The sequence below is a fragment of the Volvox carteri genome (assembly GCF_000143455.1).
Source record: "Volvox carteri f. nagariensis unplaced genomic scaffold VOLCAscaffold_8, whole genome shotgun sequence".
Lineage (NCBI taxonomy): Eukaryota > Viridiplantae > Chlorophyta > Chlorophyceae > Chlamydomonadales > Volvocaceae > Volvox > Volvox carteri.
The window spans coordinates 91,134-159,021 of record NW_003307551.1 but is presented as its reverse complement, the minus strand read 5'-3'; the positions used below and the strand labels follow the sequence as shown (position 1 = coordinate 159,021).

Genomic DNA, 67,888 nt, shown 5'->3' with positions numbered 1-67,888 from the left:
GCCCATTGAAACTCGCGCAGTGAGCTACCGCTGCTGCCGCCGCTGGCACGTGAGACTGTCGTACCGTACGACTGGTTGCATCAGGCCCGGGTAACGCTGCCGCGCAACGTACACAGCGCGATGGTGTCCTCAGAGTTGCTGCAGCGGCTGCAATGGCTCCAGGGGGGACCCGGACTGCAGGTGCGGTACTGGTGGGGGGTGGGGGGTAAGGCGAACCATTGGCGAACGAAGCTCTCGGTGTGTGTGTGTGTGCTCTCGCAGGGTTGGGTTAAGCACATCGACACAGGCACGCCGTCACAGGCGATTGGGGCCCGGTAGCAACAGCAACAGTAACTTGTAATCTGTGAAAAAACGCCCTGCTCTTGTGCCGAACTTGTACCTGGTGGCAGCAGTAGCAGCAGTTGGATTGCTGCTGCTGCTTTTCCTCCGATGGTCGTTCTTGTCGTACAACTTGTCTTACTCTTCGTACCTCCGCTGTTGTTGTTGCCGCAGCTCGCCCGTCTGAACTGCCTGATGGTGTTTCGAGACGGCGCCTGGCACGCCGACCCAGTGCCCGGCGGCGCCGCCAGCGCCGACTCCGTGGCGGCGGCGGCAGCGCTGACGGCCGGCGGCACCGTGGCGGCTGACCAACTGCTGCTGCTGGCGGCGGCAGAGACGTCGACGGCGACGCCGGGGCAGCCGGCGCTGGGGCCGCTGCTGGAAGCTCTTGCTGGTCACGGCATCACGCGAGTCAGAATGGAATCTGCCGGATCTACAGATGTGCAGGTAGGCACACACAGTCCGGGAGCCCGGTGTACTTGATGAACCTCCTGTACACCCCTTGTACTGCTTGCTGTACATGCTAGCAGACGGAAATGTACTCGTGTCGTGTACTACATATACACGTTTCGTACACACCTGTCTAGGTCTGTGCAGTGCTTGGGAGATAGTGAGGAGCGCTGCAGCTGGTGCCTTTGCCATGGGGGCGAATGAGGCCAGCTTCGGGTTTGGGGGGTTTGGGGGGCTCTGGTAGGGGAGTAGTGGACAGTGGGGGTGGGCGGGTTCTGGGGGCTTTCCCTTTTTGAGGAGCTTTGGGGGGAGCGGACTGGCACGATATTTGCATGTGACCTAGGGGGGTGTCGCCGCTACTGGGGAGAGGGCGGAACACGCACGCTAAAAGAGGTGCGGGGGGGGGGGGAAACTATGATTGGCTCCCCCCCGTGTGCGAGTACGGGACAGTGGATTACTTTCCCCACCATGTGTGTGATTTTTGTTTCGGGGCTGTGTTGTCTTCTCTTGATGTCTGGCGGCGGCCGGCCGGTCTTCCAGATCCCTCATCCTCCCCTTCCCACCTCTCGCTCCGCCGCCGACAACCGCTTTCCGCTTTTTACTGGTGCAGGTTCGTCAGGGGGGGGAATCAAACACGTTTTTTAGTTTGCGCTTCTGCATGCTACTATCTTTGAGTCGTTACACGTGAACAGCCCGCCTGAAGCTCCCCCGCCCACCCAATCCCCCAGTCACCGCTCCCCTCTTCCCGCCGCACTGCAGCGTGTGTGTGTCCGGGTGGTTCTGGACGACGGTACGGAAGGAGAGGTGGTGATGCGGCCGGGGGGAGCGCACGTGACCAGCAACTGTCCCGTACTTCGCCAAGTGCTAACGGATTGCCTCATGAGGCAACTTACTCCCCTGTAACATGTTTGGAAAGGTGTGTACGGACTTAAACTCTTGAAATACTAGCGAGTTCACTAGTATATTCTTACTACTATTATGAATGTATGCATCAACACGCACCGACCTCCACAACAGCAGCCTAGCCTCAGGCTGAAATGGACTATAGAGAGGCGAGGAGGGGCGGCAGGGGGACAGCTTGGCAGGCTTCCCTTACTGCCGCAACACTGGGATCCGCAGACCCGGGCTAGAGGAATGAACACAAGCACAAGCGACTTTTCTTAACGAATCAAATGCCGCAATCCGAACCGTCAGGCAGGCGTTTTATGAACAACCGGAAAGCGCTTTCCATGCAGCCCTCCCGCTACAGCGCCCTGAAGTAGCAGCAGCATGCAGCTATGCTTGGCGAAGGATTTTATCAATTTGCTTTGAGCTTCAGAAATGCACTACCTTCCATTTCCCTCATCATCCATCTCCGGGGACTCGACAGCGCAGAAATTTGGGAAGTCCCACGCTCGTTAACGCGGAGAGGTGCCCTGTCTGCCCTACTACGGTTGTACTGGCGTCAGTTGGTTCAGTTGTCCGTTGGCTGTGTTGCCACGTCTTGCCCCTGCCTTGCGTGTCTGCAACAGCGCGCCAGGCGCACCGTGTTAAGGAGATGAATAGGCGAAAGCTTCGGTTTTACAATCATTTTCATTCTTACCCGTAAATAGGATTTGCATGGCTACTTCTTAAGCCCTGGTTGTTTAGTAGTAACGCATGTAACGCACTGGTCTTTAGCAGCCCGTACATGCACCATGCTTGCAGGTAAACGAAATGGCCATGACCCATAAGCAATCATGATCATATCCAAGTGAACACACAAGTTCTAAGTATAAACGCAATGCAGGTCGCGGGGACCTCATACTTCAATCCGTACAGTTCCATTGCGCATCCAAACTGTTTGTGTGTGGTGCTCTGTGTCTTGTCTGTGTGTGTTTGTATGTATGTGTGTGCTTGTATGTATGTGTGTGCCTGTGAAATCGACCCGCAAGGACTCACAGAGCTGCGGGCCGCACTCCGCACTCCAGCCATCTCAGTGCTCTATCGCGAATACAGCATTCCCGGCGCGACCCAGCTTGTGCATGTCGGCGCCCTGGAGCGTTCACCAGGTGTTCGGACGACTTAGGTCAGCAGCTCCCGAACAATAAAAATTCATCACTCACTCACCCAGTTAATCAGCGTAATAACAGTCGCTTGCAAGTCAGGAGTCACAAAGTCAGGAGTCTCTCTCTGCCATAACAGGTCCCACACCGCTAAACACGGTTTATCACTCCCTCCAGCCCCTCCAGGTTGGCTGTCCTCTCGCTGCTGCGGGCGGATGCTTTCATGATAGTCAACGCACCATCAGTCCACGATGTCCCGATTCCCTCCAACATGGCAATTGGAATGAACCACCTCGGATACACGGAACCAAAATCAACTCCCGATTACAACGTTAGCGCCCCTCGTTGCCATCCATGCCACCTCTAACCGGGCGGTACCAAGAGACACTTCTTCGATGTCATCGTGCGGAGGCGATGCCAAAGAGACGCGTCAGCATTTCGCGTTCGGCTGCTTAATCCGCATCCATGGCCTCACCCCCCGCTCCCGCTCTCGTCTGCTGGCCGCCGTTTGCTGCGCCGCCGCTGCTCTTGTTCTTGTTCTTCTTGCCGCTCTTCTTCTTCTGCGTTTTGTCTTTTTGGAGCTCCCTTAGCTCCAGGAGGGCCTCTTGCTTGGCTTCCGAAACCTCCACGCGCTGCACCTTGTTTCCTGGCACCTTGGTCAGCTTAGCCCTGCAGTGGAGAACGCCATAGAGGCGGCAAAGAAGAATAACGCCGATATCGCCAGGCTACGAAATCCGCGTGTAACGGGTCCGTAATACAGTAAATTTGCAATACACAAACATGGGTTTTCGGCTAGTTGGGCGACCTGGGTGGCTTTTCTGCGGTTTCGAAGTTCGTGGTTCCTTGCCGCCGTCGAAAGGGATTATGCGGCATGGTCGGTGTAGCAGGCGAGTGTTGAGGCTGTGGGCCTGACTCAGAAGGCGCTACAGACCAAGTTGTCATGGCGCCGGGACAGTATCGAATTGGTCGCTGCAGTATACAGGATGTGGGTTCTGATACACCAGTTTGTTTGGGCAGGATGACCCTCTTCCAACCGCCGCCACCGTTCGCCGCCGTTACCTGGCCTGCTTCAGCTTGGCGACTTTAACTTTCAGCGCCGCCTTTAAAGCAATTTTGGACTTTTGACGATCCTTGGCCGATAGCTCCGCCGTAACGCTGGTGTCCTTGGGAACGGTGTAGTCGATGCCGTCGTCCGACGACATAGCTCCGGCATCCTCCATGGTTGCATCAGCATTCTTTTTGGATTTTGCCTTCTTCTGCTTCTTCTTTTTGTTCTTCTTACCCCCGAATCCGGGTTTCATGGTTCCGAGAGGCCGGTTAGCAAGGAATGAACAAACTTAAACAATAATAAGCAAGTGTGAGTAATAACCTAGATCTCTGCGCGATGTTTGCAAGTCAAGCCAGTTATGGTGTGATGAACTTTTCTTGACAGATTGAAATAGAAAATTTTGAAGCTCCGAAACCGTGGGCTGTGCTTACTGTAACAAATCTGATATTTTTTCTATGAATTGCGTGGTTACGGTTGACGTTGGTGATGATGCCTGCATTTTTGTCGTGTTAATTTATAATCGTTAACTCGATTTTGAGGCGCTCACACGGTACAAGACCGGGTACGAGTTGCAGAACCCAACTACTTGACCGTAATCACTTGCAGCAGCATGTTAAGCCTGCGGCAATGCAGACGTGCAACGTTTGGGGCGCACCAGGAGTTCCAGCCTGCACGTGCAAAGCTATACGCCAGGTTACCGAACGGCCACCATCGCAGCACGCCCGTCTGCAGCACCAGCAGCGGCAATACGTCCAAAGCTCTTGTCGCAGATCCCTGCACACCAGCAGCATCTAGCGCTGCAGTCAGCCCGGCGCCAGCGGAGACGGTCCCTCAACCGTCAAGCTCGGCCGATGAAGCACGCCAGCTCGTGGACCAAGTCCTCAAGACCATCGAGGGCACGGGTCAGTTTACATAACACACATCACCATCAAAGAAAAAACGCCCTGCCCTGCCCTGCACAGCTCCTACATCCAACTCCGCGGCAACCCCCTCATTCCCTCTCCTCTCCTTCCCCCTTAGATAGCGGCCTCCAGATCAGCCCCCAGGCCCGCGCCCACGTGGACGCCCTCCTGGAGCGGCTTGAGGTGCTGGGGGCGGCTCAGCAGCCCCGGCCTCTGGACAACCCGCTGCTGTGGGGGAACTACAACGTGGCTTACACCTCAGTGGGCAAGTCGCAGGAGCACGGAGAGCGTAAGTGGGACACTGGGGGCGCCGGGTTGGACTGGACTGGACTGGGTTGGACTGGGTTGGACTGGGCTGGATTGGGTTGGACTAGGTTGGACTGGGTTGGACTGGGCTGGATTGGGTTGGACTGGGTTGGGCGTTTATGGTGCAGTCAATGGTGGATGTGCGAGTGAGAGATTAGCAGCGGGGGCCTCTCAACACAGCGGAGGGGGACACATCTACGTTGCGACCTGGGGACGGCTCTACAGGGAAGTCCGGGGTAGGTGGGTGGGAGGAGGCTGGCGAGTGAAGGCCATCTTAGGCATGTTAGGGAGAGAGGGAGGCGACCCTCCTCTCAAAGCCAGTCCCCGATCACGCCCATCCACACACCCCTCTCGGGCCCCCTGTGCTGCATGCACGTCTTCCGCTGTCTGGGTGGCTGCAGCCGCCGGTGGTCGTTTCCGCGGTCGCATTGGTCGGGCGCTGTTCCGGACCGCCGGACTGTTTCAGAGCGTGTTGAAGCCCGACCTCGCCACGAACAAGGTGCGGTGTTGGGTTGGAGGTGAGGGGGTGGATGAGGGGGTGATAAGATGTGTGCCGGGGTGGGCGAGAGAGCTAGGTGGCAGGTGGGGCGGCTAGGTGGCTGTTCTGTAATAGCTGGCCGCTGTAAAGACCTCTCAAGATGATAGTGTACATGCTTGGCGCGTAGTTGTAGTTATTCACGGTGCCGTACGGTGTGCCGGCTACTACATGTTCCCAACCCAACTCATCCCCAGCCAACCCGTCCGCATGCACACGGACACACGCACACGCAAGCCCGCACCCCAATCCTGCCTCTCCCGCCCTCTCCCCCCAACCCCCCCGCAGGTGGAGTTCCGGTTGTTCGGCTTCCTTCCTGGCTACGTGGGTCTGCGGGGCAAGGTACTGCCCCAGGGGGATACGGGCGACACGGTGCAGGTGCTGTTCGAGCCGCCCATGCTCAGCATCGCAAACAGGTTGCACCTCAAGATAGGTATGGAAGGGAGGGGGGGAGGGGGGGAAGGGGGGACAAAAGAAGGCGCCTGTGTAGGAAATCCCTTCTGCCTAACCTCAATGGGCCCTTTCAGAACCCCAATATGTGTGCGTGTGTATGTTCCCGATAACTGTCATGCACAGCCATGTTAACGACCGCGCCCGGCGCCTCCCCTCCTCACCCCGCCACTTACACACCGCCTCCCCCCCCCACACACACACTCGCAGGCCGGTTCAGCTCCGTGGTCCTAACCACCACCTACCTGGATGAGCGCGTCAGGCTGGGTAGGGGCAGTCGGGGCTCCCTCTTCGTGTTCACTCGGGGCGGTGCCGCGGATGAAGCAGGTGGGAGGGGTGGAGGAGGTGGAGGAGGTGGAGGGGCTCCCGGCCCTCTTTCCCAAACCTCAAGTAGTCCTAGTGGTATTGTGTATCATCTGGTCGGGTTTCAGAGGGGAGCTTGTTTTTGCATTCGGCACTCTTAGAGGAGCTCTTGGCGATGCAACCCTGGCACCCCACAACGCGAGACGCTCGCTCCGCGTGACACGGGGCCCCAAACCTTTAGCTGCCATTTCCCTACCCCACCTCGCTGCCTCTTCAACCCGGCCCACCTCCTTCCCGCCGGAATCCTACTGCCACCCGCACTGCTCTGAAAGTCTGAATGCTGCCCGCGCGCTCTCAGGGATGGACCAAGTGGGGCTGCAGCGCACCTCCGTCACCGCCGCGGCCGTCTTCAGCGCCTTCTTCCTCTCCCTCTTCCTGGGCGGCGCGGCGCTGTGGGTGTCGGGACAGCTGGTGCTGAAGGCTGCGGCTCTTGCGATGTGGCTGCTGGGGGCTGCGGTGGGCGGCGTGGTGCGCCAGGGAGGGCTGGTCATGGGCCGGGACGACGAACGCGTCGCGGCGGCCATGAAGGCGGAACTGGAGCGGCGGCAACAGCAGCAGCGGCAGAAACAGGAGCAGCCGGGAGGCGGGGAAGGGGACGCGATGGCGGCAGGCACAGCTGCTTGATGGTCCGGAATAGCGTCACTAATGCGCGGAGTTGCTTCCTGCAGTGCAGTGCGGTGCAGTGCAAGGGGGAAATCACCCGGGAGGAGGGGGAAAGCCACGCGTGTGTGTGTGTGTGGGGGGGGGGGGGGGGAAGAGGGGCAGGAGGCGGGGCAGGGGTAGCGAGCGGGAGTGAAGAGGGGCGAGACCTCATTTGGAGGGATGGCTGGTGTGTCTGCCTTCTCAACGGCAAGTTCATCGCGGATCATCCTCCGCGGTACAGCCCTCTTCTCTTTTATTGCGTGTAATGGAAGCTTGATGCAGTCCTCCTTACGGATATGCTCGCACGTGCCGGCACAATATAAGCAATTTCCTTTCCGAAAGGGAGTTGAAGGAGGCTGTTATGCTACTCCATTGGTGTCTAATTGTCCACAGCTCCCGCTCGGCCCAAAGCTGCAATTCCCTCCTCCGCATACCGCCTTCACATTGCTCGCGGTAGTCCCGTGCAGGGCCCCCTCAAAGCGGCCCCTGTACCCGGGACGGCGGCAGCGTTCCTCTGAACAACACCGACAGGGAGGTCTGCGTGCCCTACCCGCTGCGACAGCTGGGTGTCACGAGCAGGACGACTCCATTGCCACGCGTTCAGATCAGGGCCCCTGATAACGATGTTTGCTGTCCTGTGCAGCAGTCCTTAATGGTCGCACACACAGTGTCGCCGCCGTGCCCCGAACTTACGGGACTTGTTCTGGTCCTGGCAATACATTAAAGCGCAATTCCCGCCCGTCCATTGTTTCTCTATGTACTGCCTTCGGCCGTACGCACGCATCACCAGCTTCTTCTTTCTCATCATCATCGGCAGCAACAAATATCAGCTCACGAGTATCTTATATCTATCTCATTGACCTGGTCGTGCGTTATATATCCGCACCCGGCCGTGCCAGGAGCCTGGTGCCGACTGCTGTTCAACTCATCTTTCCCCCTGGACCGTTGCTTCCACTTGAGATGTGGGATTTGTGACGGGGTTGGCCAATCTGCTGGGACGGTGATGGTGGGGTGCTCTTAGTGTTTGTGGTCATAGGGATGTTCCTAACACGCCTCCGCACCGCGCAGCACAATCCACACCAGCAACCGCGGATGCTGCCTGCAGATGACGGCGGCACGTATAACTTCGCGCCGCCGGTATACTTGGTGGCGACTGCTCCGTGGCGACGATATTTGCCTTCACCAAGCTCACCCCATACACCCCAGGCGATGGTGCATTCTAGCTTCTTGTAGCTTCCAAACCTTCCATTTTCATGTCGCAGACCGCTCTTCCCGGGTTGCCCAAAGTTGAACTGGAAAGACTTCTTCTGCGAAACCTTTCTTAATTAATTACTATTTATACAACGCGCATCAATGTGCGCCTCCCGCTGCACCCGGGGCCTCCCGCCGTCGGTGCCGCCGCGGCGGATGAGAATCCCCCAGAGTGGGGCGCTAGTAGGGCGACACGGACTATTACCCTAACTGGACCTTCACACCACCGTTGCCGCTCTCGTCCCGTCTTCCAGGGCCGCCACCAAGGGGGCACCGCTGCAGACTGGAAGGCAGCAGGAATGAAAAAGGGGGGAAAGGGACCCACCAAACGACGGTGACAACACCTCTGGCCATACGGGCCGCCAAGAAGTCCAAGCCTGAACGCGGAAATGGCACATACCCGACCATGCCAAAGCTACATCCAGAGCTTGACAAACCTGCATAAACTCGCGCACGCGAAAAAGGAATGAGCCCTCCTGCCTGAACTGTACCTGAACTGCCCAATTGCTGTCGCCGTCTGCCTCTGACTAGACCTCTCTACTGTTCTGTTATCTATGGACCTCCAGGTTTTACGGACAACGCCCTCCCCACTTGGGCGGAACTTATAAATTAATCTCTGCAGCTATTGACCTTACTGCCAGCCCACCTACCTGGCAGACCGGGCTGCCCCTGCCTGTCTGCCTTACACGCCTATCGCCCACATGCAGGCGTGCACATACAGCTTGCGAACCTAAGCCTGCCTCTCTATCTGCCTACATACATGCATACACGCAGGACCTCCTGCCACAACCTCGCAATGCAGTGACAGGCACCCGTCCCGATCGCGCGCCTTCTCCTCACCTGCTCGCCCCCTCCCACCATTCTGCCGACCAGCCAGCCAGCCACACACGCACGCTCTGCCGCTGCTGGGTGAGAACCCCCGGCGGCACTACCCACCACACTCGCCTCGCAAACACTTTTCAAATGGCATTTGTACGGTGACTTTGACTCGCTTGGGTGTGCGCGGTTGTATGTATGTATGTATGTCGGTGCAGTTCACGCAACAGGCGGTGGATAGTGCCGCCATCCCACTCCGCCACCTTCACGACGACTCCGCCACCTTGCCTTAGGCCGCAAGCGCCGACGGGCCAATCCAGCTATACCTTTCTTCTCCACACTTCCCACAATGTACATTCTTATTTCTTCTTCCCATCATAACCCCACACTCCTCCTCTCCTGAGCAAAAAGCCGACGAAAGGCCCTCCGGCCTCCACTTTTCAGTGCTCGACCAAGTCCAAGTCCTATGTAGAAAAAGCTGGGGGCGGCTTCCACTTCAACACGCCCCCTCCCGCGCTCCCTTAAAGGCTTCTTCACAGCCCCTGTAATGAACCTGGTGGTGTATAAAGCCCGTGGTACAGCGCGATACCATTGATTGACGCTTGTACGGCCCAGCTCAAGTACGGCACCAGTACAGCACGTTGCTTGTTTGCGACAGAGGCACGAAAGCCCGCAACTTGTGGAAACATGCGGCCTAGTAAGATTGCGGCAATCGGCACCGGCACCAGAAAGAATCTGAAAGAAGGATGTGACCAGAGTGTTTCCTGGTCCTTACTCGCTTACTCCCCTTATGGGCCGCCGCGGGCCGGAGGTCGCCTTCTTGGAAACGACACCCCCCCGAGCAGGTCTTCAACCACCACGGCCGCGGCGGGACTGAGACCGAGGCACACGTTCCGCATACCGCATAAGGAAAGGAATGATAATACAGGAATGATACGGACTTGGGGGCGGGGATGTATTTTGGAAGGTGCGCCTGCCCCTCTTTTGCTAGTACCGCAATTGCTGCGGATACCGCCGCCGCCGCCGCCGCCGCCGCTAAGGCTATAACACCGGCCATCATGATGGTGTCTAATGCACCGTATACACACGACACGTATAACCCTGCGTCACACACCGACACTCCTAATCTGTCATCGAAGAAGACTCTTGCGGCCGTGGACAGACATACGCAACGGACATACATAACAAAACCTAAGGCGGCTACACAACTGAAGGCGCAGCCTAGTCGCGCGGAAAGCTGCATCGCGTCCCATCCTCCTTGGCATCGCACTCGCTGTCAACAGAAGGGAGAGCAAACAGCTCCCGGGGATCAGCAAGAGCCAATGCTGGCGGACACCGTGGCCGTGGCTGTGGCTGTGGTTGGCAACCGCTCAACTCATCGCGGCCTGCCGAGGGCGGCTCTTGCGAGGCTTGACGCGGCGGACGTCGCCGCCCGCCCCGGCGTCGACGTCGCCGTCAGCCTCCGGCGTGGATGAGAGCGCGGCTGACGCGGACGTGCTATCGTGGCCGCCGCCGGCTACCTCTCGCCGCACCGGCAGTAGTGCCGACATGAGTGTGACCACAGGGCCCAATCCAGGATCCACACCAAGAGCTGCTGCTGCTGAGCCGGCGGCGGCGGCGGCAGCGGCGGCTGCATTGCCGCTGCTGGTTGCGAAGCCGTTGAATCGCGCGATGCGTGTTGGGCTGAGCAGCGCCATACGCGCCGCCAGGTCCTCCGCCTGCGCGGCTCCCGCCGCCCCGCGGTTGTCGTGACGCCGCAGCGGTGACGTCACCTCCGGCTGGCCACCCCCGCCGCCCAGTGTTGTACCGCCTGCTGCTGACGCCGCTGCAGCAGCGACGACGGCGGCGGCGGCCGCATCACCGAGGTCAATGCTCGCGCAACGGCGCTTGGCGCCAACGGCAGTGTGTTCCCTCTGTGGATGCGGCGCAAGGCCCGCGAAGGAGTGGCAGCCAGCTGAAAGCGGCGGCCGTGCGTTGCAGGGCCCAGAGCCAGCAGATAACAGGCGCATTGCCCGGGGGCGCAGCACAGCAGGCTCCGGGCCATCCAGCTCCATGGGCTTCGGCGGCGGCGGCGCCTCCACCTCCGCAGCTGCGGCGGCGAAGGCGGAGGCGAGTGAACTTGCCGGCGCTGGCCTGGGTGGCAGTGGTGCTGCCGCCGCCGCCGCTGCCTCCGGAGCCTCCAGTGCGCCGTCGCATGCAGCCTCGCCGCCAGCACTGGCGGCTAGCCTGCAATACTTGGCTCGTACGAGGGACAGCAAGTACTCACCGATGCCAGCAGGCAGAGCGCCGACAGCTCGACCTGACAACGGAGCCAGCGGGGGAAAACGCTCCCCAGCGGCGGCGCTGCCGGCTGCTGCGGTCACCGCATCATCGCCGCCGCCGCTACCGTCACCGCCGCTACCGTCACCGCCGCTACCGGGCATCCTGCCGTCGAGTGGTGCGCTATTGGCGCGTACGGTCGTCATGCGCCTTACCGGTTGATGCCGCTGCGGCGCCGCCTGAGAGGGCTCGTCGCTGCAGCCGATCGCGGCAAGCAGCTGCAGCCGCGAGTCGTACGACGGCGCTGCCGACGAAGCGCCTGACTTGATCCGCGGCGCAGGACTGCTCACTCGCTTTGGCGGCTGGCGGAGCCGCTGCGGTCGGCCGCTGGCCTCCATGAAAAGCGCGGCGGCGGGCGGTGGATGCAGGTTGCCGTACGATTGTGGGACACGCGGCGGTCGGTGGTTCGGGATGTCGGTGCCGCCGGCGGCCGCAGCACCTGCAGCCGAGGGGCTGTTCTCATCCACCATGCCAGTCAGCGGCGCCAAGCGACTGCTTAGCCACGAACCGCCACCCACGGCTGCCGTCACGGCAACACTGACCCCGCCATCGTCATCCTCCCACGCGCCGGCGCCGGCGCCGGGGCCCTGTCCGGAGACCGCCGCACTGCCGCCGCCTTCCTCGCCGCCGCCATTGCCGACGGAAAAAGCATTACTGCTATCACGCCGTCGCCATAGCTGCGGTTCCTCAAGTTGCTGCTGTTGTTGGCAACTCGGCTGTTGCGGCTGTTGTTGGCTCTTCTGTTTGCGGTTGCAGTCCGGCGAATGTCCCTCCCGGTCGCTGTGCGCCGCCGAGCTGCTCTGTTCCGCCAGCCTGCGCGGGATCTTGACCCTGCGGTTGTCCCCGGCCGCCCGGATCTCCGCCAGTGTCAGCGGCGGCAGCCCCTCCTCGCGGTTCAGCTTGCACTCCATGGAGCAGAAGCGGCTGCTGGGCTCCATGAGGGCCCGGTGGCAGTAGTAGCAGGTGGGGATGGTGTAGCCGCCGGGCCTGGTGTGGCGGGCACGACGCCGAGGTGAAGTGGCGGACGGGAGTGGCGGAGGTCAGTCCGGTGTGGCGACTCCGTCGGGCAGCGAGTTGGCATCGGAGGAGCATGGACGTATGGTTGTGGTGGGTGTGGTGGTGAGGGTGAGGGTGGTTGGTTGTGGTGGTTGTGGTGGTTGTGGTGGTGGTGATAATGGGGGTGGTAATGGGGGTGGGGGTGGTGGTGAGGGTGGCAATGGTAAAAAGCAAGGAAGTCTACTGGACTTCCCGTTTTGCCCAGCGCACCCAACCAAGAAGAACGTGGGGTCGCTTCCGCAGCGGCACTGACCCCCCGCGTGTATCCCGCATACAACATGGAGAAGCCACACACCGATATGGAGCATCAGAAACAAGGATGGTCCACACCCCCAAAGCCCCGAAATCCTTTCGCGCAACTAAGAAGAGATGAACCCACATCAGTTCCGGGAAGACCCACATAGGTGCGGAGGTAGGGCGTCGCGCCCAACACATCTAGCACAGGCTGCTGCTGCTGTGTGCATGTGCGAATACGAGAAGGAAGAAACGTCTCGCATCCGCACTTCAAAAACACAAATGTATATCGGAACACACAGAGTCAGGCGTCGTCAGGGGATCGCGATGTACGGCAACGTATGTACTATCCATCGGCCGCATAATAGGACGCAAATGCATTCATACGCCACAAGGCAGCGACAGAGACACAGACAGAGACACACACGGGCCATCCCACCCCACGCACTTGGGCGCCTGCGGTCTGGCTCGAAGAAAGATGACTTTGCCGTTGTTGATGACGTACTGCTGGATTTCGCTAATGTCGTACAGTTTGCCGAGGTCCCCAATGCGCACAACTGCGGGTGCGTTGCGGAGAGGGGACGGGGTGTCACCTCGTCACCGGGGGCTCACCCAGACTACCTAGCCAGCCTCAGGGGGACACCAGTGAAGGGGCCATGTCGGGGAAACGTCCAATACACACCGGCGTGAGCCCGCTGCGGTTCGATTATGGCGATCGTGGCGGAATTATCGCGTTCGATTGATGAAAGAAGTGCGGAGAGGAAATGAATAAACGTACGGAGAAGAGTTACGGAGAAGTGCAAAGGAGAGGATGGGAATGCAAGGGGTCCAACGGCGCCGAGGGAGCTGCGGGGCCTTACATGAGTGCCGCCAGGTGCAGCGGGCTCCGGGCGTACGGCACCACTCACCAGCGACCCTGGCAGCGGCGTGTCCCATTGGTGGCACTGACAGTCCGCAGTACGACATCACGACTGCCAAACAGATGCCATGACGCAACTGAGAGAGCGACATGTCCTGTTGCGGCCCATCTGGGTTTCGGAGCTATTATGATATGACGCTAGCACCTGGAGCCGCACTCGGCAAGGAAACGTTTGCGCAAAGTCACACGAAAAAACCCGACCCACCATCGTGGTAGGTGTTGCGGCGGACTTGCACCACTCGCACGCCCGCGCCGACAGGGCGGCAAAAGTGGCAGTAGGCTCGACCGTATGGATCGTCCACGTCCAGGAACGACACGTGGCTGTCGCGCGAGCCGCGGTGCTGTTCGTGGCACTGGGGACACGGCGTAAAGAGGCCCTCCGCCGCGTCCACTAACTGCCGCATGGTGCCGCGGTCTAGCGACCAGGAAGGCGGCGAGGCTGCGGGCTGAGCGCGGTTGTTGCCGCCGCCGCCGCCGCCGCCGCGGGAGCCATTGCTGCCGCTTTGCCGCTTAGCAACCAGGCGCTCTTGAATGCGAAGATGGTGAGGAGGAATGCTGATGTTCTGCGGTGGAAGATCTTGCTGCGCCATCTCCGGGCTGTCGTGGTGGCTGCTGTCCTTTCTCCACGCGCCGGCAGAGCAGCAGCAGCAGCAGCGGACGGCGCTGCAATCGCAATTGCTTGGTAGCCGTCAGTCCTGAGTCAGTACCGATAAGGCTTGCGATGATAATGAACGGCGCAGGTAGGCTTGGGATTTTTGTGTGTGGGGTACTATGGTGCTTTACGTTTGTGAGTTTGTGCAGGAATGCGCTGTGCCCCGGGAGCCTTGTTTTGTTCGTTATTGCAACTTTAGCTTTGAGGCGAAGGTGTCGTCGATGATAGCCACACCACACCTGCTTCGGCAATGGCCAGCACAGGGAACGGTATGGCAATGGAGCATTGGCGCGGACTTTACAGAATGCTGCAGGATGGAAACAGGCGAACGGGGCTGTTGGCGAATTAGGAAGCGGGGCCGCGCACGCTGATCCTCACTTACCAGGAAAGCTTTTGAGGAAAACCAAGCGACCTGTCTTGTGCCTCCAACAAACGGGCAAGTGCTGCCGCAAGACGCTGTTTGGCCGTTGTTTGTGGACGGGAAAAGGCGGGCGCTGCCGATGTAGATTGATCTAGCGGCTGTCTAGTGGGTGCGGGTTTGCGCGGCGGAGAATGGAGTCCTTTTGCAATAGCAGATTTCCGTGCGCTCTTAACTATGGATAAGATGCTAACGTTTGTTGCATTGAGCCGATGGGTGTCTGCGTCACTCATTAAAATGATTGCACGGCATGCGCGCGGAAATTTCAAAAGTGCTCCATGTACGGCAGCATTGGAAGGATTGAGGACCATTCTTCCGCGCTTCCGCAACTGGAAAGTTTCCTGGGAGGAATGTCTTGCTGTGCTCTGGAAATGCTCCTGGGTTCCTGAATGGCCTTTTGGGCAGAGTCTGTGCAGAGTCCTCAATACGGGATTCCGTGCGTGGTGTCTCATTGCTTTTTTGATGAGCCAGGTTTTACGACACAATGAGCGCGATTAATTGTTATTGAAACAAGCTGCTGCTGATATCTCAAAGGGCTTACATAGGAAAGCGATGAGCCATCACGATAGACGGTGAAGGCATCTTTCCAGACGTGCGCGATGAACCGTGGGTCGCAAAAAGACAATTACAAAGCACTTAACGCCAAATAAAAAGCTTAGGATTGCTTCGAGAGGGAATGGAAGTGGCCTTAAGAATCCGGACGGCTATTCTGAAAGAACTTAACTTGCGCAGCTTTCTATCGCGACTTAAAATCATTGCTGTCCACGCGCCATGCAGAGTTTCTATGGACATCACAGCTCCAAACAAATACCAACGATTGGTCAAACGCAAAGAAAGTCATATGACCATCACCGGAGAGTCCGAACTTCTGGCGTCCCCCTCATTTAACTTTTCCCTTTCTCCTCACCACCACACCACCAGAAACCGCCACCGCGCCTGGCCAAGCGCCAGGGCAAGAGGTTATCTTTCCACCACATTTCAGGCCGCAGGTGCCTCTGCCTGCACGCGCACCGTGCACACACCGACCCTTTCCCACCCACCCCTCCTGCGTGAGACCACCAATCCCTGCACTCCTTCGTACTGCCGTTCAAAAAGCACCAAGGGCCTACAATAGCGGCCTCCCCCCACCATTACCCCTAACAGCAGGATTTGGGGGGGCCCTATAGCAGTGGTGCATTCAGCTACCGTCCCCGCCTCCGATGACGCACCCGTTATGTACAAGGCTCACGCAGTGCAGCGCCCGCCGTGTGGGCAGGATACCTCCTCCCTTCTCAAGAGGTGTGACACCGCGCCCAGAGAGTTTCACGGAGGGGAAGCTACCGCGACGGAGCTCCCGCTGCGCTGAGAAACAGCTACCGTTTCCCTAGGCCGCACCGTATACCTGTGTGATGTGTGACAGGGGGGTCATATCTTCACCCTGCGGCCGCTACCCGGCAGACCCTGCCTTCCCCGGTATTTCGGGACACCCTCATCCAGTTACCCTAGCCTACTTCTCAGCGGATCAGCACCTACCACCGGCATCCAACGGAATCTGCCGGATCGACGGCGGCTCAACTCCATTCCTGGTCAGCTCGCTGGTCAATTTTATCCCAAGTCACCACCGTCTATCGACTAGGGGCACCTTTACCTTCCACCATCGAAAGGAGTTTTGACCCTGACAGGTCTCGATCCCGGAACCTCCGGGGGCATGAGTACGTGCTCTACCAGTAGTGCCTGACCTATGTTGTAACATGCAGGCGCGGCGCGGGGTATTGCCTCGATTAATTTCTAAGACCCAAGCCGCTTTACCCCGCGGACTCCACCGCAGCTGGCTACCTGGGCAGGCAGCCTAGGCGTAAGGCGGGCCTGTGTTCTGGACCCTGTTGCAGCTGCTCAGCCCCGGCAGCCGGGGCAAAAATGGCTACGTGGCACCTGCAATCCTTGACCACCTGCAGTGATGGTGTGCCCTGCCATTCACCCTTACAAGCTGCAATCAACGGTGCTAAAAGCCACTCCACCCCTGATCACTGCCATAGGAGCAAACATATTAACGCCTCCTTAATTAATTACCTACAACACGACCTTTTTGCATCTTCCCAACACCTATGTTTTTTACCTCCACACCTCCCTATCCTTCTCATCCTCCTTCCCACTCCTGCACCTGCCCTTCTCTTCCCTTTATTTTCTCCCACTGCCTCCATCTCGCCCCGACGTCCTGCCGCCCTTGTTCTTGTTGCCCAGCATCCAATCCACCACGTCGCTTTTGGCATGCAGTGCAGAGTCCACGTTGAGCACCTTCTCACCCGCGCCGCCGTTCTTGAAGTGCTTGTTGTAGTTCTCCTCCCGCAACAACAACTCCGCCCGTAGCTGCGCCATGCGCTCCTCGCTGCTCCGCACCAGATCCTCCAACTTACGCACCGCGCCCTCAAGCTCCGAAATCCGCCGTACGTCTTCCTCCCGAGACTCGCGCGCGTCGAACCGCAGCCGCAGCTCGCTGTACGCCGCCTCCGCCGCGGCTAGCCGCTCAGTGGCGTCGGCCTCAGCCGCCGCCAGCTGCTGCCGCAGCTGCGACGCCAGCTGGTCGCTCTCCGCAATCAGGGCCTCTTTATCGGCCTTGTACGAGCGCAGCAACGCGTCCCGCTCCGCCGCTGCGTCCTGTTTGAGCTTGAACACCGTGTCCGTCATCTCAGCGGCCTTGTTGGCGAGGGCGGCCGTCAGCTGGTCGACCTTGTCCGCCAGCGCGGCGCGCTCTGTCTCGATGGAGGCAGCGCGCCTGGTCGCCTCCGCTGTTGCGCGGTCGGCGCGATCCAGCTGGCCACGCAGCGCCGCTAGCTCGGCGGCGTGGGCGGTACGAGCAGTGGAGAGGGCCTCTTCCTGGCGCTTGGCGGCGGCCTCCAGGGCAGCCTGTTGCGCCTGGGGGGTTACATGGGTCGTGGAAAAGTGCGGGACATTCCTCAAGCGTGGGGTGGGGACATTCCTCAAGCGCCGTAAGACACAGCCCAAACACAGCCTAGCCAGGGTAATGGTAAGGGGTGTTTTATTCCCAACACCACTTTGCATTGACGACAGGGTCCACCCAAATCCACGGGGGTCGCGGAAGGAATACCCTCCCATGTCCCCATTCCTCTTATCCCAAACTCTTCAGCAACGTAACCAGTTCACCGAACCAACAAACAACAGTAGCTTATAACTATCCACAGCACTTCCCAACAGCACAATACGAATTATCCCAACAGCAGCACTACACCAACCAGGTGCGGACAGACTCACCTTGGCCGCTGCTTCGAGATCTTGTGCCCGTTGCTCTCCCAAGGCCTTCTCCACGCTCGCGTGATGCACCTCCAATCGCTCCCTCGCCGCCGCCGCCGCCGCCGCCGCGCGCTCCAGCACATCCTTGTGCCTCGCCTCCGCCTCCGCCAGGGCTCGCTCCCGCTCCGAGACCAGCTCCCTTCGCAGCGCCTCTGCCGCGTCACGTTCCCGCGCCTCCGCCGCCGCTACAGCCGCCGCCATCTCCGCGCGCAGGCCCTCCTCCTTCACCGCCTGGCTTGCAGCGGCGGCAGCGTTCGCTGCCGCCAGCGCGTCTGCTTTAGAAAGGCGCAGCTTCTCCAATTCCGATTCGTGCTTTTTCCGGAGCTCCTCTAACTCCTGTACGCGAAAAGCGGCGGTTGGATGAGCACATCCGTGGTTACGTTCCAAGATTTTCCAACGAACAAACACAACCTCACACGTGACGCAAATCTTTATTTTCTTACATTGCCACCGCTGTTACTGACGGTATCTTTACCTTGGCATGCGCCGCCTTCACCGTCTCCGCCTCAGCCTCGGCCCGCTTCCGTTGCGCATCCATGTCCGCCTCCAGCTTACGCCGCTGGTCGTCCATCTGCGCCCGCAACGCCGCCTCCGCCGCACCGCCCGCCGCGGAGAGCTGCGCACGCAGCGCCGACAACTCCGCCGCCAGCCGCGCCTCCGCCTCCATGCGGGTCTGCCGCAGCTGCGAGTCGGTCTCGGCGCGCAGGCGGCTCACCTCCGAGGACAGCAACGAGGAGGCCGAACGGCGGTCGTCCTCCGCCTGGACGCGGTGCAGCGCGGATCATTCGTTGAGGGAAGTGAATAAATGTACAAGACAAGAAAGGGTGATTCTTTGACATCTGGAGCCATCCTAATAGCTAAAGACTGGAAGAGTACATCCCCAAGCGCAGAGTTGGAGTATGATGTGTTTCGCCAGAAGTAAAGGGTTTCTTAGGCTGGGGATGAAGGGATTGCCGAACGCAACCTGTTTCCTGAGGTATATGTGGACGGTCGGTGCCGGGCTCAGCTGCGCTCAGCTGCAGTAGACCACGACCCCATGAGAGCGCACGAATGAGTCGAAGCACATGGAGGCTGCCTGGGGCCTGCTGTGAGGAAGGATGGCTCTTGATCCCCCCTCCCTCCTTCCCTCCCTCCCGACACCCTTAATGCGATGCGCAAGGCCGCTGTTTGGAGGGCACCATGCAGCCAGGTGGCAGCCCCAGCCCGCATGAGGCTCCCCGTGCCGCCATCGCCGCCGCAGCCGCAGCCGCAGCCACACCTTTTTGGTGGACGCCTCCAGCTCGGCCTTCAGTGCTGTGAGCTGCTTGAGGCGGTCTGCCGCTTGCGCCTCCGCCGTCGCCAGCGCCGTCTTGGCCTTGCCCAGCTCGTCCTTGAGCTTGGCCTCGCTGCTGGTAAGGCTGCGCAGCTGCGACTCCAATTGGTCCTGCGAATAATGTTGGGTGCAAACGGCAATATCCTAATACCGTACCGCTCTTTGGGATTTTGGATTTTCCGGTACCAGGGTACCACAGAACGTGGTACCCTGGGTTACCAGTACGCGTCTGGAAATTCCTTATCTTGGGAGTCCGGGTTACGGTACGGTATACATACACATGCGCACTTTGTTCGCATCCCTCGCAACCCACTGTAAGCTGGAAGCATGGAGGAAAGCCTTCTTCGTTGAATTCGGCAGTAATACTTCGGTGGTGCATTAGCTACCACTGCTACCTTGCGTAGGAATTGTGTGGGTTTACCTTGGCTGCGCTGGCGTCCTTGCCAGTGGCATCTAGCTTCTGCCGCAGCTCCGCCAGCTCCGCCGCCAGGGCTTCCTTGGCCCTCCGCTCTTCCGCCGCCAGTCCCTCCGCTGCCGTCAGCCGCCGCTGCAGGTCCTCCCGAGCCGCCTTCGCCTCGGCCAGGGCCTTGGCGTGGGCGGATTCCAGGGAGGAGACCTCGGCAGCACGCTCCTGTTCCAACCTGCATCCGTCCGCCAGCCGCAGGATAAACGACCCGTGGGTCAGATCACAAGAGATCGTCAACTTCTAGCATGGTGGCGTACGCCAAGTGGATTGCGTTGACATACTGGTGCAAGCGCACATACGATTAACCACACAGCACATCTAACCAACCACGCGCCAAGACGGGCCGTCGGTGGCCCGGGTGGTGCGCGCTTCAGTACCGCTGTTCAGCTGGCCGATGCGGGCCGAGAGCGCACATCAACCCACTTTTTGCGCAGCTCGTCAAGCTGGCCTTTGGCTGACCCCTCCGCGCCTGCAAGCCGCAGCGCTGCGTCCTTGCGGGCCTGCTCCAGCGCTTGGTCCCGTTCCTGCTGTGCCACCTCCAGCGCCTTCTTAGCCGCCTCCGCCGCCTCTGCCAGCTTCTTCTCGTACTGCTCTCGTGTCTGCGGGGACGCAAGGAAGCGAGGGTTGGTACCCCCGGGCGGTCCACACCCCGGCAGGTAACACAGGGATTCTGCCCAACATGAACTTCTCATCGGTAGTATAGTGCAGCAGCAGTACAAAATATCCGCGGAGGAGGAAACATCCGCGGCCCCCAAGCCAACAGAAGCAGCAACAGCGGCACCTCCCTCTGCGCTAGTGGCGAAGAACAGACGGAGCACAGAGACAGGTGCTTGGCGACGGCAAGCTTCCGTCATTTCAAGGACTGCGGATGTAGCTTTCCGACGGTCGACTCTTGTCCATGTAAGCTGTCTCAGCTGCCTTTTGCCATCCGCACCCAAATGGAAGCCCCCGGCAGTGGAGGCAAAAACGCACACACCCATAGACAGCACATGTTTCCTGTCGCCTTGGGCCTGTTCGCGTCTGGGTCAGGAAATCAGGGTCCGGGTATTATGTCTCCCCCCCCTGGCGCCCACATCCCCAATTCCCACAGTACCACCAAGGTGCACATCCGCACGCCACACCTTCGCCATGGCGTCCTGGGCATCGCTCTGCCCCATTGCGATGGCCCTTTTGAGGTCCTCCTCCAGTGCAACCACACGGTTTCGGAGCTGCCCTGACACCGCGTCCCCATCCAGTCGCGTCTTGGTCAGCTGCTGCGTCAGGCTGCCCACCTCAGCCTGCGGAGGTCGGGCCCCGCCCCCGGGGGGAACGGGTGCCATTCAGGTGGGCCTGACGAGGATATGATGCGCCTAATCAACCACCTGCCCATGAGAGCGGTTGCCGACAACTTTGGCAGATCGAGGACGATATTGGAAACAGAGCTGGGGGTGTCGCACAACGCACCGCCGTTCGCATAATGCCGTTAGCTCGCCCGTAATGCAGAAGAGCTGTGGGAGGGGTATGCAGGCGGCATCACCGCAGGGGCTCACCGGCTAGAGGACGTGCGGAGGGCGCCAAGCCTCGCGCGTGGCATTGTCCCCCACCCACACAATCACACTGCGATCCGGTCGGTCCATTCCTAACCCTAAGTTCTCAGATCCATGCCCGCCGTCGGCCCCGTAACACCGTCCGTAACCTTCCATGTAAGCGCCACTGCGTCCTTTGCCTTTCCCACCCGCCTTACCGAGGCCGCCTTGAGTTGGCTCTTCGCCTCCGCCAGCTCGCCCTCCGTCTTATTCAGGGCTGCCGTCAGCCGCTGCTGCTCCGCCTGCGCCGCCGCGGCTGCCGCCGTCAGAGCCTCCTTGTCACCCGCCGCGCCCACCGACACCGCATCTAGCTGTGCCTTCAACGCCGCCAGCTGCTCCTCCAGGGAGGAGATCTTTGCGGCGCTGCTGGACCGCAGCCCCGCCAGCTCCTCCTGCAGCCTGTGGGGACATCAATTAGCAACTTAGCCCGCCATGAACACCACCAGGCAACGAGAGCGCTTTACTTGGAGGTTACGAGGGAGGGCGGTGAAGGCCAATGCGCAACCTTGCCGTATCCTCTGTGTACGGCGAAACCTGAACGTCACAGCACGCGAAGGGTCGTAATCTCCCAACCGTCCCCCACCCTCTAAAGACCCATCCTCATGCGACCCGACGTAGGACCAGTGCCATTGGACTTGCCTGGCCGCTTCCTCCGCTTTGCCCTGCAGCTGCGCCTCCACTCCCCCCAACGAGCCCTCCAGTTGCTTGATCCGCTGGGTAGCGGCTGCATCAGCCGCTGCGGCCGCATCGGCCGCGCGCTTGGCGGCTTCCTTGCCCGCGGCCTTTTCCCTCTGCACCTCCTCCACCAGTGCCTCCACCTTGCCCTTCCAACTGGCATCGCTGGCCTGAGAGTCGGGAAGAAGACACAGAAGGCCGCGGGGGGTTGTGAAGCACCACTGAGCTGGAGGCCCCTTATCACACACACATACATACACACACTGCTGGGCTTGTTGAGCACCTTCACAACCCCTGTCGGCCTGTTAACCGAAAGAACCCGTGTGGCACCACCTTGGCAGCACCACCAGTACCACCAACAAGCGCCTGATCCCGGGGTTACCAAGCCCCGCCGCCCACCTTCCGTTCCTCCGTCATCGCCGCCCGCTCCTGGTCCCAGCGCGTCCGGGCCTCCCCACTGGCGGCCTCCAGTTGCTCCCGGCTGCGGTTCGCGGCATCCAGCTGCCGCCGCAGCCCCTCCAGCTGCTCGCTCAGATCGTCCTCCTTGCGCATGCGCTCCGCCAGCATGTCGTTGTACTTTTTGTTGTGCGTCTGAATCGCATCCTCGGTCTCCTGCCGGGCACGAGCCAGCGCCGCCTGCAGCTCCTGCAGTTTGCCGTTCGGACCGGACACATATTGGGGGCTGTCCGGGCCGTGGGCCTCAAACCCCTCAAGAGATTGAGACGTGGCTTCCATGCCTCAGGGCCAATCTCACCGCCTGCACCCCCGAACGCCCAGGACAGTGATAGTTGATATAAATCGTCCCTAATGATCATCCACGCTCGTTCTAATCATGGACGGTGCATGCGAGTTTGCTGCTGGAAGCCACTCAGTCCAAGGAGATAGATGGCGAAAGTGTTATGCTCGCATACCGCTATCAAACGTAGGAAGGCCAGTCCGCTGTGTGGTGGCAGCGGCCGGTAGCAGAAGCACAAGCAGCTGCACGCTGGGTACCTTCCAGGGCCCCGGCCGCTGCGGGAGGTGACTAGTGATACCGCGTACCTGGTTGCTAGCATTTGCATTCAGCGACATGTTGTTGACCTCCTTGATGCGAGCCTGCAGCTGCCGCTGCAGCTCGTCCACTTGGGTCTGTAAACCCTCAATCTGCTTCGTGGCCGCCTTCTGGATAGCAGCCTCTTTCTCCGCGGCCCTCTGCAGCCAGAGCGAAAGCAGCTCGTGTGAGTAGCTGCGGGAAGGTTGCTTGAGTCCCCCATGCTGATGATCCGTGCTTGTGTGTTGTCCCGGAGCTTTCTCCCACCAAGGTCATGCATGTGGCGCAGTACCTCGTATATCGCTCATGCGAATAAATGGTTGCAGTACGGTATCAGGCGCGAAACTAGTCATACGGCTTTAAGGTGGGAGCTCTGGAGGGGAAGCAGCGGTTTTGAACGACAGCAAGTCCACGAGGTATCGGACGGGATTACTCAAGGGAGCCGCCCGCGTTGCTTACCTTGCGGATGGACTCAATTTCTGTGATGCAGCGCCTTCTCTCATCATCATATTTCGCCTCAATTTGCTGCATGAAAAAGCAAACAGGGTTTCGGCGGGCCTCTATCTAGCGTTTTCCGCGGCCCGCACATGCCCCACCTTTGTAAGCTCCGCAATGCGTGCTGCATCGTTTGCAGCGTCAAGTTGTGCTTTGAAATGGTTTATCTTGTCTGCAGTATCTTTAAGTATCTGTTCTATCTCCGTTTCATACTGCTCCGCAAGCTCCACGAGGTCAAGTTCGTTGTCCTCATTCTTATTGTTGAGATGGTAAATAACCTACATGTAATCTTTAGTTTATGCAACAGTCTGGCTTGCACAAAAGTGTCCAGAACTTGCCTTTGTCAACTGTGCAATTTTCTTGCTCATTCGCAGCTGCGCAAGTGCCCATCGAAAACTCGTAAATTGCATTACTATGAAAAATACGTTTACAATGCCCATACAAACCTGAAGGTCTGGCATGTTCGGCACAGATGCCATTGACATCATTCTTCCAGGCTAGCCTAAACACCATATAATCACAAAGACTTCAGATCCTAAGGCGGGTACATTCGTGTACTAATTAACCGATGCCAAAATGAGGCGGGGGCTGCATCGACACCAAATCCACGCCACAAGTACGGCAATTTGGCCATGCAACTTGCAAGGTTTCAAATGCGAAACGACTGACCCAAATGCCTCCCCAAATAGGACGTTGTTCACCCAAACTACGCCGAATGTAACCATTTTTGAGCGAGGGAGCGGAGAGCAGAATTTGTGACACTGCCCTAACCGCTAACGATAACGACCACGTCGGGACACGGTCCACGAAGCCGCGATGTCGCGAAGCTGCCACCCTTGAAAACGCCAATGTTTCTGGCGTGTAAGAGCAAACCATAGTTAAAAAACAACATATTTTGCTCTCCGCGACCGCGGGTTTCGCTCCTTACATAATCAGCTCTACCCTCAAATGGCGCATCCGTTACGCACACATGAAGCCCTTACTGTGCACTCCCAGTTGCCCCTTGCAATTTTCGCTGCAGCTTCATTATCTGCGGTTGCGGTAGAACAGAAGGAAGCATGCCGTGAGATGAATAAATAACGTTACAGTACATCAGGCTGAATTACCGGTGCAGCCGACTCCCATACACTGGATAGGCCGGGAAACGCCCAAAGAGGTACCAACGTGAACCCCCTACCACGGCCCAGGCAGCAGCATGAAATTGCAGAGACGCTCCGCTGCCATGTCAGAGAAGGTTTTTGGCACGGACAGGGTTTCCAAGTGTCGCAGCTGGATGTAAGAAGCCAGCTTGTGGCCAGACAGCGTGCGTGCACGACAATAGCACATCCGGTTAGCGGTGCATATGCACTCCTGTGCTTATACGACACAGCCGGCTCCCCTGACTTTACCCTTTACACGAAAACTAACTGCCGTGCGCACCTCCTTCTCACGGTCCAACATCTTGCTCTCCACGCTCTTGATTTGGTTGTCTAGCCGCTCGATATCCTTTTTGATGAACTCCAGGCGGTTGGTTACATTCGTACGGGCCTCCAGCAGGTCCTGCTTGACCAACACAGGCCCAACAGCCTTAAAGACGTTGGCGTCTTCGTCCAGCAGCTTGAGCTCCTGCGTGATATCTATGTTAACTGGCAGCCGCACCCGAGCACGTTAAGCCCCTCTGTTGCAAAGCTCCTGGGGCCCCCTTTCCGCGCCATGACCCGCCAAACACACACCACGTACCTCCAGTACTGTCTCAGTCTCCTGATGGCGAGCTGTTAGATCACGCTTAGTTGTTGCTAGTTTAGAGAGTTCTGTCGTATACAGCAAGCCCCCAATAAGGCAGCGAAGATATGAGCATGTCGGCGACAACGCGCTCTAACCTCCTTGATGACCACGGTAAGCCTCCGCCTCCTTTTGCAGAGCCTTTCTGACCGTCTCAGGATCTGTGGACATCCTTTCGTAACTTGCGTGAGCCTAGCAGAGTCTGAATTCCCGTTACAGAAAGCTTTCACTATCCTAATGTCACTTTGGAAAACAAAATTTATGAATTATATACCTAAATTTAGGTATGATTTGGTATGGTCGGAGCCTAGAAACTGAACGACTCAATTCGTTTGTACAGCACTCGCCCAGAATTTGCACTCCAGTAAGCTAAACCTTCAGGGGTTGCAAATTTCTATGCAATAGCATTTCAGATATCATTATTGTATTCTGTACCCTGTAAGCTGTGCTGCTCATTGGTCTTCACTTCGCGGCGGCGACGTCTAGCTCAACCCGCGGTCCAATTGTTGCCATATTACTTGGAGTTATTTTTATAGGAGTGATAACACGCAACACGTGGTAGGGCCTTAGGGGTCTTAAGCGGCGGCTTTCTTTCGACGGCGATGGCGGAGGGCGAGGCCCCACACCAAGGTGGAGAGGGGAAAACAAGCAAAAAACGGTGCGAACCCGCTTGTCACACGAAACCCCTCGCTTGACATGATTGTGGCGACCGAGGGATTTGGGGTTTGGGGTCCTTTGCCTATCTCTTCTACGGCCGTCTACTTGACCTTTGGCCCTGACAAAGCTGGCTGAGCGAGCAAACGGCACCTGTGAGGCACACTGTTGCCGGGTATTTCATCCTCGCACCTCCCAGTGCCCTGTGCAGCACCCACACCCAACACAGCGCCGCGACATACGAGTGCGGGCCATCTCCGCCCCGGAGTTCCTCTGCCCCTCCTAACGACAGGCTCGTGCATGACTTTGCAAAACGTCCTTCCTATTACTTAGGGTTAACGTGCTCCGACGCACCCGGCACGCTTCCATGCGACCGTCACTTTTGCGCTGTCACACCCCTCCCTCTGCGCAAGCGCGTCGGCCGCTCCACAATCCCACTCACATTTGGCCGATCCACTTGCAGAAAAAAGGTCCGCGACCCAGATGCCGCTGACGCTGCCAAACGGCTGAAACGCGGCCCATCCGTGGACCTGAAGTCCATTACCGACAAAAAGCTCAAAGGGAAGCTTCGCAGGGCGGAGGCGGTGTTCGCCAGCTCGCAGAAAAAGGCGGCGCAGATCAACGAATGGCTGCTGCCGGCGTCGGCGGGGACGTTGGAAGCGGAGGGTAGGTGGCGTGTATCAAGCTTGGGCTAAAGGCCGAATATCCATTTCTTCAGGGAGCCGGGTATACCGAAAAGCGCATCTCAGCGGATCAGGCGGATCAGGCGGCAACACAGCGAGTGCGGTGGGTGTGAGTGAGTGAGACAGGGCTTCCGAACCAGGACGCCATTCGCCGAAACCCAGCCCAATAAGCATGATGCAACTTTCTTGTATGAAGTCCAGCATGAGTTTTAAGTAGTGCAGTAGTGTATGCCACCCTGTATAGATTTGTCACTCCCAAGGACGTGCCGTGATGATCCCAACCACTGCAGGCATTGAGCGTACATGGAACTTCAAGCAGGAGGCTATCGTGCAGGCGGTGGACGTCACGGCGGCGCGCAAGGCCTTTGACCTGTCTCTGCCGGAACTAGGCCCCTACCGACTGAACTTCACGCGCAACGGCCGCTTCATGGTGCTGGGCGGCAACCTGGGTCACTTGGCTGTCATGGACTGGCAGCGATCGCACCTCGTGTGCGAGGTCCAGGTACGTGCCGTGGGGATTGCCGTGCTGAGGGTGGCGGTCGTTAGTCGGATAGCTACGTGTCCTCCCCCTCAGGTGCTCCTCAGCGGTTCAGGCAGGGGGGCACATAAACGCGGCAATCAACACGGGATATTTACTATGAGAGACTGCGTGTCTAAGTCGATTGGGTATCCAGTTGGGGGCGAGCGGTCAGTGCCAGATGTCACACTTCCTGTGGGACTGGGTGGGGGGGACGCGGCCTAACGGCACGCTGAAGCGGCGACGTGGTGTGCACCTGAGGTTGTGGATTGGGGCCGTGCGGTAACGTTCGCATGTCGCTCCCCGGGTCGGCGTCCAACAGGAGGGGCAGTCCCGACGGACGCGACGTGCATGGGATTGGGAGTTGCCTGATGTGTGCAAAGCGACGCTGTCCTGGCCGCAGCTTTCACAGACCAGGACCCGTTTTAAGTGAACTGAGTAGTGTAGGGTGGAGGGCGGCTGTGATGTGTCAGTGTTTCCACCTCCGTTTTCGGTATTGCGCCGCACAGCTCAGCTCCTTCAGCAGGCTTGGACATTTGCCATCGACTATGCGGGAGTAAGATGCGTTTTGAATGTGGGTTTCCTTGGTTAACCATTTGTGCAGGTCCGGGAGACGGTCCGTGATGTTGTGTTTCTGCACAACGAGACCTTTTTTGCGGCGGCACAGAAAAAGTACGTGTACGTGTACGACAAGCGGGGCCTGGAGGTGCACTGCCTCCGAGACCACACGGAAGTGAACGCGCTGGACTTCCTGCCAAACCACTTCTTGTTGACGTCCATAGGAGAGCACGGTGGGTACAGCTCTCCTGGTCAGGTGCCTTGGCTCTTTTCTGGGCAGCGGCCATCTCATCTCCACAACGGAAAGTAAATGCGGCGCTGGTGACAGAGGTGACAGAGGCCCAATCACCCGCTTCCTTACAACTACTACGCTAGGTGTCTCCACACTGAGTTGATTTCGACTCCAGGGGACTGATACTGCTCTCGCTGCTGCTGCTGCCCTGCTCTTCCCCTGCTTATGCTCTTATTGATCCTGCCGTTGAGGTGTGCAGGTGTGCTACGGTACCAGGACACCAGCACGGGCCACATCGTAGCACAACACAAGACTCGGCTGGGGCCGTGCAGCCTGATGCGCCACAACCCGCACAACGGGATCATGCTGCTGGGCCATCTCCGCGGCTGTGTGACCATGTGGACCCCCAACCTCACCACCGCGGCCGTCAAGATGCTGTGCCACCGGGTGCGTGGGTGGGTCCCTGAGTGGGTGCTGCCATATCCGTTGGCCAGCGATTGTCCGCGACTCCCGCCTATGCCATCCGCGTACCATGCTTGTCCTGTCGTGCTCGCCATATACGGTCATTTCAGCCACGATGAATAGCGGGGGCTTTCGCTTTGCGCACTCTGTCGAGACACGCCTTGCAAGACATCAAGACCGTCAAGAAGGCGTTGTAGTCCCATGGGTTACAAGACCGCCGTCCGGGAAGCATCCTACCAGCGCCTGCAAGGACACCGTAGGGCACACCTCCCTAATGCCTCGAGGCATTCATACCCGTTTTTATCTCCCGTTCTCAATCACCCATGCCTTAAAACTACGCCACGCCACGCCACGCCACACCCCGGCCCCCCTCGCCTGCGCCATCGCAGGGCCCGGTGAAGGCGCTGGCTGTGGACCCCAGCGGGACTTACATCGCCACCTCGGGGGTGGACTCCCAGATCAAGGTGTGGGACATCCGCATGCTGCAGCCAATGCACGCCTACTACAGCCATGCCCCCGTGACCCAGATGGACATCAGTCAGCGCGGATTGCTGGCGGTGGGGTATGGCCGCAAAGTGCAGGTGCGTGGCCGGAGATCGAAAAGTGTCAAGGGAGGGATGCGTAGAGTCCGCTGTAGGATTACGACACGAGAAGGACGTGTAGAGGGGGGTTTATGTCTCCAGTAGAAATGAAAGCGTGCGTGCTGGACAAGGCTGGCCATGGTCGAAGTTGTGGGGAGAAGAAGAGCGGCGGGATTGGGGAAGATTGTTGTTGTGGGAACTGAAACTCATGATTTCGGTATTGTGGCACACACCACCAAACTGAACGGTGCTTTCCTTTTCGCTGGTCGGTCGTTCACTACGCAGATTTGGCAAGACGCGCTGCGCAGCAAGGCCCAATCACCTTACCTGACCCACCACCTGCCGGAGGGTGTGCTGGAGACGTTCCGGTTCTGCCCTTACGAGGATGTGCTGGGGATAGGGCATTCGGCTGGCATCAGCACGATACTGGTGCCGGGTAAGCTTTCGCAGCTGGTTGTCGATAATATGCAGGCCCTCGTCTGTCTGTCTGTCTGTCTGTCTATGAGTCTTTGTTTGTCGTGGAGTGGGTTGGCAGCTGGTGGGGAATGCTTCCCCGTGTGGGCCATCGGCTTGACTGGCCGTGATGATGATGCATACCTTCCGGGTCTTCCACTTGTCCTTTCCTGTCATACATACGTCGTACAGGTAAGCGTTAGCCCTTGTCTTGCGAGCTGCAGGCCTGCAGCATATGAGAGGCACTCCATTGCAAAGAGTGGGAAAAAAGATCAAGCATGTTTTTCCTGAATCCCTGTGTGGTCTCTGCTTGCCGGCCCCCATCCGGCCCGCGGCCCTCGCCCGAACAGGTGCTGGTGAGCCCAATTTCGACTCCTTCGTAGCCAACCCCTTCCAGACCGTCAAGCAGCGGCGGGAGCAGGAGGTGGTTGCACTGCTGGACAAGCTGCAGCCGGATACCATTGTGCTAGACCCGGACACAATTGGCAGGTGCGTCTCACTGCTGCTCGGGAACGGCGCTATGAGCGGCAGGGGGAAAAGCGCGGAAAGAGGGAGCACGCAAGCACAAATGTGTTTCTGCTACACTGCGTCGTTAAAGTGTGCAGGTAGCCAGGCGCTGCCAAGTTTGACCCAGATCATCACTTTATGCCGGAGTTAGCTGCGCTGCTAGGTCCTCTTGTCCTGTGGAGTTGCAGCTCGTCCCCACGAGATACGCTGCGCTTCACTTCCGCCCATCGAGCTTGCCTATATCGAAGGCTCCAATGCGTGTTCCCGTTGTTCGTCCAAGCTGTAAGCTGTTTGTGTGCCTGTCGTCGGCGGTGCAAACAGGGTCCGCAAAGAGCCCGCCGACGTGATGAAGGAGCGCCGGGAAGAGGAAGCTGCCGCGAACACGGCTCGTCTGGTGGCGATGCGGCGCAAGTCGGAGGTCAAGGCCAAGATGAAGGGCAAGAATAAGCCCAGTCGGCGGCATCGCAAGAAGCAGAGCAATATCATTGAGGACCGCAAACCCTCCATTCAGGAGCGACAGAAGGAGGAGGTGAGGACTGAGCGGGTTGGGGGAAGGTAAAATGGGAGGCACAGGCCCTGGCATGTAGGGGTTTGCGGCTTTGTGGCGTTTTTCTTACGTTTTCCTTTCCTCCCATGTTCCTTGCAGGCGGTTCGTCGGAAGGAGGCGGCCCAGAAGAAGTCACAGGCTGCCATTCCAGAAGACGCTCCCCGAGCCGTGCGGAGGTTCTACAAGCAGTAGCTGCCTCTTAAGAATCTTTCCGTGTCTTTTCACTTCTGTTTGAGGGGAGCAGCGGCTGGGACGAAGTGCTTCCAATTGTGCGTGTGCTTTTTAGGCCGACACAGGAAGGGGCATTTTTTGGCATTTTCTGTCACGAGTCCATTAAGTTGGTAAGGCCGAGGCTAGCTAACGGTCTAATAGATCAACAGTCTATCAGGAAAGAATGCAAGCTTGCTTGCGGAGGTTTGAGTTTGCAGGTGGCTATGGGTCATGGATTGCGTTCCTGGAGGCCGCAGGACAGGATGCCAGTTACATGGACTAGTAAAGAAGGGATATATGCATGGATGTGTTTGGTAGGGAATATCATGTTGTGGCGCTTTGCAAGCTCCGAGACCATGGCGCGAATTAGTCAGGGCTTCATAATGTACATGATGAAGTGAAACTTCTGTCCATATATGTAATCGATGATAATGGGTGCTTTAATACCTTTATAAGTGCAGGATTTCAGCGTTCAGCAACTTGACTAGCTCGACTGATGTTCGACATGTGCCGAGCAGGCCGACGGACGTCCGTGCATTGGGCTCCAGCCTCCGCAGCATTACTTACGTTCATCTTGCCGTTCTTTCACACAACTGCCCTAAAGTCCAAGGATCTTCAAGGCACGCTGTTTTTTTCGCGAAATGTCCTGGGAATGATAACCGTACTCTGACACTCTTCCCTGGCTCCCTCCAGATTCTTTAATAGCTATACGCCATGACCTGGAAAGTGTCCAGACCAGTCTTTTGGAAGCTTGGGATGCTGAAAGTCCGCCTTGCGGGAGCCCGTCGTGGCAGGGTCTCACCTGCGACACGGCCGGCAACGTTATTGGTCTTGACCTCAGCAGCAAGGGCCTTTCTGGGACCCTTCCAGCATCGCTTACAACGTTGCCTAGCTTGACATCCATGTGGGTCGGCATTTCCGCGCCTCTAACCCCATACCTACGTGCATTTCATCGCCGCCCAGGCCATGATGCTGCTTGGCGTAGTCCACATGAGCGGACGCAGATTACAAAGAAATCATGAATGACATTTCTTACATTTCTTTTGCTATCAGCACCTCGTCAGGGCTACTGTTTTCCTATTTATATTCCATTTGCCACGCGTTTGACCGTGCTGCGGCCGGACGTTCGCCTGTTCCCCCGCTGCAGCGTTCTGTCCAACAACTCCCTCAAGGGCCATCTCCCGCTCGCGTGGAGCGCTCTCGAGGACTTGGAGGTGCTGGTGAGTCCTCCGAACAAGACACTCTCCATGCGCGACACAAGGACATTTACGCCTTTTTTAAGCAGGCTACGCTGCACGTATCGTAACTCTCACATGATGAATCCATAGCGTCCACTGTCATCCACTGCCGCGCCTCCCTGCCGCATCTTTGCGACCCCCTCTTCCCCATTGTTGGCTACCTTAAGTACCTGGACGGCAACTCGCTCACTGGGCCGCTGCCGGGCATGTGGGCGGCCCTACGAAGCCTTCGAGAGCTTCGCCTTCGGAACAACAATTTGTCAGGTATGCGCTGCCTATTATATGTGTTGGAATCCTGCGTGTGCCTTGCACCGCAGCCGCCTGCTTCAACCCCATGTCTCACCTTAGGGAAGGTAGACACGGCGGGCGGCTGGTGGGATGTTAACACCTGTAATCTGCAACTGGAGCGATATCGCATGCACCTTCCCTCCAGCGTCCGTTGTTATTATCTTGGCTCTGCTTGCTCACCGCACCACAGCTTACCCTCTTGCGCCCTAACGCATGCCTTCCTCCGCCCTTCCTCTGCAACTACGGTTCTCTACGCCTCCGTCACTACGCTCGTCAGGCGGCTGCTTACCAGCTTCGTGGGGTGGAGGACTGGCCTCCCTGCAATACGTGGACATCAGCCTGAACCCACAGCTCTGCGCCAGCGACGCAGGTGATAATTGAAATCCGCTGCCGTGATCGCGCACCATTTTTTCTTCCCAACAAGAGCAGCAGATGGTTAAGCGGTGCTCCTGCCTACTGCCTTGGGAGGTCACGACATCTGTGCCGGGCCGCAGCGATGAATTTTGATCCTCAGATGCCTAAATGGCCGATGTGCGGTTGGTCCCTTGCTTTGCAGGTCCGTCCAACGGCGGCCCTCCCGCATCGTGGGGTCGTCTAGGGTTCCTGCGCTCCATGGCGCTTCAAAACACAGGTCTCGCGGGCACGCTGCCGCCGGAATGGGCTTTCATGCGACGGCTCGTCCAAATGTAGGTCATGGGACGTATTGCAGATGCTTTGTGGGGTGAAGCAAGCCGGAAGGAGACGAAAGCCAGGAGGGAAGTTCTGATGAACCCAACGGGCCAAGGGCCGACTGCTTTGGGATTGATGAAACGGTGGAGAGGGTGTTCACGGTCGTCTTCCTGACCCACATCACATCGGAATGATTATATTTTGTTATAGCGGACTTGATCATGTGGGTCATGTGAGGTCAGGGGCTCTGTTGCGAAGGGAGGCTCCTTGAAAAGGCAGTTGCTGGGGCGCATGGCACGGTCGGGTGCGCGATCATCCCCACTGCCAAATCCATTGGATCGCCTGTACCTCCTGGTTCTTTTACTTTTCACGCCTTGCTTGACGATTAGCTTGAGAGCCAGATCCCACTTGTACCCAAACACGCCTGCAAAAGGGTATCCCCACAACCCTCCACCCCCGGGGCCCCAACGCACACATCGTTTCACCGCATCAGGGACTTGTCAGAGAACAACATTGCGGGCACGCTACCGGAAGAGTGGGCCGCGGCCTCGGACGTAAGCGCCGGCATCGGATTCTTCGGTAACGGCGATGGCAGCACCACCATCACCAACGGCGGCATCAGTAGCAGCGGAGGGCTGGATCAGCTCCGTTTCATGGACCTGAGCCGCAACTCCCTACAGGGGCCACTGCCGCCCGCCTGGTCACGTCTGCAATCCCTGCAACACTTGTGAGCGCCTGCCCATTTCCTTCCGGGGTGTATGCAGACTAGTGCATGCAGACTAGTGGGTTCTCTTCGCTTACGACGTGGAGCTGTTTTGAAATTGCAAAAAAGCTATATCCAATCCTTAACGTACTCTGGCTATGACTGTCATGCTGTGAGGACCATCTTACCGTCTTTGCTTCCTCGCTTTCTGAAGATGTTATATCTCTGCCAACCAACCTGCTTCCCGCAGGAGCCTTCACACCAATGCGCTATCGGGGACAGTGCCCGAGGCCTGGGGCTCACTACACGGGCTCGCTGGCTTGCGGCTCCATTCCAATGCGGCCCTGTGTGGTCCGCTGCCTCACGTCATGCTGGGGGGCCCCATAGCTTCGTCGGCTGTTGGGGGCGGCGGCAGCGGTGATGGTGGTGGTGTTGGTGGTGACGGTGGTGGCGTGGTGGGCGAAGCTACCACGGCTTTAGCGGCAGCCATCAACGGCACTGCCCTGCTACGGGAATGCGTCTGGGCTCGGACAGGTACGTGGGACGTACGTTCGGAATGTGATGTTGCAGCGCCAAGGCACTGCTGCTCCTTTGGCTCCGGAAGTACGCAGGAAGGCAATCGGGTTGGCATGCCGGTGAAGCACACGAAGGCTGCGGTATTGATTGCGGCATTTGGATGCCGTGTATTCTTAGAGACAAATGCAACAGGATAAATAAACGCACAGAACATTTGTTGCGGCAAATACAGAAAGCATTTCATTGTATATTACCGCTCAGCACGCAGATGCCTCCGCAAATCGTTAACATGAAATGCGTAAAGGTAAGTCGAACATGGTTAGTTAAGGTAAGGTCAACATGCTCCGCCGTTTGCCATGCCAGGACGCGCGACACCGCGATAGGCATGCACGCATGCTATACCCGTGTTGAATGCTACCTCGCATCTTACCAGCGGGCCTCTTTCCTCCACACTGCGTGTCCGGCGAGCCCCCTGACTGTCATCATCACTGTCCTCATCGCCTGCTCCTCCGCGGCACCCAGCTGGCCTGCTGCAAGACATCCGCCGCTCGCTTACTGACCCACGGGGCGCCCTGGCCACCTGGGTTGAGGGCACTGACCCTTGCGGAGCCGTCGCCAGCCGCCGCTGGGCAGGTGTGGTCTGCGACGTGAACGCGGGCGCGGCAGTCGCCGACAGCGTTGACGGTCGTGTTGGAGGTGGCCTTGGCGTGGTCGGCCTGGCTCTACAGGACATGGGCCTGAGGGGCTCCCTTCCGCCCCAGTTGGCGCTACTAGGAAACAGTCTGAGACAGCTGAGCTTGGATGGGAACAGCTTGTCAGGTGCGGCTAGCTACTGATTGCCTACTTGCGATTGCGGGGTCGGGAGAGGGGATATTGCTGTGGCAGAGGGTCTGAGTCCCAGGTGTGTCCTTTCTCCCTGCTACTGTACATAACAGGGGTTCTTATTTGCCTCTTAGTATCTTATGCTAAGAGGCATAAGATACTGGGCGTGAAATGTGGTTTGGCTGCTGATCCAACTGGACGGTTTCGGGAGATAAGCAACACGGACAGGGACTGAAGGCGTAGGTGTACCTGCGAGAACAAAATGATGGTGAACAATATCGACTCCCCAACCTTTTTGCCGCCGGTCCCTTACTACACGCCGGAGTTAAGGTTCCTGTTGGAGTGAAACTTACATCGACCTGGCTGCTTGCATAGAAAGTGAACCCTGTATTGACTATCACGGTTGTGGAGGATCTGTTCCTCTCTTTTCTCTCCGCACCTTGCTCTCAACTCCCTTGTCCTCCTCTACCGACACCAAAAACCGGCCAGGCACCTTGCCCGGCACCTGGGCGCTGCTAGGGGGCCTCACTAAACTAACCGCAGCGAGGAACACCATAAGCGGCTCCCTGCCTGCTGCCTGGAGTGCGCTGCACAATCTGTCGTACCTGGACTTGTCGTACAACACCCTTCGGGGATCCCTGCCAGGCTCTTGGGGCGAGGGCATGACAAGCATCCGCCACATGTGAGTTAAGAATCCATGCACGGGCTTTATTCTTTCTGCTGCCGCCAAGAAATTGAAACCAGCGGCTTCAAGGGCATCGGCACGCTTACGTCAGGAAGGAACAACTCGTTGTAATGCAGCAGCTACCGACGGCTATCTTTCCAGCCCGGCCATGCCCCCACAGCACCTGCGTTCACAAACGTGTTTGTCGCCGCACATCAGAGGATTGTTCCCAACATAGCGGTTGGGAGTCACCGCGTTCCCGCCTGGCTCCGCCGCCAACTGGTATACGAAGCCCCGAAAACGCGAAGCACAACACCTCTGTATCCAAGGACATTTCATCCCACACATGCTCAGTGACCCACCCTCCCATTCTTATCCAGCGACCCGACCCGACTCAATAGCCGACCCAAACCCTTCAAAGACCGAACCGCACCCACGTAAACACGCCCACTCTGCAGCCATCTGGACGGAAATGCACTCAACGGATCACTGCCGGCATCTTGGGCCGGCGGCAGCGATGGCAGTAGCACCGGCAGTAACAACAACAATAGCATGGCGGCGCTTCGCTACCTGACGGCAGACGGTAACAGCCTGAGTGGCGGCCTGCCGGCGGCGTGGAGCCTGTTGGGGCAGTTGCGGGAGGTCAGTCTCAAGGATAACCTGCTGGAGGGGCCGGTGCCGCCAAGCTGGTTGGAAGACCTCGGGTTTCTTAGGTGGGTGGGTGAGGGAGTGGCAGCCGTGGTCGCGGCGGTGATGGTGGTGGTAGTGTGTGGGACGAATGAGGAACTGGTTGGCGATCGTGTTGCGTCGTAGGGTTGCATAGAAGGGAGCTGCGCACATGTTGAGCATGCATGGTGGGTGTTATGGATTTGGTGAAGTGTGGGGAGTGCGTGTTGGCGCGGGTGCATGTGCTGAGCCGCGAAGTTGGGCCGCGACGCCTTGACGTGCGGTACGCCAACAAGGGGTGATGCAGTCGAACATGACCTGGCCCACCCGCGCAGCCGTCCATGTCTCCACCTCGGCTGAGTCCGATGGCCCTCCTCAACCCACAAAAGACCCCCAAACAGCAAATCGTTCATTCGTTCTAGCCTACTCTTCACTCCACCACCATCGCCCATCTGTGTGGCAGGTACCTGGGTCTCAGCTTCAACAGGGGCTTGTGTGGACGTGTCCCTTTCCTCCTCGACCCTGGCGAGGGCAAGGCCGGTGGCGGGGATTCCAGGACCACTACCACAGCGTCCAACACCAGTTCAACCTCCGTAACGCCATCAGCCTCATCCGCTCCTCCCCCATCCGGCACACCCGCCATTCCCACTGCGAACGCTGCTGCTGCTGCTGCTACTGCTGACGATGCGGATGAATCTCCCGGATTTCGTCTGGAGGCGGATTCTACGCAGCTGGGAGCTCCCTGCCCCGACACCGGCGGCGGGAAGGGCCCCGTGGCCGCCAGCGTGCTGCTGTGGGCCACAGCTGGTAGGTGGACTGTGGGTGCTCATCTCAGGAGAACTGACTTCCTTCTATCCGGCGTTTTGGGGCATGAATTCGGCTTGGAGGGTGGGTCTTATGCAAAATCCAAAAAAGGCAACTGCAGAAGTCCAGCTTCCGGCTTGGGAATGGGGGCTGAGGGACCGGGAAGGGCTGGATGGGGTGAAGGGCATCTCATAAAGGGTGCATCTGAATGCATTTTTCAGCTCGGATGAGGCAGAGGGGACGAGGAGGGGAAAGGGAAGGGATGCGCTATCCTTCCTTGTCATGCCGTCCCTGATCTGGCGGCCTCCCTTCCATCCCCCACCTCCACCCACTCACCCTGCACATTATTCCACGTACTCCAGGTGCTAGCTCGGTCGGGACCTTGGTGCTGGTGGGCCTGCTAACCGCTGCCGCACACGCGGCCAACCGCTTCCGCAACCAGAGGAACAAGGACGCGGGGTCGGCGAAGGCGGCGGCGGCTCTGGCCGCGCCTGCGCAGTCGTCCTCACCGAGGGTGGGTCTGAGTCTTATGGCCCGCCGATCAAGCACTGGCAACGGCAACAGCAACAGCAACAGTGTGCCGCCATCTCCTCGGGTGGGATGGGCGGCGTGGTGGCGGTGCTCTATAGCCCCCCGGGTAGCCTCCCCGTTTGAAGGTGGAGTAGCGTAACAGGGATATCTTGATACAGCCGCGAAGGACCGCGTATAGTTGAATTGGAGTAATGCCGCTCCCGTATTCTCCGTAAGGCGACTAGATCTCCTGAGGGTCGTCCTCCGCCTTCACCCGCCTCCGCCGCACAAACCGCCTCCGCATTCTCCGCGCCCTCCGACACAGGCCCCACCTCCGAGCCCCCGCCTGCTGAATATCACCGGGGGACCCCTGAGTCTGTCGTTCCTCCAGGGCTACTCCCCAAGCCGCCTGCCGTCCAGCACCAGTCCGGCACACCGTGCGACCACATCCCCCTCCCGAACTGCAGCCGCTGCCACCACCCGTAATGGGCCTCCGGACGGAACTCACGTCTTCGGACGGACGGCAGCCAATGGGGACTTGCCTTCGGCAGCGTCGCCGGCGCCCCAGGCGGCTGCCCACAGATCGCCACGCAGTCCCGCAGCACCGCCGTCATCGTTGCCGAGACTGGAAGTGCACGGGCTGCAGCTGCGCATTCCCGGGCGCCATGAAGGATGCGGAACTGGCGGCGCGGAGGCTGTGTCGCCGCCGTCGCCGTCGGCGTCAACGTCTGCGTCGCCGCACCTGGCCTGTTTCAGCGGCGCTGGCGTGTCTAGCCCGCGCCGGCCTGCTTCGGAGCGAGACGGCGGCAGCAGCTGCGGCGCGACTCCCGCTGGCCGCCTGCCCAGCGCCCTCAGGTGTGTTGGCGGGTGGGGATAACAGAAGAGCGGCACAACCTGCTACGGAGGAAAGGAATCCAACCGGGGCCGCATGGGCCATGAGCATCGCCAGGGAGCTTTTGTCCGTACATGTAACTTGGGGATGGGGACGGAGATGACGGGGAGCCCCAGCCGAGGGTAAAATGACTGCATGGGTTGTCCCTCCTTGCTCTGCGCCTCCCTCAGCTCACCTTCCGGTTCCGCGCGTCGCAACCACCCTGTTTGCCTTGTCACCAGGGCAATGGGCTCGCTTCTGGGTCATCGCCCCAGTGGCGGCGGCACCGGTCCGCAGACCTCCTCGCCCCGGGGACATCTCCCCCGGGGAGAGTTATCCGAAGAGGATACTGCAGCAGCAGCGGAGATCTACCAGGGACTGCTCATGTCCGGCGAGACGGTGGCGACGGCTTCGGAGCAGCAACTGTGGGGCTACGAGCTGGGGGAGCAGTGGGGTGCCGGATCCGCCGCTGATGAGCTGGAGCAGGAGCGCTCCGGCAGGCCCCGGTGGGTGCTGGCGGTGCTGGCGGCCGCGTGGGACACTGACCTGGGAAAGCCATAATCTAGGTCTAGGTCTTCTGAAGCTAGGCTGCATCATCTTGGGCGGCCGTCACGGATCCGCACCCTCTACCGAGAGCAAAAAAGTTCCTTTTCAAATGTCGGCGCTGCTGACGTCGTCGATGACGTTGTTCGTCCTAGTTAGGCTGATTGTTTCCCGCGCCTCCGTGTCCTGTCTTACACGTGTGTGGGCCGCAGGTCGCCTCAGGCGGGGTCATTTCCGGCCAGTTCCTTCCAAGCTACCCAACAGTCCCTGCAGTACTCTCAGGCAACCGACCTTCGGGTCATCGGCAGGGCCGCTACACCGCATTCGCCCACCTCGCCCTCCGCCAGCCGGCCCGCGGCTCGCCCCGCCGCCGCGGTGCGCGGCTCACCAGCCCGCCCACCGCCCAATGCCGCGTCGCCGCCGCCGCTTCCTGCGCATGACCTCCGCCAGCAAGAACACCGCAGCCTGGGTCTGCGCGCCTCACCTGATCTAAACCTCAACAATAATGCCGCCACCGACAAGCTCGACGGCAAGCTCTCGCGCCAACTGAGCAGTGAACCCGAACCCGACTCGTCATGCACCTTCCCGGCAGTACCGCTGCAAGCGTCGGTGGAAGTGGCCGTTACGGTGTGCGCCACCGGTAGCTCGCCCCGTTTGCTAGCGCCCATGCAGGGCCAGGACGAAGACTCCCTGGTGGCGACGGCGCCGCAGCTGTTGCCGCAATCAAAGCCGGTACTGCTGCCACAGCAGCAATACGAGCACCCGCCGCTGCAGGCGGCCCTGACCTTCATGGTACGGGAGGTGGTGAACTTGGACGAGTACGATGGTGGCAGTGCTGGCAATGGCGAAAAGGTTGCGGTATTGGAAAATGAGGGTGAGGAGGAGGAGGAGGAGGAGAAGGCGCAAAACCAGGAGAGCATGAAGAACGCTGCGGTTCGAGGGGTTCCGAAGCTAGATCGGCCATGATTTACAATCAAGGTTGCGTAGGCCGTTTTGGCTTGAGTCATGCACGCACACCCACATATGCATATGCACCGCTTCTTAACGTTTCGACGTCAAAGTGCTGTTTCCCTTGTGGGAAGGCGGTTCCGTTTGGGCCTGCATGCTTTGGTGTTCGGGCCGCCGAGACGCGGCGGAAGACTGAAGAGAACACGGCATGATGAGATACGATAGCTACGTCTTGCCATCGGGTCTCGTTGCTTTTTGCCGTGCATTGTGCCCTACGCTAGGTCTTCATAAGCTACGCCTGGTTTTGGATACAGGGCAATCATTACTGCGGATGGACCCCAGAATTGACGTAAATCAGCGGTCCGCGCGACTGGCTTAGTAAAGCACATGAAGCATTGAGGGTTTCTTTCCATAAAGGAGGTCACAAAAATAGCTAAGGATGGACGCCTAGCATCAATTTGGAGCACTGCATGCACGGCGGGAGAGGATGGCCGCGTACATCCACCTTTTCCCAGGTGCTGCGTAAACGGAGTCTGATCACTTGGGGCGTGTATTTCTCTTTCGCGGCCCCTCGCAGCTAGAGGCAAAGTGAAGTAAATACCGTGTGAGTAATTGACTGACGGAGGGGACGGGGATAGGGCCCTGACGGGGCACGTGCATCGGTCTATTAACGCGCAGGAAGGTGGGGTGGAGATGGGAGGGAGGAGAGGGGCACAGAGGAGCTGAAGCCCAAAGGCCGTCCCAGTGAAGGTTCTCTGCATGGCTCAGATGGCACAGACTGCTCTCCCCGCACAGGTCTTACCAAATGGCGTCGGTGCACGTGATCTGCATGTTTTCCCGGTTGTTTCCTTGGAATACCCCCATTTGTAGAATGCATGTGTCGCGCCTGCCCATGTGGACCCAACAGCTCGTCGTCTGCACATATTTCTGATAAAAGCGATTACACTACTGGTTTAACATACGCTGTACAGAGGTAAATATCAAAACTTGGACCAAGTTTACAGACAGTTTTAGGATCCAATGTTCGTCATTTCAACCAAGGGTGAAATGGCTAACTCAGCCCAAAACTCGGCCCAGAAGTAGTCTTGATGAAGAGCTACACAACACTTGAAAAACTATACAATTTTGTGGTTTTCTCGCTCTTTCCTTTGAGATAGCTTTGGCTCAGTTCCGCAACACTCCGCAACTCCAGCCCATCCATGCCAACAAGCCCCAGCACTTCCATCCTTGCCTTCTGCTCCGTCTCACACACATCTCATACATGTCCTATTCTCCAGTTCCACTGGCAATGGGTTGGGTTCGCTCACTACTGATGCTTAGCCGTTCTTGTTGAGATGGAGGCGGCGCGATATGCACCGTCCATGGAATTGCATTGGCACCTTAGCAAGTGTATACACCAGATTCATACATCACTCCAACCCGGCCCTTGCAGCTAATAATAATAATGAGAGTGTATAGTCCAAACACGACACCGTTCCTCCACTCGCAACCCAGTGCCGTACAGCGTCCCCTGCGGAAGACTGTGGGGCAACCGGCCGCACGGGGCCCGAGCCCTTTTCGGCTTCGAAGAAGCTGACTGCCCTACCCAGTCCTCTATGCAACGCACGGAAGTGACGAGTGCACCTAATGTCGACAGCCCTGTTTTAATCACCTGAGGACCTGGTTAAGGGCCTCTGCAAATGGACACGTCGCAGGTTACATCGCCAAGGCTTGCTCACTGGTATCCTCCAAAATCGACAGTGCATGCGAGGCTTTGAATGACGGTAACAGCACCTAAAGTACGTTGTACATTGTCCACCTTCGCCACGCTGTTGAGCCAAAATAGGCAACCAAAAGCCAGTTTTACCACATTTATATCAGCATCCTCCACCACCATCTCCAGCAGCGCCATAACGTACCACCAAGTCAAGTCAAACGTAGCGCAAGAGCGTCACAAGGTACTTCTCCTTGCGAGTCACATCCACGGCCCGCACCTCCAGCCGGCCCTTCCCCGCGCAGCTGATGACGTCACCTGCCTTCACATCCACAGATGTCTTGGTCACAGGCCGCCAGTTCAATCGTACATCGCCCGCCTTGATCAGGTCTCCCATCTTGGTGCGCGACATGCGAAAACCTGTTTGCATGCGATAGGAACATCATAGCTATGTACGGAGATCGAACGGAGGAAGCACCGGGTTCACGGCATGTACGGCGCCTGCAATGGCGTAACCTCACTGTGGAGCATGCGGTCGCAGGTTTGGGCTCCTTTGTGCGACTGCCTCACCCCCTCCGTTTGTTCCGAGCACCGTCTCCGCAGACGTGTTGTAAGTCCTCCTTCGTAGCCCCCCCTGCCCCTACCTACCTTGAATGCCTCTGACTTGTAAGTGCACATTTGCTACCCCCTCCATGCGCCCCTCCTCCTTCCGGTTCCTCTTCTCCACCTCATCGGAGCGGAGGACCCCTGCAGTAACCCCCATTGTATACCCCCTCCGGAAGCCCCTCCCTCGCCGCCCCCGCTGGGGCCCATATCTGGAGCTCACCCGCACTGGCGATTGCGTCCAGTCGCAGGGAGGCCTCCACACTGCTGACCTCCTCCTGCCGGGGTGGCCGAACCGACAGCTCCGATAGCGCTATCCGCCGCACCTCAACGGGCACCGTACGGACCTGCCGAAGAGAAGAAGAGCACAAGTGGCGACGGGAACGGAATACACACACACGGGGGGGGGGGAAGTGCGAACCGAGTCGGTGCTTCGACCGCGGAAAAGGAACGTAATGGCGGCCGAGGGAACCAAGTGTCTCAAAGAACGTATTCGTTCGTGCCATGGCCTTTCTGGCCTGTCTATGCTGCTCTCCGAACCCCTGGTCCCACGCAACCCGTCCTCATCCTCGGGTCTTCTCCCCCACTCCTTCCCAGCATCCCCCCCCCACCATACTTCCCCCCCACTACCAGACCACACTTCCCGATCCTCACCTCGGCCAGTCTCTCACCTGCACCAGGCTCATCTCGAAGTGCTCCACCAGCTCGGGGTCCACCAAGATCTGCGCCCCGGCCTCGCCCTGGACGAGGATGTCGCCCACCTTGTCCCGAACCACGCCTGCAGGGCCGGTGCAGAGCAGGGGGTCACGGCGGGTAGGTAACGGTCAGGCATCGGGCCAGCGTTAAGGCCCCGAAGTGCGACTGAAACTGCCGTACAGTGTACGGAAAGGCCCATGCACGACCGCGAAGGTGTGTGTCTCTGTATGCCCGTATGTGTGTAACGGGGAGAGGGACGTGAAGAGGGGCATGAGCAGGACGAGGCCTTTTTGGTCGACGAGTTGGCCAACTTGATGAGGGCGGACGTTGAAGTCCAGGGAGGGAAGCGGCGGCGCCCGCGACACGGCTGTCATTCACCTGGGGTGAATGCCCGGGTTTTGAGTTGCCGCACTTACCGCAATTGAAAATCCGGGCTTTACAATCAGCCCATTGTGCCCCTGCCGTACACCGTACCTGTTCCAAGGATGGCTCCTAGGAAATCTGGATGCTTGGCGGGGTCGAACATGAAGTTGCCCTTCACCTGCGAGAGGGTGAGGTAATCCGATGAAGAGGAAATACGAATGGAGCAAATTTGAAAAGGAAGGTGATGGTGGTGATTTCGCCGTCCAGCGGTCCCTTGCGGCCTCCAGGCCTTACCTCTACCTCTACCTCTACCTCTACGTCACCCCTGGGTTACCCGAATTCGCGTCTTAACGGGGCCGGGACTGGGACCAGGGTCACCGCCCTACGTTTCAAACACCTCACAACCTCACAACCGAGGTCATCCTCGCCTCCTCCGCATTTCCACCCCCTCCCCCCCGGGGAGGGCCCCATCCCGTTCGGGAAACGTCTCGATGGGATGTCGTCCTCTTGAGTCCCTCCACACCCCCTTTGTCCTCCGCGGGCCCCATCTAGACCCCCCCCACCCCACAGGCCGCCGTTGCCTCACTTGAAGCGCTGCCACTCCATCCAGCTGCTGCGGATCGCTCTGGAGCGGTTCCATGAGCTCCTCCCGACCCAGGGCTATCCTGGAGGGGGCCGGGGAGAAGGGTGTTCTGGGGCTAAGAGGGATGACGGCTTCAGGTATCAGGTGGGCCGGAGGTGAACAGAGAACGGCGAGATGCTCGCGGAATATGGCCGGGAATGGCAATGATCTGTCCCCGGCAGGTGGGTGACGTGTGTTTGTGTGTGTTTGTGTGTTGACAGAGGCACTGCGAGAGGTTTGACTGCTTTGGTGGAGGTGAGGAGCTTTAATGGCACGACGGAGAGCCCCGTCAAGATACTCTGCCCGAGGAGTCGGAGGTGCCGTTGGCCGAGGGGGTAAGAGGAGGAGGTAGGGGAAGGGGGAGGCGGAGGGAGGGGCGCTGTTAGTGGGGCTGGCAAGGCCAACTCCGGGCGATATCCGGTCGTAACGTAAAGGACCGGACAGGACAGGACAGGGCACAGGACAGGGCACAGGACAGGAAGGTGGCAGTGGTTACATCACTCAGCCTGGAGTGGGATGTGGCGCCCGCCGGAGGGCATTTCGCGTTCTGGATCTTATCCTGCCCCGGATCTACGGGTTGCCGTTCCCTGGATCCAGATTCCTGTGGGGCCGGAGATGGTGTGTTGGAGCTGGCTCTATGGCGGGTGGCCCCCTGAGCCCCGTGGTGGGTGGTGGGTAGGTTGCGGCTGTGCATGAGGCTATGTCTCTGTGCTGGTGTGGTGGTTGTGTGGTGACCCAACTCACGATCTGTCACCGGATTTCGCTGTGACTTCAACTATTTCCCCCACCCCAAGACGCAACACACACACGTGGACCTTGGCCCCGCAGGTGTTCACTATGCACAGTACAGTACATCGCGTTGCCCTTGCCGGTGTGTTATGCGTGCTGACAGTGATGATGTCCATTATTAGTTGAAAGTTACCACATGCGCGCAAAACCGGCCACGTGAACGGGGGGAAGGCGAATCTCTGCGCTAATACAGTACACACACACACACACGCGTACCTGCAGCGTTCTGCCTGAGCATAGCCGCCCCAAGGCAAGCAGACGATATCCGTTCGGCTTGCCAGCGCTGCCATTGAATCCGCAACGATGGGGGGCGGCAGGAAATCCGTCCACACCACGTCCCAACGCTGTGCGGCACGCTCGGCTATCTCCAGCACCCGCGCCACATCTCTCCGGTTCGCTGGATCAACCCACGCAAGTGCGGTGTCTGTTCCCTGGCCTTTGAGTGCAGAGGCAAGGATGCTGAAATGGCACCGCCGCGTGTTCGACTTGGGGCGGGCAGTTGCAAAACCGTGAAGCGACCTACGCGCTAGCGAATGCATCGGCAAGGCTTTGATGCATGCATAAAATGCGTGCAGATGTCATAATTTTAGATATTTGCTGTGTTGTGCTTTTAACAGTTATGTCCTGTAAACATGAGTACGACGAACGCAAGGGGTCCAATCATAAACCTCAAAGCAAGACGTGCTGGAATGCGTGGCATACCCTATGGCAACAATGTTGGAATAAACTAAGCCCTCCCTTGTCGGTTGTAGGTGTTTTCCTGAGTAAAATACCCTCGCATCGGTTCAATCCACGAAGGCTACCTACTTTACAGCTGCGGCAGCATTGAAACACTGCATCTAGCCTGGTAGAGGTTCTTCTAATTACCTCTTAGGTATATCCGTGTGCGATTCAGGCGCAACCTACCAACTGAAACACTATGAGGTCGCGACAGCTTAAGAATGTCCCACCGGGACTGGAGCTGCTTCAAGCATGTAATGGTGGAAGGAAGTTTTCTTACAACTGGTACAAGGGCTCGGTAAGCCGCAGCGATGATCAGGCAACAGCCAGCCCAACGCTGTTTTCGCATCGAACTTATGACTTGATTTCCTATATTGAACTGTTCAGGTGCTTGTTCTTACGTTTTTATGCTACATGGGGTATCATGCGGCGAGAAAGCCACCCAGCATTGTGAAAAGGTAGGGCCAAGCAAAGGCTGCGTGCACCGAAGCCGTGCAAGACCTGCGGAAGCACCGATGTATCTTGGAATGCTTGATAGATGGGGTGCTATAAGGGTGGACGTTACAGTCATATCACGCTTGCAAGCATGCTCCCTGGCAGTATTCTAGCCCGCCAATTGGGTTTTATGTTGGCGGCGTGCATGATCCACTGCAGTGTGTTGCGGGGAAGCGTGGTGAACTCGCACTCGGGGCGACTTCTCCTGTCCGACGGTGGACTTGCAATAGCGGCGTCAGACCCGACCACGTTAAACGGCTGGGCTCCCTTCAACAGCGACAATGGCCAGGTGCGCAGCTGCACCCATGTGTATTCGAGCCCCCAAACCACACATTCTCATGCAGCGTCACTGCCTAACATGCACCCGTTGACAAGCTCTTCTTAAACTATTATCACGTCCAAGGATGGAAATGACGCATCGCACGTGATGTGGCACTGTTGTGTGCCCCACAACACCGTGTGTCAGTCCACCGACGGTTACGCCACCATGCGGCTCATGCCGGCACCGTATGCCCACTCTTTTTCCTTTCATGCCTCGACGTCCTTTCGCGGCCTGCCGTGCCATGTTTTTCGGGTGCGCTAAATGGCCATGGCCATCATGTACCCGCCTCCACATCTCCACAGACGCTTCTGGGACAAATTGACCTGGCCTTCCTCGGTACATATGCGATTGGCATGTTCTTTGCGGGCCACCTGGGTGATCGCGTGGACTTGCGGGGGTTCCTCACGGCAGGTAAGTGCTCAAAATCGGAACGCAGGTGGGCGCGTGCAGGGCTTGCTTACAGCTAGGAAGAGGCCATCTCGGAGAGCCCGACCGTTAACTAACTCAATCTGACTCTTCTACTATAAACTCAAAGATTTAAAACCGTACGTGTGGACGTGTTCTGGTCATGTTAGCACGAACAGCGCGGCCATGCAAAGCTGTCGGTGCGAGCAAAGGGGGAAACCACAGGCCGCGGGCTTCTCTCATCGCCATAGCATTCTAGGAGAGTGGCAGAAGGCTCTGTGGCCAGAGGTGCAAGCAAGCCGAAAGAAGGCTGACAACGCCTATATCGGCTGAAGGGTTCGCGTTGTCGCTGTCGTCCTGCCGAACTACCAGCTTCCTTTGCGTATGTTGTATTGCTGATGTACATGTGCACTGCTGTGCTGTCATGACTTGGCAGTGCCTGGGGTGGGGGCTCATGCCCCGCGCCACTCGAGTCCGGGGTCCGTCCCCATTTGTATTACACCGACAACCCGATGGTGTATTTGCCATGTTGGTTGACCAACCTGGACATTTCATGTACCCCTCACCGCTCCATGCCAACGACCCAACCTGTTGTTGTACAGGCATGGTACTCAGCGGCATCTTCACTTCACTCTTCGGCATGGTGAGTCGGGCTCTGGTGTTACGGACCAGTCCCTAGTGTGCGGCAGCATCGCAGCCGTCCCCCTGGGCACATGAGGGGTGAATCAGGGATTGGTGGATAACCAGGCGATAAAAGAGGCCTTTTACAAGATGCCCATGGATTATGCGCCTGCTCAGGCATGTTGGGCCTGGGCCTGAGGGCCCTACATCCCTAGCTGGTTAAGGTATCGGTTGGTGGTGTCGCTTCAGCGTCGGCTTCAGCGTCGTGTAACATAATAGATGCGCAGGGAGTCGCATCTATTGGTGCCTAGAGGCCTAACATGAAGCTTCGTTCGCATCATGTTGGTGCCGAGGCCCGTGCCTCTGCCGACCACATTATGGGGCCTCCCCCAAAGAGGACGCTGCCCCGGTAACCTTATCATGGCTGTCGACGCTGCTGCTGGTTCTCTTGCGGCTGATCAAGCGTGTAGCACCTCAATATGCACCTTGTGCCCGATCAGGACATTGCACCTCAGACGACCCTCAGGAATCGACTCTCAGCGAATGTTATACTTTCACACATGCTAACTGTCTTCCCCTTCGCTCTTTTAGGTTCTGATGGCTCCCGAATAAATGCAACGCAGGGTTATTTTTGGGATATGCACATCTTTTCGTACTATGTGTTGGTCAGCATCATGGCGGGCCTTTTCCAGTCCACCGGCTGGCCCAGCGTCGTGTCCATCGTAGCGAACTGGAGCGGGAAGGGCAAGCGCGGCCTCATCATGGGCATCTGGAACGCACACACCAGCGTGGGCAACATTCTCGGCACCGTGATTGCTGCTGCCATGCTGTCGCGGGTGAGGCAAAGGCTGGCAAGGGGAGTCTCACGACGACAGGGGTGCCCCTTGCGTTCGCGGAAGGGTAACATCTTAGTTCCCTTGCTTTTACTTCTCCTATGTCCTATACGCGTCTTCCGGCGTCGACGGTCTCATGCCGTGTAGCCCTCCGCCTTCCAGACTCAGATGGAGAGGGTATATGCGAACGGTCCAGTCCGCGTGCAGCAGATCCGCCCAAACCTGTTCTTCATCTTGGTGGAGCCGGCGAATGTATCTCTCCCGGGAACTCCCACCCGTAGGTTTTCGCTGCCCTGCTCGCAACCCCTCCCTGCCTGACCTCCCTCTCCGCATCATCTTCCTTCACTCCCTCAGGGGTGGGGCTACTCATTCGTGGTCCCCGGCTTCCTCATGATTGCGCTGGGCCTGCTCATATACGCTGGTCTGGTGGTCCAGCCCTCTGACGTGGGTCAGTCCAACCCCGATGACAAGCCGGCTACTGGCGGCGGCCGCCACGACAATGAGGAGGTGTTGCCGCTCAAGGAGGGCGGCAAGGAGGCGCCTAGCAAGGAGAAGGTGGGCGTGGGGGAGGCCGAGTGAGGGGCTAGAGCGGCGGGAGGTGGGGGTTGTGTGCAAATGCCAGACACAGCTTACCTGCCAAGAGAGCAAAGCATCCTAGCCACCAGCAGTCTTCAAACGCCGTGCCGCAAAGAGTCGCCCTCAGATAGCTGCCCAAACGGAAGTGTATTCTGTCCACATCCCGTATCAGCAGTGCCACTGGGAATTCCGAGTCCAACGATGTCGGGAGCAATGGCGGCCACCGCGCATCACGTAGATGTCACTGATTGTAACAGAAATAGTTATTTTTTGTCACGGAGGCGTCGTAGAATCGTAGCTGGCAGGGACCAGGTGCCAAGATCGGGGGCCGGGGCTGGGATGGCCAGAGGTAGTGAAGGACCTGCGTCACAGTCGCCGTCGTTTCCTGTTTTCCTTGGTTTTCTTGCATCGGTGTTTCTTTATGCCCTCCTAGTACTCGGGTAAGTTCAGGGCATTTAGCAGCAGCAGCGTCCCGGGGTTTCAATGGGGGGTTCTGCGTCGGCTACGGTCTCATCTTTCTATCTGTTCAACTTGGGGCCACACGGCATGTTCGCCCAGCAGCCCCAATGGATGAGTTGAGTTGTGGATACCGCAGCAGTGTGGTGTGCAGCGTAGGAGCAACAGGTCGCCAAGCCGTCTAACCTGCGGCCGTACCTGAAGATCAGGGTCACACGGCTATCCTCCTGTTTAGGATGTTTGCATTTGCTCAGCGGCGCCACTGGTACATCACTTCCCGCTTCCGTCCTGCCTCCTTTCTTAAGTTCCCTTCCCTCCGTTGATGGCTTGATTGCTGGGCGAAATTAGGAAGTGGAGAGCATCCACTTTATGGACGCCTGGAGGATTCCCGGTGTGACCGCGTTTGCGTTTTGCCTGTTTTTCTCCAAGCTCATCGCCTACACGTTCCTGTACTGGCTGCCCTACTACATTAAGTCGACGCCCATTGAGGGTCGCATGCTGAGCGCCAAGGAGGCGGGAGACCTGTCGGTGCTGTTTGACGTCGGCGGCGTGGCAGGAGGTGGGTAGGGCCGCGGCCTCTGTCCCCGAAGGGGCTTGAGGACCGATGTCGCGACGTCGGGATCGTGTTGGAGCATCGATGAGGGATTGTGTTTGGCGAGAAGTCGTCCGATTTGCGGCAGTAAAACTGGCCCGGGTGACGTAGCCGCTCCTATGTAATTGCGACTCTGGGGTTGCATTTGAGGGATGCTTGTACTGGAGGCATTCTCACGACCAATCGTGTGTCGACCCACGTGCGTCGGCATGATGCATGTGTTCTAGTTTTGGCCCTACCTTACTCTTCGCTTCTTCACCCGCCGCCTGCGCTCCCGTCCTCCGCTTCTTCAGGTGTTTTGGCGGGCCACTTGTCGGACAAGTCAGGTGCCTCAGCCGTGGTGGCCACCTCGTTCACGCTGCTGTCAGTGCCGTTCCTATACCTCTACCGCACTGCCGGCCATACCTCGTTCGCGCTCAACGTTGCGCTCATGATGGCCAGCGGCTTTTTTGTCAACGGCCCTTACGCCCTCATAACCACAGCCGTGAGCGCGGACTTGGGCACCCATGACTCGCTACAGGTGACGCCAACACCCTATTCGGACTCCCCGGGTCTGTTTTCCGGGTTTGTAGGCTTCCTGAAAAGTGGGCGACGCCGAGGTAAAATCCTTATGAGTTTACCTCGGGCGTGATGAGGCGCACAGACTTGTCCCTCAAAGCTCAACGTCTAAAGTCGTAACAGATTAGCGGATATGAGTTCCTGCGTGCAAATTTTTTGGGCCTGCCCTCTCCCGATCTGTGATCCTCGCGCTGCACCTGCAGTCCTTTCCGCAAGCAGACCCTTACGCAGGCCCTCCTACCTCCTGTCCCCGTCTAACCTTGTGCAGGGCAACGCCAAGGCGCTTGCCACTGTGTCGGCCATTATTGACGGCATGGGCTCCATCGGTGCAGCATTGGGCCCCATGCTGACGGGCTTCATCTCAGACCGCGGTGGCTTTGACATGGTATTTGCGATGTTGTACACGAGCGCCGTGACCGCGGGGCTGCTGCTGGTCAAGTTGGTCATTAAGGAGCTAGCCGTCCTGCGGGGGAAGTCCATGGTGGCGAAGCCAATGTAAGCCACAGGCGGCGCAGCTTTCATGGACAAGGCTAGGAAATTAGTCAAGAGGCTGTGGAGAGCTAGACCGGGGCATGCTAGACTAGGTGTTTCGAACGCAGTTTAACCCATTGGCGCGCTATTGTTGGGTGATGCGTTTTGCAGCGATTGCTGCGATGGCTCGCTGTTGCATGCAGCGGAGGATTGAACTGCTGCTATACAAAATGCGAAAGAGCCTTCCCTCGCGGAGAGGGGTTTGCAATCTCCAGCGCGATTTGACGACTTTGGGGCCATTCGGGTGGGACCCCTGGATACGCAGGCGGCTGCGACGGGTAGGGGGCCACCCTGAAAGGATAAGGAAGGGCCGCAACGCTCGTGATGAGAGCTGTGTGTGTGTGTGTCTCTCTCGATGGAACCCGTTGTTAACTGGCCGCTTGAGGGTTATGGGTAAATGGGTCGGATAAGAACCTCAGTGGGCATTAAGTGTATGCGGGGTGGGAAATGAGGGCGAAGGGGTTGCAGGTGCGCAGGTAGGAGGGGCCCCGGTGCATGATGCCATATTGTTATGAGTGAACTGTAAAGCCGCAATGGCAGCAGCAGTTGGCTGGGGGGGGGTAAATTGGGCCTGATAGGTTCTAAGGGTTCCTGGTTCTCATTTGCCGCCGAGCCGGGGGCATGGACCTGCACGCTTGACGTAACGTGTGCAGTGAGGCCGATGATTTGTCGGTCAGCCTTTCGGACTTCGTGAGGACTGCGCTCACCTACGAATATTCCGTCGACCCTCGGGACCCTTGTGTGAATGCCACTGCCCATGAACACCCTTGTGAAGTATGCGCCACACGGCAACTGAGCAGTGGCGATGCGCATACCAGCTTCTGCTTCTCCTGCTGCTGAGTGATACATCGTGCTGCGGAGGAAGGCTTCAATGACGGTCGTGATATGTCTGGTCCATTTGTCGGGGCCGGACTGGATGTACTGTTTTGTATAATGGCAATATCAGGCTCACCCTTTTGTTAGTATGGGTAACTTACTATTACCACTTAGGACACAACAACAACGCTTGCTCTGCTGTGCGGAGCGGGCGGGGTTACGCGACTAGCGTTGTGTAGAAGCGCGGGGACGCCATGGGAATTGGTTGCCAAGAACCGAGGCGGGAGATCGAGCGAGCAGGTGATACGCGGCGCATTGGCCGCGGATACGCCCTGACCGACGGCTGTGAGGGGGTGGACGGGTAACGATTGGCCCCTCACAGGCAACACGTATACGTGTTAATTGGACCTGGGGACCTGGGACCTCTGGGTTGTCACCTGACACCATATGTGTATGTGTGCGCGAAGACGAAGATGAGACACGTTCCTGACCCGTCCGTTGACGAGCGGTTGAGGCACTTTACCCCAATGAGATCCCGTACTGTTCGTCATTCTTCGCACCGTTGTGTAGGTACATGTGCGTGTCGTGTTCCTGTTGGGCAAGGGCACCTATTTGGGGTGGGACATAGATTGCACCAATCCTACGTGGGAGAAGGCGAGCTGTGTCGTAAGGCTTTCCCGTCAGAACTAGCCATCGTGTCCGCGATGATACTGCTTTTTGGCGCAGTGCATGGGTGCTTGGAACCGCTCTTGACGCCATGGCTTGGTTGTCAAGACGCTTGAGTCCTTAAAAAGGATGTAATCTCAGTCGTTATAATGTATGCTGAGGGAAGCATGAATCCCGCCCCGCAAACCTTCGTCTTAAAAGCTGACACGTGGGTAGCTGCCCCTTCAGGTGCAGCTCTGAAACCTAGAAGCACGCCAATCCCAGGGGCGATTCTTACGGTTCCACCTGCGCGCAGAAACCATGGTTCCGGCGGACTACGGCCGGAAAGCCAAGCAGTTGAAGTCAGATGCAATTGAATTGAGCTTTCGTTCCGGCCGTTTCTGTTGCAGCGCATAAGGTCAAATTCTGTCGATCCTCTTCTGAGGAGCCCGGGAAGAGTTTTTTGAGTGTTGTAGCAAGGATATCGGAGCAATCAGGCACCCCCATAGTTCAACGGAAATGCGCTGAAGAGGGATTGACGTTGATTGCAAACGTTTTGGGTGGTGCGGGCTTGCCCACCCAGTGGCTATCGTCCAAGGGATTTACACAATACGCTGACAATGCCCCTTCAGGTGAATTGGGCAACCCTGACTCATTCCTTTCGCGCCTTCTGTATCTGAGCCCCAATACTGCCTAGTGTAGTGTGCCTGAGCTGTGCACCTTTATTGCGTATGGCTTCGGAGCCGTTACTCGAGCGTCACTCGGGAACTCCACGGCACGGCTAAGAGGCTCATAGGCCCAACACTCGATCATGATGTGATGCTCATCCTCCACCATGTCCTCAAAGACGTGTATGTTCACGACGCTGGCATGTATGTTCGGCACACGTTGCGCCCCAGCTGACGTGCGAAACGGGATGCGTCGAGGTCCCGTCGTCCAAGATGGAAGCGCGATTAAGGATTACCAGTGCCGTATGATGCTTCCGTAACATACACAACCCTAAATGCTCCAATCTCTCCCTAGGTGCGGTTGCGTCATATGCCACACCCATCCAATATATAACGGCACGCTGCTACGCCAGGCTTCCCTGAATCACCTACAGACCTGGTGGATCCCTGTCAAAACTCTTTAAGCACGTCATCAAGCGCAATTTCTAGCTGCATGATCGCCCCTGCCTTTCCTGCGTTGCTGACGGCGCATGGTGCATCTTGGCTTCTTTCGGCCGTACAATTTCCTGGAGTTTGTAACATAAAAACGTTTCCAAATAGGGGGGTCCTTGTGAAGCAGCTGCCCGCGTTTCCAAAGCACGTATGGTGTTGGATTGTAAGGTGCCCAAGTACGTTTGCGAGGAAGAGAATGTGGCCAGGCTGGAGAGGAAAGTGCAGTGGCATATTGGAATGTGAGATTAGCGTAAGCGAGTTACAGGGCGTTTTATTGCACGGGCGAATTTACGTGCAAATCTTTCACCGTAGCATCAGTCCTCAGTTCACTTCTTGGAACGAACATCAGCATAGGTCCAAGCCCTCTCGCTTGGAGGGATATGCAAACAAACATCCTGATAGGGGTAAACTCGCACGCTACCGAGCATTCAACCGAGCACGTGCATGCTTAGTTGAATGGTGAGATGCGACCCCCCCCTCATTTTGTGCTCGGCAAGCCTGCCACCGCGTACCGGATATGTTGGCGATGTTACAGAACGCTGCACCTTGGTTTCTGTGCGCATTGCGTACGTTGCTCGACCCCGCCGACCAAAACTACACGTGCCCAACTGAAGACATTCCCGGTGGTTGTGCAGCAGCTCTTGAGGCTGTTGCTGGCTGAAATCCATCCTGAGCTGTTGCAGCACGGCTAACGCGGGCACGTCCCTATGCACAGCAAATAGCTGTTCCAAGCCAACAGCGGCGTCCATGTCACCGACAAGGCTCTAAACGTCTTATCTGTTCTTATGTTTAATTAAGTTTATGTATGTTATACTTTGCGCAACTTTGTAATTTGACTTTACTCTGAACAAGGTGCTGCACACAACTGCCTCTTCGCCAGCGCTTCATCTTCCGCGGCAGTTTCACGAGCCCAGAGTTGCAAGCTACGACGTTGGCTTTCGGTGCTTTTAGTTACTGCAAAGCATCCACGCAATAGTCCAGCCTGCATGCCGCGTGCGGCTATGGCCAACATGCCCACCTGCGCAACGCGCTGGCGCACCTGGTCCTCATCCGCCAAGAAAATTTATATACACTTGTACAGGCGCATTTTGCGAATCGCACGCGCGCATCTGCGCGGCAAAATTCGCTCCTGACTTTTGGGACGAGATGTACGGAGTCTTTATTCGCGAAGTACGACCGGACACATTTGTGCGAGGGGCTGCTTAAAAAATGATGAATTTTTCAGTATCAAGGTGAGGACTGAAGCTACCGAGCACTTCGATAAATGTTAAACAGCTGATAGTTTAATCTGTGCTGCTACACCGGACGCTGGCTCAGGAGCATAAATCCGTTCCTTCCATTTGGTATGCCATACATCACAATCCTTGCTCATTGCTTGACTTCAAAGCATTCGATAAAGCCAGTCGTCGCAGGATTTCGAAGAAGTGAATCACATTTCTTCACATTCTTTCAGAAACAATGTCCGAGCGTTAGAGTTATGGTAAAAAAGGGGTAGTCCTTCAATACATACTGATTCAAGTTTTGACACACCAAAGGATTGAGGTTGCCAGGCCAGATTAGCAACGCCCGAATCGAACCTGACGCACATGTCACTATCATTCTACGACATGGCCATGCGACATTCACAAACGGAAAAAATTATTTATTCCAAATTAGTTAATTATTCGCTTCGCAACGGATGTTTTCAGCAACGGCAGTCTAGTGCCGCCGATTTACAATTTTTACTTCTCATGCATTGCAATGGCAGCGGAGGGACCTGGCTGCAAGTGGCTTAAGCTTACAGTTCCGAAGAATTTTTTGTGCTCGTTATCGATGGCGCTTATGCGGGAGCCGGTAATGCTCTCAGGAGAGCCGGAATACTATGAACGAACGCGGCTGGAGAGTTACATGCGTAGGAAAGGATGGAAGAGCCCGATATCAGGTGCGACAACAAATATTCCGGGAAGTACAAGCCTAGGGTCAGAATCAGATGCTGAATACGTTTATCCACTCACCCTTTCCAAGGTTTAGAAACGTTAAGTGATCATTTTATTGTTGAAGTACCTTAACGCGTGCAACAAATGTCTGTTCTCAACGCCCTAAATTCTGCCTTGCAGGCAAGGCAATATCCTCGACGGACATCATCCCTTGCAGTGAATTGGCGGCTGCAATCGACAGAGAGTTCTGGCAGCGGTACCAAACCTCGAGAAGCGCATCACGTGTCGAGGTGGACCTTACTGCTGCCACCACCGCCACCGCCGCTACAGCCACAGCAGCTCTACCTTCGAATGGCGGCGGCGAAGGCGCGCTCCACGCCGGACCGCACAGCCAGACCATCTCCCGGCCGCATCAGCGCCGCGCTGAACCTCAGGAGCCGCGGAGTGACACATGCAGCACCTGCCACCTCGGGCATCACAACAAGAAACCGCGTCTGGGCCGCTCACCCATACAGCGGCCGAAGGGTGTCAGCGAAGCTCTGTTTGCCGAGGAGGCACGGCCGGCGGCTGTAACCGGCGGGGATGCAGAGGCAGGTGGTGGAAATGGCCTGGGTACGACAAGGTTGGCAGGAGAGGCAGGTCCGATGCTAACTGCAGCAATACCAGGCTTGGTGTCCGCAGCGGTGATGGCGGCGGCAGCGCCTGCTGCTGCTGCGGGGGCAACAGTGCCGCCAGCGCCGGCACCGCCTTCCGCAGTTTCAGGTGACTGCCCGGAACACGAGGACCTCGTTTTAAGGTCTGACATGGAGATGGAGGTGGACGTAGAGGACAACGCTGGCCATATAGCGGCGGCCTGGGCCCCTGGCACCCGACCAGTGCAGGCGGCGGCACCAGGACCAGGACCACCACCCGCTGCTGGGGGCCCTAACGTTGGCAGAGGGGTTGAAATGCTGCCGGCGGCGGCAGCAGCGGGGGTTGACGTTGGCACCGCTGATTGGGCTGTACTAGAAAGAACTGGCGCTGCAACCACCTCCCCGGAATCAATACCAGGAGCAGCAGGCCGTACATGGCAACAGTGGCAACACACGTCGCGGCAGCGGCATCAAGAGCAGCAGCAGGAGCAACAACAACAGCAACTGCAACAACAACAGGAGGAGCAGCAACAACAGCAGGAGCAGCAGCCGCAGCCGCAACAGCAGCAACCGCAACAGCAACAGGAGGAGCAACACCTGCAGCAGCAACAGCAGGAGCAGCAGCCGCAGCCGCAACAGCAGCAACCGCAACAGCTGCAGCAGCAATCGCAACAGCCGCAACAGCTGCAGCAGCAATCGCAACATCCGCAGCAGCAGCAACAGCAGGAGCAGGAACAACAGCTGCAGCAGCAAGTTTCGACGGCGCAACAGCTGATGCTGCAGCTACCACCACATCAGTCAATACCGCCACAGGAGCACCAGCCGCAGATGCAGCCGCATCAGACGGTACCGACACAGCGGCCATTGCGGCGGCCTCAATTAGGCTCTGCAGGCCGGCCACGAGCCCTAAGCTTGGCAGCACGCTGCGCACTGGGCCTCCAGCCGCATCCGACTGCTGGCCGGCGACTGCAGTACCGCAGTACTGCAGCCCCGTGGAGCAGGTCACTGGGGGCTGCGGCCCAGGGGCCCAACCCTGGAGTGATTCGGAACCATTTGCCACCGCAGGTAGCGCAACCTCAGCAGCAGCAGCAGCCGCTACAGACGCAGGTGGCAGTGCCGGGGGCAGTTGTCGAGCCGCAGGAGCACATTGCCGCAGGTCTTTCCGCGTCACTTCAGCAGCAGCCGGCCGCTGACCAGGACGCACAGCCGCAATTACCGCAGCCATCACAGCTGCTACAGCCGCTGTCCCAGGAGCAGCCGCTACAGCCGCCGCCCCAGGAGCAGCTCCCACAGGTATCACCATCGCCGCAGCAGCCGCAGTCACAACAGCTGCCGCGCGCCGACTTGCAACACTGCAGCCAGCCGCCTGGCTTTGCGGCACCCTCGTCACCAGGGCCCCCTGGAGAGCCCCAGGTACAGCTGGAGGCGGCGTCAGCAGGAGGCCCGCCTGGATCAGCGGCCAGGGGTGTAGTGCAGGCGGGCAGGGGACCTGCGGCAGCGACTGCCGTACAGCTGTTTCAACATACTGACCCGGACCAACAGGCAGGAGTGGCAGCGGCGACATCAGGGCAATGCGATCTGGACCGACCCGCGGGTCACGAGGCGCACACGGCTAAAGGACTTCCGCTGCAGTGCGCTGAGGTGAACAGAACGTTGGCGGCGACGGCGTCGCGGCCTCCACAGCACCTGCAGAGGTTGGGCACGAAAGTGTTGGAGATTTTGGCGGCGGCATGCACCAGTGTTCTGAGCTGCTCTAATACCACCGCCGGGGCTGCTGCCGGTGGCAGCGGCGGCGGCGCCACCGCTCCCGTGCCCCCTGGCGCGTTAACATCAGCCTGCGGTACGGAGGCAGCGCTGCGGTCACTGCCGGTACCGCAGCCGCCTGCATTGGCGACGGCGGCGGCGGTAGACCCGACGTTTAGCGGCAGGGGCTCCGACAGCTGCAGGTATGTGACCTCTTTTAACACCCTTCACTACCAATTGAACCAGCTGGTACCCAGTGGTGGCGGCGGCGACGGTTGCTGTACGGCGGCAGCAGCATTGGCTGATGCCGCTGCCGTCGCAAGTAATGTCAAGGGCACGGTTGTCTTCGACCTGCAGGGCGCGTCACTTCACAGCAGCCGTCGGGGGCCGTCCAGGTTGATAGTTCGCGGTCATGCTGGTGCAGAAGGTGGCGTCGGCGTCGGTGTTGTTGCTGTCGTAATCCGCAACGGTAGTATCGACTGCCCCGGGGGTGTACTGGTTGAGGGCGGTGCGGAGGTGACATTCCAGAACGTGACCTTGTGCGCTCCGCCGTCAGGGCTGCAGCTGCTGCCACCGCCATCCCGGGCTACAGCCGCTGCTGCTGCTGCTACTGCTGGCCCGGCGGCGGCGGCATTGCTGTGGGAGTGGAGTGCAGTGGTAGTCGTTCGCGGCCCAGGCAGCCACGTCAGCCTGAAAAACTGCAAAGTCACAGCGGCGGAGGCGAGGCCAGGCGGCTACTCTTCCGCTGGCGCCGCCGCCGCCGCCGTCAGCGCAACCGCCGCCAAAAGTGTTCAGAGCCATCTCCGCGCCGGTTGCGTCCTAGCCCTGGAGGGCGGCTGTGCGGAGCTGAGCGGCCGCTGCGAGATCTCCGGCGGCCCCTACTTCGGTCTGGCGGCAGTGGGCCCCGGCAGCTGTGTCCGAGCCGAGCTGGTGACGGTGCAGGGGACATCAAGTACGGCAGGCTTCCTGGCGATGTACGGCGGCGAACTGCAGGTCGTCAAGTGCTCCGCGCTGAGATATGGCGACGGCAAAGGCGCCGCCAGCACCACAAGCGGCGCTGGCGGCACCGTCCTCCTGACGGCTGGCGGCGCTGAAGTGATGGGCGCAGGCTTCGCAGCCGTCGACGGTGGCCGACTTATCAGCAGCCAGTGCGTCGCGCAGCAGTGCGCCTACAGTGGCTTCCTGGCGGCCGGTCCTGGCGCGCGGTTGACTTCCCTCGGGGGCTGCCGCGCGGAGGAGAACGGCTGGGCGGGGTTCGCCTGCATGGACCGCGCGTCGCTGAATGCCGGCGTCGCCTGCGTTGCGTGCTCCAATGCCGTGGCCGGCTTCGTGTCGTACACCAGCGCCGTGCTGACGGTATCGGATCGGTGCGTGGCCAGGGGCAACGGCGGCCCTGGCTGGTGCGCCAGCCGGGGGTCCTGGATAGTTATGGGCCGGCACTGCAAGGCGATCGGTAATGTTGACGGCGGCTTTGCAGCTCAGGAAGCCTCGGCACTGTTTGCTGGGGAGGGCTGTGAAGCTGAGCAGAACCGCGGTCCCGGCTGGGTAGCCCTGGACGGTTCGCAGCTGGTTGCCGCCGTGGGCTGTAGGGCGGCGGGCAACCGCAGCCGAGGCTTTATGGCGCAACGCGCAGCTCGGCTGGTGGTGGGCAAGGGTTGCGAGGCGGCGGGGAACGGTGCTGAGGGGTTTGCAGCTTTGGATGGGGCCGTGGTGGTGGTTGGCGCCGGCGGCAGAGCTGCGCGGAGCACTAAGGACGGCTTTGCGGCGGCGAAAGGCAGCCGGCTGGAGGCGGCTGGGTGTGCGTCTGAGGGCAACCGGCGTCACGGGTTCTCCTGCGATGGCTCGGGCTCTCTGTTGTTAGTGGGTCCGGGTTGCAGGGCCAATGGGAACCAGGGCTGGGGGGCGCTGGTGAGTGGCAGCGGTGCGGAGATGAGGGTGTGCCAGGAGGGTTGGGCGGGGGAGGGCAACCGGGCGGGGGCTGTGGGCGAGGAGCGCGGTGGGAGGTTGGTGCGAGTATAGGAAAGGAGGGGCTGGTGGTGAACAGATCTGAAATATTTGATTTCGGGGCGGGGCGGGGCGCTTACGGCATGGAAGGTTGTCGTCGCTTTCCCCCCTCGGTCGTCAGGGGGCTCGTTGCATGCTCGTCTAGAGTGCATGAGAAGCACAGCATATGCCAATAGCTATAGGAAGCGTGTGATCCGCGAAGGCGCGAGCTCGGAAAGTCAATTATGAGTGGGAGGTATTGCTGCCGTTGCGGCACAGAGGAAGTTTTATTTGTGTAGTTCTGTGCACCCTAGCTATTAGTTGGGCTTCGGAATTGAATCGCAGTTGTTCACTTGTGGCATCGCGGGGCCAGCAGGTCTGTGACATAATAGAACATTTGCATGCTTGCCAAGCGAACCTCGCAGTAGGAGTAGTGCTTAGGGCCCGCCTTGCGTTGACTTGTTCGGGCTTGCCGGGTCCTCTCATTCATTGGTGCTGTGCTGTGCTGTGCTGTGCGCGTATTGACCTCGGGTTGAATGGAGTTTATTTGGACGGAAAGAGGGGAGAGGCGATGTGGGAATTCTTGCTCTCGACGCGTCATCCCTGCAGGTCTGGCGCGATATGTTTCCCTTGGGACAGGCCAAATTGAAAGTAGTTGAAAGGAAAAATATTTTCGAGATCAATCGACGTGAGGTAGGTAAGCACCAGAGCCGGTTGTACGGTTACTGCCCAACAAAGTAGGGACCAGTGTTCTTTAAAAGTGGTTACTAGTGACCAAGTGGTTACTGAGAAAATAATTCCCGTCCAGGAGGTGGTCGCTAGGAAATATTCCGAGTCACCAGTAACCAGGTGGTCGCCAGGAAATTGGGCCACAGATCCCCGTAGTGACCACCTAAACATTATAAGCCATCATCAAATCTCCTCCGCATCCAGTGGCGGTCTCCCTCCTACTTCTGGAGGTGGACATATCAGCACATACCACTGCAGTACACCAGGCAGCAACTCTGCTCTTGTCAAATCCTGATTAAGCCGCAACGCTGTCCTGCATATGCGTGCTTTCAAGGGTACTGTTACACAGATCCGCGTACGAAGATTCATCGTAGAGCCTGACAACTCCACACAGCTCCAACATCCTCGCTCCAAAATTTCACATACACGCACGTACTTCACATTCATACATGACCACGTAAGGTACGGATGCAGCACTCACCCTCGCGGACACTCCGCCACACAGCCTGCGGTGATAGCCCCGACCGGAGTCCTCCAGCAGGGCCATCATCCTGGCTGGGCCCCGCGATCGCACTACAAGTAACAGAACATAACACCACATAGGGACAGAACTTCTGACGAGAGTAGCGTAATGCAGTTCAGCGAGGCCACCCTTGGCCGGAAGCGGAGGGCGCTAGCACCCCCTTTTACCAGTATCATCACACCGGCCACTGGACTGTCCAGGTTGAAGTTGGGGCCAGATAGACTAGTCCACCGTCCACGCGTCACAACACTATGACAGGACAGATCCCAACATCTACCCCTCCTGCCCTTCCTCGCAATCATCATTCGCTTCCTCGACCTCTCCTTCATGGATTGAAGACGACGGAAGGCGCCCTGCCTCGAAAATACGAAGCCCTCCGTAAACGTCATATCGCACGCCCCACCACCTCCCTCAACACGACTCGACCATGACGATTGATCAACTGTACATGGAAAGACACCACACACGAAAAGGCAGGATAAAGGTAAAAACAGGGCAGCCAAAAGGGCTTTCAGTGAAGTTAAAAACGCTTCAGATTAACGTTCTAGGCAAATACCGAAAACTGATGTTAGGAACGAATAAGTATTGAAAGCTTCCGTGGTGCATTTTAAATATATAGAGGGCTTCAGCCGCGTCGAAGACAGGCACTCGCGCGCTGGGCTATACTTCAGAAACGTACAGACGATCATAAGGGGGAGAAACACAAATGCAGACACGTATTTGTACACACATTACTCGAGGCTGGGAGTATGTGTACTAACCAAAAATGATTTAACTCCTCTGCTAACCATGACGTCCTTCATTGTCATTGTATCTTCCAAGCTGTCCTGGCACCGCTGATTGCAACACAACAAAAACAACACACATATACTGCACACATATACACCGCCCACTTGGACAACTGAAACTCCTCAATCAACCTCCACGCAAAAAAAACAAAGTTGATCGGACGTGTAGGTGATATCGTGCCGCAGCAGTCAACACACACACATCACATCCCTCACGCTATGCCTCACTCTCCACAGGGCTGGTGATGCAGCTGCTGCTGAATGTTGCTGCTGATGCATCACCCTCAAACCATCAGGAACAAACGAGCACCAACATCGCACGCAATTAAATGAGGCAAGGCTACACAAATGGGCACATTCCCAACATCATTTGCAGTAATGTGGGTACTATGGCACCTGCCTGCTGACGTGCCGGTTGCCGCCTCATCGGGCTCCACACGCCACCATCTGCTGCTGACTGCTTTCCGGTGGTTAATATGAACCCTCGGCGTCCTAGGAAAACAACTGAATCTCCCTCCCTGCCTGAAGAGATTGATGGAGGGAAGGCAAAGGAGAAAGGCAGCCACCGAGAGCTCGGGAAGGCTCTCTCCTTCCTCAGTCAACCCTCCGGGTGCACTGCCCTGATGACCATGGGCCCATAGCTTCCTCCAATCCTCCCGTTGCCTGGCCTGCCCTACCAGTCCGGGAGAGGCCCTGTCCGCGCCACACAGCGTCGCTGATACAGAGCGGGGGTCCGTGTACCACATGGCATCCCGAAGAAGCAAGCGATGTCCCCTTCTAAACCGATTGCCACACCCCATAGAAGTGGCTCGCCTGATAGCCGCACAGCTACAACACGACAACTGTTGGGTGGTAGCATGGCGCATTATCAGCTACACTGGCATATCGCGGGTCGGCTGCTGATAGGACAGACTTCTATACCGGCATGTAGGGTTATTAGCGGGTGGGTTCGATTTTCACACGGCAACACCGCCAAATATATTTAATGCTAGGATTTTAGTTCTCGCATGTTATTGCCATCTTGATTTTGATTGTCCGCATGACCCGATCTCCACCTCCCCCCTCACGTCCCTATCACAAGCAAGACGCACTACATTGCATGAGAGGTTTTCGGGTGGATTGATCCTTCCGGGACCCGCCGGTGAGTTTTCAAACGTACACACGGCTTGCGGCAAGGCAAAGTCAAGCAATGGCTGCGGCTGCAGCATGCCAAAGCAACCCCCGTGAACATGCGGATGGCCGGCAGCGGCTAGGGCATACAATAGAAGACAGCCAGTGGTACACGAAGGAAGCAAAGACAGCGACACAGCGACAACAGCACGAGCTAACCCCAGCAGATACGTTCCACTACAGCTGCCCCGGCCTGGCAGCAGCAGCAGCAGCAGCAAAATGCAGCATCGACATCAGCAACGTGCCCGTGGGCTCATCCATTAGGCCTGTGTGTATCCTATCGACGTCATCAGGACATTATCATTTGCTAACAGCGCATCAGCTCTCCCTAGTCCTCAACTAGCCAATCCTCAACTTCCCAGACAAATGTGTTCGCTGGCATATTATATGACCTGCAGAGGAGCCGCGAGCAGCAAGCCTGCGCGGCGTGAGGCACCTCCTCCCTCCCGACCTCTCCCTTATTTTAGATGAACGACTCCATCCTCAGCGTTCGCTTCCTGCTCACCATTTCCCGAGCTCTCTGTCTCCATCTCGAGCTCCGGCTCCCTCTCCCTCATCAACACTTAGCTGAATGCTGAGCACCGGAAGTGTTCCTTCGCAACACCTTTCGGAGGCTGCCTGGATTGCCTGCGGCAACCCCCCCTGGGGATAGCCCGGCCGGCAACATCCATCCAATCATGCTCGTTTAACCGACAGACCACCGCTACTTGTAGAAGTTGTACAAAAGCTACAGCAGCATAAGAGCCATGGCGCGTGCCGACTCCACGATAGAGTTCGGACCGCAACATCCCCCCAAGCATTGCCACAGGCAAGCAGGCGCCGCTCATCCGACAGATCGCTGCCCAGGGTGCGCACACGCTGACAGCAATGCCCGCCGGCAACATCCTCTCCTGTGCCCTTGGCCATGGGACATGAGCGCCCATGTGCGGGCCCACAGCCTTGAGCATTCCCCCTGTCTTTCCCCACTCACATTTCCCATAAGCAAATGACCAATCCAACCTGCCTAAACGTACCTGCGTAAAAGATCAAGAATACCGAGTGGCCCCCCTCAAGGAAGTCACACCACCAGGCAGGGCCGGGAGGAAACCGCAGCTGCGTGCAGCACAACGCGCTGGGCCCCTCCTCCTCCGCTCCTATCCCAGGACGGCCATGGAGGATTCTGACTGGGTCCGCAAATTGCCAGCCACGCTGCCGCCCAACCGACAACACCTCTTATGTAAATCTTGCAACATAACTTTACCTCTTACCACGGAACGAGTGAGCCATCAGACGCCATGGCTCGCCACTGTACGTTAAGCCCTTTCCGCTTACACTTCTATCTCCATCGCCCCGTCCCGTCGCCATACCTTGGAGGGCTCCAAACCCCCTCGCGGCTCTACCCTTCCCCAGCACGATGAAACCCCTCCTGGCTTTTGTGCACCAATGGACAGCAGCAGCCCATCCACTACATCACAGGTGCTACCACGCATCCCTCCTACAGACACATGAGCGTCTAGCCTACTAACCAACCGACCGACCGATCAACAGACGGACTAAACAACCTACCTCTTGATCTGCATCGCTGAAACCAAGTCCGCACTCATAACCTCCATCACCCGTAACCCGCCAACACCTCTGACCGCCGACTGCCTCCGCTCACAGGCCCTTCGTCCCAGCCCCACGGCAACGGTGCCATGAGGCCCATTTACGGCCCGCCAGCGGGGCCGGGCGGTGCCGTCGGCATCAGCGTATTGCTACCCCGTTTCGATAACAGCCCCCCCAAATACTCTAGTGCATACTCCCTCAGGCTGTCAATCACCTGCTCTAATGCAAGTGCACCCCCTCCGGCCCCTTCTGCATGCCCGGCCCCCAGCACGGTGTGCTGTTCCCCACCAGCACAGCGCTCCCTCGCCTGGAGCCCACCAAGTCCCAGCCCTCGTCCGCGTCCTAAGCTGCCCACGCCAAGATCGCCATCGGCGGCAGCAGCACCCGGCGGAGTCACAGCATCCACCTTGGGCGCGGCACAGCCGCCGCTCGCGTCACGCCAGTTAAGCAGCAGCATGACGGCGCGGTAGTGGGCTAGGGCGGCAAACACAATGAGGACGTGGAAGATCTGGTGGCCATGGAACCACACATCGAAGCGGCCAGGCAACCAGCGCTCTGGCACACGGGTAGCATAGATGACGGCGCCCAGCTGTGTGGGGGAATAGGTTCCGTGTGGAGTTGGTGCGGGTTTGGTTTGCTTTGGTGTGGGTTGGGTTGGGTGGTGGCAGATTTCAATTGGAGTTTGGTGAGGTACATGTACATGTACATGTGGGGGTGAAGAGGACTCCGGCTGGGTTGCCGCGGGACGAGGGCCATCTAGGTTGAGCCATGGTTGGAGCTGCGGATATCTCTGGAGGGTTTTATATTGCAACTACAGAAGTCCTCAAAAGAAACCTCTGCCCTTCGTTCTATCCTTACCAGCCTCCTGCTTGGACACCCCTCCATTTTCTGCAGGTCCCAACCCCAGCTCCAGCAGCCGCATATTCACCAGGTAGAACATCTCGCATCACGCCCTCCGTACCCGCCTCCCCGCCCTGACCCCACCTGCGAGTGCTAAACATATGCCACGCGGCTCCACTAAGGATCACATTGTCCCCAGCCCATCCAGCCCAACACAGCGCCTGTCACACCCCTCATCCCAACTCCCTCACAATCCCTCACAGCCCACATCCCCACTTCCGGGATGACCCCATGCAGCTACCCCAGCCCCTCCGCTTTTGCCAATTCTCCCCAAGTCGCAGCCAACATGGCACCTTCTACAAGGCTAGATACTTACCAGGTATAGCGCCCCCATGAGTGCGTCCATTGCGGTGGCGCCCCTCACGGCGGGGATGTCCAAGTGCACCACACAGGCGTGGATGAGCGGTACGATGCCCCACAGCCCCAAGCCCGCAAACATGGATGCACGGAAAGCGCGCCACTCCGTTTTCTGGAACACGTTCAGCAGGGAAACCGCCACTGCCCCGGCGCCTAGGGGAATAGCAGGGAGGTAAGCAGCAGCAGGGAGGAAACTACGTTTGGTACAAGAGTGGTCGCGTTATCCGCTGCTTGCGGCCGGAGCTTACCCATGATAGTTGTGGTGATAAGGTAGAACACCCGCCAGTACGGCTGGCATAGGAACCCGTAATATACGGGTGGGTAGAAAGATGCCACGATGAGAATAGCGATGCCCGCATAGTCGAAGCGCCAGATGATCTGCGCCAGGTGCTTGGAGCAGCAACCAAAGAGATGACAGACGGCCGAGAGGAGGAGGCACGTCATAGCCCCTGCCATGAAGACGTAGACTGGCCAGCGCGGCACCGGCCACATAAGCACGTCAGACACCGCCTCTTGGATAAGCGAATTAAGCCGCTCTGTCGCGTAATGAAAGTTGTCGCTGATGCTGTGCATGCGATGGTGAAGAGCCTGAGCGGCGTTCTGTACTTCCTCCTGCACTTCGTGCACCAGTGAATCCACGTTGTGAACAAGACGCTCTTGCAGCTGGTGAAGATTGGCAGACAGGTCCGGCAGATGCGGCAAACGGCCTTGCAAGTGGTGCAGGTGGTCTGCCATCCCATGTAGACGGCCCTGGACCGCTAACCAAAGCTGGTCAAGCTGCCGGTTGCCAAACGCCAAAGGCATAGGTGGCTGGAAAATGACGTAGAAAGTAAGTCCAGCGAAGACAAGGAAGCCTGCAACATGGTGCAAATGAATGAGCATAGGTAACAGGATTCCAGCCGGAACAGCACGTACCTAGCAAGTGCGTCCAAACGTTCCCCGTTTCGTTGTGAATGTCGAACAACGAACGGAGCGTCTGCTTAAACGGCATATCCGGAGCCCGATAGTAGCCCTTTATAAACTCATTGTCTTGCAAATATTCCGGCATATCTTCAAAGCCTAAGGTCCCTGCATCCTGCGTAGGAGCTCGCGCTTTCCGCCTCCTCCGAAGAGGCGCGTTGCGGCTGGCCAGCACCGCATCTTTGGATGACTCCATAACATCAGGCGAATCCATCTCGGTTCCCTGGCCACCAAGTCGCGATTCAGCCATGTGACTGCATTTCTACTCTTTGTTAAGCAGGTATTGTATATTTGGCAGGATACACAGAATTTGTTAACTTTGTTACTGTATGTAAGCATCCATTTGCCCAGATGCTCTGGCTTTGACGGAATTTCCGCGAATGTTATCTAACTGTCGTACTGCGTAAACCGTGACCCACGGTCCACATCATCATGCCCTTCATGCGATAACCCGATGGAAACGACAAAGCACTTTAAAATCATCAAGCTTCTTAGTCCGTAAACGGGCACATCTGTTGTCGTTCAAATATACTTGGCAGCGGCGTGCCTCTCTAAGGTTTCCGGCACAAATGTCCCGCCTCTGTTGCCGCTTCTCCGACAACTAAATCTAGAAGTGTTTGAATCTCGTATCGTTAGCTACTAACGACCTACGAGCTGCGGACCGGATTGCGAGGGTGTTGGTGGGTACACTGTGTGACCCCGCCTGGCAAGGCCTGCTATCTGCGTAACACAGCACGCCCTGCCCAACTTTGGTATCGAGGAATTTTAGTATGTTTATTCGCGATTGAGCACGGTCCGTCGTACCCGCTTGCGTTCTAGGAGTGCGCAGGCATTGGGATATGCTTCATGGACTATGGTAGTCTACAGGGTTGGAGGCTGCCCTACATACATATATCGCCCTTCCCCAGTATCCATAAGTCTCAACACTATGCAGGGAGTTGCTTACAAGGAGGCAGCAGGGACTCACGGCTGTTATGACTCGCTCCTGCAGGCACCACATGAAAGGTCCGGACAGGGAACAAGGACGTCTATATGATGTTGGCCTGCGTCCCACTACCGTTGTAGAGCACCTACATGCCGTTTTCCATGCGATGTACTCTTATTAAAGCTTTGTAGATGTACAGCCAACAGGAACCGACCCGTACTGGAACGCAGGGAGGCGTCGG

General features: G+C 58.1%; 10 protein-coding genes across 10 annotated transcripts in view; 5 read left to right on the top strand and 5 right to left on the bottom strand.

Moving 5' to 3' along the window:
• Positions 1-3,157, top strand: part of VOLCADRAFT_103614 (uncharacterized protein) — a 12,607-nt gene extending 9,450 nt beyond the window's left edge. The window contains exons 9-12 of the mRNA XM_002947933.1: positions 21-180; positions 493-765; positions 1,528-1,558; positions 2,682-3,157. Of these exons, the coding sequence (XP_002947979.1) occupies positions 21-180; positions 493-765; positions 1,528-1,558; positions 2,682-2,815 (598 nt within the window). The 3' untranslated portion in view covers positions 2,816-3,157. The remainder of the gene's footprint in view (positions 1-20; positions 181-492; positions 766-1,527; positions 1,559-2,681) is intronic.
• An 87-nt stretch (positions 3,158-3,244) lies between these two features.
• VOLCADRAFT_116550 (uncharacterized protein) lies at positions 3,245-4,093 on the bottom strand (the record flags this gene model as incomplete). Its single annotated transcript, XM_002947787.1, has 2 exons — positions 3,245-3,461; positions 3,852-4,093. 2 exons carry the CDS (start codon positions 4,091-4,093, stop codon positions 3,245-3,247), a joined length of 459 nt encoding a protein of 152 aa, XP_002947833.1.
• A 357-nt stretch (positions 4,094-4,450) lies between these two features.
• On the top strand, positions 4,451-6,360 carry VOLCADRAFT_116549 (uncharacterized protein; the record flags this gene model as incomplete). The annotated part of the gene is made up of 5 exons (XM_002947932.1): positions 4,451-4,742; positions 4,861-5,031; positions 5,450-5,547; positions 5,872-6,016; positions 6,244-6,360. Coding segments are annotated over 5 exons (823 nt in total), but the record flags the coding sequence as incomplete, so codon positions are not given.
• A 4,115-nt stretch (positions 6,361-10,475) lies between these two features.
• Positions 10,476-15,680, bottom strand: VOLCADRAFT_88126 (uncharacterized protein; the record flags this gene model as incomplete). Its single annotated transcript, XM_002947786.1, has 7 exons — positions 10,476-12,411; positions 13,163-13,271; positions 13,623-13,685; positions 13,839-14,254; positions 14,525-14,592; positions 14,668-14,804; positions 15,611-15,680. The coding sequence occupies 7 exons, from the start codon at positions 15,678-15,680 to the stop codon at positions 10,476-10,478; spliced, it is 2,799 nt and encodes a 932-aa protein (XP_002947832.1).
• A 1,180-nt stretch (positions 15,681-16,860) lies between these two features.
• Positions 16,861-25,565, bottom strand: VOLCADRAFT_120515 (uncharacterized protein; the record flags this gene model as incomplete). Its single annotated transcript, XM_002947785.1, has 17 exons — positions 25,394-25,565; positions 25,254-25,324; positions 24,954-25,139; positions 23,636-23,812; positions 23,499-23,564; positions 23,051-23,200; positions 22,409-22,654; positions 21,956-22,179; positions 21,493-21,733; positions 21,131-21,256; positions 20,891-21,046; positions 20,193-20,368; positions 19,725-19,944; positions 19,250-19,414; positions 18,467-18,751; positions 17,953-18,327; positions 16,861-17,595 (listed from the first exon to the last, which is right to left on the bottom strand). Exons 1-17 carry the CDS (start codon positions 25,464-25,466, stop codon positions 16,861-16,863), a joined length of 3,672 nt encoding a protein of 1,223 aa, XP_002947831.1. The 5' UTR covers positions 25,467-25,565.
• Positions 25,566-25,700: 135 nt separating this feature from the next.
• VOLCADRAFT_103611 (uncharacterized protein) lies at positions 25,701-39,959 on the top strand (the record flags this gene model as incomplete). The annotated part of the gene is made up of 24 exons (XM_002947931.1): positions 25,701-25,953; positions 26,413-26,615; positions 26,923-27,134; positions 27,754-27,940; positions 28,199-28,386; positions 28,791-28,982; positions 29,268-29,418; positions 29,786-29,924; positions 30,264-30,471; positions 30,589-30,657; positions 31,847-31,919; positions 32,028-32,201; positions 32,503-32,595; positions 32,782-32,911; positions 33,388-33,621; positions 33,848-34,131; positions 34,636-34,932; positions 35,425-35,617; positions 36,058-36,312; positions 36,729-37,072; positions 37,432-37,583; positions 37,905-38,434; positions 38,642-38,956; positions 39,206-39,959. The coding sequence occupies exons 1-24, from the start codon at positions 25,898-25,900 to the stop codon at positions 39,957-39,959; spliced, it is 5,433 nt and encodes a 1,810-aa protein (XP_002947977.1). The 5' UTR covers positions 25,701-25,897.
• A 1,892-nt stretch (positions 39,960-41,851) lies between these two features.
• Positions 41,852-45,246, bottom strand: VOLCADRAFT_57892 (uncharacterized protein; the record flags this gene model as incomplete). Its single annotated transcript, XM_002947784.1, has 6 exons — positions 41,852-42,054; positions 42,461-42,584; positions 42,909-43,015; positions 43,408-43,474; positions 43,883-43,961; positions 44,924-45,246. The coding sequence occupies 6 exons, from the start codon at positions 45,244-45,246 to the stop codon at positions 41,852-41,854; spliced, it is 903 nt and encodes a 300-aa protein (XP_002947830.1).
• A 568-nt stretch (positions 45,247-45,814) lies between these two features.
• On the top strand, positions 45,815-50,784 carry VOLCADRAFT_57773 (uncharacterized protein; the record flags this gene model as incomplete). The annotated part of the gene is made up of 9 exons (XM_002947930.1): positions 45,815-45,885; positions 46,082-46,211; positions 46,547-46,655; positions 47,252-47,292; positions 47,894-48,106; positions 48,458-48,658; positions 49,493-49,694; positions 50,021-50,247; positions 50,554-50,784. Coding segments are annotated over 9 exons (1,425 nt in total), but the record flags the coding sequence as incomplete, so codon positions are not given.
• Positions 50,785-55,249: 4,465 nt separating this feature from the next.
• Positions 55,250-62,127, top strand: VOLCADRAFT_103610 (uncharacterized protein; the record flags this gene model as incomplete). Its single annotated transcript, XM_002947929.1, has 6 exons — positions 55,250-55,358; positions 55,534-56,228; positions 57,051-58,267; positions 58,499-59,636; positions 60,321-60,404; positions 61,989-62,127. 6 exons carry the CDS (start codon positions 55,250-55,252, stop codon positions 61,995-61,997), a joined length of 3,252 nt encoding a protein of 1,083 aa, XP_002947975.1. The 3' UTR covers positions 61,998-62,127.
• Positions 62,128-64,929: 2,802 nt separating this feature from the next.
• VOLCADRAFT_43835 (uncharacterized protein) lies at positions 64,930-66,819 on the bottom strand (the record flags this gene model as incomplete). Its single annotated transcript, XM_002947783.1, has 5 exons — positions 64,930-65,094; positions 65,722-65,915; positions 66,011-66,530; positions 66,585-66,616; positions 66,678-66,819. Coding segments are annotated over 5 exons (1,053 nt in total), but the record flags the coding sequence as incomplete, so codon positions are not given.
• Positions 66,820-67,888: the final 1,069 nt, after the last annotated feature.